The sequence below is a fragment of the Durio zibethinus genome, chromosome 2, assembly GCF_047325235.1.
Source record: "Durio zibethinus cultivar Kanyao isolate XHJ-2024 chromosome 2, ASM4732523v1, whole genome shotgun sequence".
Classification (NCBI taxonomy): domain Eukaryota; kingdom Viridiplantae; phylum Streptophyta; class Magnoliopsida; order Malvales; family Malvaceae; genus Durio; species Durio zibethinus.
The window spans coordinates 5,415,319-5,487,407 of NC_143163.1; the positions used below are offsets into that span (position 1 = coordinate 5,415,319).

At 31.6% G+C, this 72,089-nt stretch overlaps 2 protein-coding genes and 1 long non-coding RNA gene across 30 annotated transcripts; 1 reads left to right on the forward strand and 2 right to left on the reverse strand.

Moving 5' to 3' along the window:
* The first annotated feature begins 231 nt into the window (after positions 1-231).
* LOC149519918 (inositol-tetrakisphosphate 1-kinase 4-like) lies at positions 232-6,425 on the forward strand. 17 transcript variants are annotated; one of them, XM_089747537.1, is made up of 11 exons: positions 484-752; positions 1,356-1,421; positions 2,010-2,091; positions 2,298-2,330; positions 4,078-4,207; positions 4,335-4,427; positions 4,723-4,842; positions 4,942-5,118; positions 5,305-5,360; positions 5,455-5,539; positions 6,191-6,425. In XM_089747537.1, exons 1-11 carry the CDS (start codon positions 622-624, stop codon positions 6,220-6,222), a joined length of 1,005 nt encoding a protein of 334 aa, XP_089603663.1. In that variant the 5' UTR covers positions 484-621; the 3' UTR covers positions 6,223-6,425. The 17 variants fall into 17 exon arrangements, with proteins under 17 accessions (XP_089603693.1, XP_089603710.1, XP_089603678.1 ...); XM_089747546.1 differs by having other exon boundaries at positions 6,197-6,425; XM_089747551.1 differs by having other exon boundaries at positions 4,078-4,198.
* Positions 6,426-6,507: 82 nt separating this feature from the next.
* LOC111309034 (serine/threonine-protein kinase TOR) lies at positions 6,508-34,661 on the reverse strand. 12 transcript variants are annotated; one of them, XR_016329854.1, is made up of 58 exons: positions 34,279-34,661; positions 33,727-34,065; positions 33,575-33,649; positions 33,235-33,407; positions 32,620-32,718; positions 32,131-32,290; positions 31,875-32,018; positions 31,562-31,731; positions 31,269-31,473; positions 31,002-31,196; positions 30,722-30,874; positions 25,601-25,722; positions 25,433-25,532; positions 25,192-25,287; positions 24,828-24,958; positions 23,301-23,403; positions 23,041-23,226; positions 22,830-22,922; positions 22,665-22,700; positions 22,478-22,576; positions 22,287-22,385; positions 21,994-22,156; positions 21,545-21,669; positions 21,368-21,420; positions 20,737-20,860; positions 20,444-20,629; positions 19,075-19,227; positions 18,851-19,003; positions 18,238-18,309; positions 18,011-18,145; positions 17,843-17,904; positions 17,573-17,670; positions 16,704-16,813; positions 16,457-16,630; positions 16,308-16,373; positions 15,647-15,715; positions 15,441-15,551; positions 14,194-14,334; positions 13,981-14,106; positions 13,659-13,824; positions 13,278-13,492; positions 12,853-13,059; positions 11,479-11,592; positions 11,185-11,388; positions 10,844-10,924; positions 10,655-10,716; positions 10,375-10,449; positions 10,235-10,301; positions 9,990-10,150; positions 9,633-9,806; positions 9,383-9,511; positions 9,212-9,295; positions 8,432-8,493; positions 8,285-8,357; positions 8,008-8,142; positions 7,420-7,593; positions 7,078-7,343; positions 6,508-6,790 (listed from the first exon to the last, which is right to left on the reverse strand). XR_016329854.1 is itself a non-coding variant. In XM_022907810.2 (57 exons), the coding sequence occupies exons 1-57, from the start codon at positions 34,396-34,398 to the stop codon at positions 6,772-6,774; spliced, it is 7,425 nt and encodes a 2,474-aa protein (XP_022763545.2). In that variant the 5' UTR covers positions 34,399-34,661; the 3' UTR covers positions 6,508-6,771. The 12 variants fall into 12 exon arrangements, 10 of the variants coding, with proteins under 10 accessions (XP_022763545.2, XP_022763544.2, XP_089603625.1 ...); XR_016329853.1 differs by having other exon boundaries at positions 25,433-25,535; XM_022907810.2 differs by lacking the exon at positions 10,655-10,716.
* Positions 20,938-21,275, reverse strand: LOC149519919 (uncharacterized). The gene is made up of 2 exons (XR_016329878.1): positions 21,217-21,275; positions 20,938-21,122 (listed from the first exon to the last, which is right to left on the reverse strand). It is a non-coding gene; the product is annotated as an uncharacterized LOC149519919 (long non-coding RNA).
* Positions 34,662-72,089: the final 37,428 nt, after the last annotated feature.

Below are 72,089 nucleotides of genomic sequence, written 5' to 3' on the forward strand. Positions count from 1 at the left end.
AATTTGTGAACAATTAGCGGTAATTAACCTATGATTCCAAAGCGATAATATGTTTAAGGAAATTCCCAAAAGTGAAATTTCATTTTCAAGATTTTTAAGGTGTTTGTTCACAAAAAATTGCAGTAATTAGGAGGGTAAAATGGGAAAGAAAAGTGGAATTAAAATTTCCAAACCAAACCATCCTCTGCTGCTAACATCTCTATATATATAAACAAAGACCAATTCTTATGCACAAAATCTATGGGCTCAAAGTTCTTTCCTTTCCCTCAAACTCCGATCTTTTGCCTCTTGCTTTTGCAAAACTGAATATTCCCTTCAAAATTCCAATCCCCAAAATTCCAATCCCCAATCTATTTAGTATTTGATACTTTCAGTTTTGAAACTCCCATTTCATAGATATATATACATTTAGTTGTAGATAACTGAGAAAGAGAGGGTTACAAAAACTTGGTTCTTTTTTTTTTTTTTTTGGTTTCATTTCCTGCTGGAGAGAAAAAAAAAGCAAAATAGAGAAAGAAAAAAAACAGTTTTTATCTTTTGACAAAGGGAAGAAAAACCCAGAAACCAAAAAGAAAATAGAAGAAGATATCTTTGTTGTTTAGGGGTGTTAAAAAAGTGGGTATGAGGTTGAACGGGGAAATTTATGATGGAGAAGATGGGGTGGAAGAGGAGCAAAAGCATGTTGTTGGTTATGCCTTGACATTGAAGAAGAAAAATAGTTTCTTGAAACCCAAGTTCGAGCGCTTGGCTCGGTATATTACTCATTACTCAAATATCCACATCACTTTTCATTTTTATATCTTTGACTTTGTTTTTATATCTATATTGATGTAAATAATGCCTTTGGCCTTTCTTGTTTTAGTTGTGTAATCTTGCTACTATTGCATTTGGTTTTAGTCACTTCTATATGGTGTGTTTGTATATTCATTTGTATGAACATGTATGATGTATGTCATGAATTATAATTTTAATGCGCTTTGAGTTGGGTTGTAGTTGACCTTTTCTTTTATCTGTGATGCTTCCAAAAAACCAGATTTTGTGGTGGCAGGGGATACGGCATATGTTGATAGTGCTAAAATTATTTGTGTACAAAGATGATCCAAGCAAATCAAGTTTTTGCAACTGTTTTTGCTTGACCTAACATGCCAATTTCACTTGTGGAGGACAAGAGTTTTGGCAAATTATCTTGATTTTCTAGATTGGGAATATTCCACCTCGTATACCATTCGGATTAGTTGTTAGGGAGAAATACAAAGTCAATCTTTTTTGCTCTTTTTGTAGTTAAAAAAATCAAATTAGACCAAGTTTTCTTCATTTCTTTACTAAGAAGATTTATTTATCTGATTTTCTTTCAGTTCTGTCAATTATTGCATGGCACTTTCTCTTGTTAACCTATGTCAAATGTTGTCGAGCATCCGATGGTATACTATCCTTTTTTCACTTTATTAATCATGAAATTTCTGCATTCTTTATTTATTTTTATCAGACACTGTTCATATAAATTAGCAATAATAGGATGTTTTGCTCCGACACTTGGTTCATAGATTACATTTTTGTCACTTAACTTAGTTCATAGATTACATTTGTCACTTAAAACTGTGGTGGACTCTCAAAGCTTGACTTTCACATCCATTTGTATTTAATAGTATTTTATCGATGGTGGCATTTTTTCTTTCTTGTTTGAATGCAATATGCCAAACATTGCTCTAAAGGTCATCTATCTATGCCAGATTTATATCCATGAAAAGTTCCAAAGAATTCAAATTTGTTAATTCTGAATTTTGTATAATAATTAGTGGAAGGGATTCTTTGGCCTTAAATTGTAATCTCTTATGGAGGCACGTGATTTAACAAATTGCCATTGTCTTCGGAACAAAAGAAAAAGAGAAATTATTGGATGTTTCTCTTGGTGCATTCTGTGTTGAGAAAGAGTTTTAGAGTTCTAAAAGTTTCCATGAGCTTTAAGACATTCAAGAATTATCATTAGAATATCTTCATGCTTGTTGCAGCAACAAAGGGATATTGTTTGTAGCCATTGATCTAAACAGGCCACTATCAGATCAAGGTCCTTTTGACATTATTTTACACAAGGTTAGTATGATTTCTTCTCTAAGACTCCTTCATATTATCCCTATGAAATGGTTGAAGGAGTTGTGTAATTTGTCCTTTCTGCAATGATTTTGAATTCATAGACAGATTATAGGTTAAAATTCTTAGTTTTATTTCGTCTCTGTATTTATTGCAAATATTTTCTCAACTATCAAGTAAATGACTGATGACCCTAATGCTCCTTCCAGTTGTTGGGAAAAGAGTGGTGCGAGATTATTCAGGTTTGTCCTGCCAAGATCATCCTTGTATTTATTAATTTTACATTTTACAAGGAATTGTATATGTGGTGCTGCATTTTCTTGAGTTACAACTCTTGCTGTGAATTGGTGTTAAACATTCCTGGTTGGAGATTAAATATAGACTGGCTCTGGTTGGTTGAACAACAAATCTGTGTAATGTCAAAATTTATTTTTTCTGACATAATGTGCAGAATTCTTGCTATCACCTCATCATGAATCTTGATCAGATAGTTGTGAAATCGGTGTCTCAAGGATTGGAACAAAGTGAGAATTTTTCTTTTTGCGATGACTCTAGATTACTTATGTAGGATTGGCTGTCTTGGTTGAGAAAAAAAGATTTCTGTTCTTTCTGCAAAGTCTCGTAAGCATCGTTGATGTGGTTGGAGAACATTTATTTGGCTTAATTGTAACTAATCTTTCGTAATCATAAGAGTAGGCCAGACATCACATTTTCATTATCCTTTTGACTAAAATTTAAACAATTTATTGTATTCTGACATATACTATTTGACAAAATTGCTTCTTTTCTTGAACTTTCAAATTTTCAAACAGCATTTGGGTTGTTCATCCTGCATTTCCAGCAATCATATTTCGTTGCACATTGCTCATTGTATCAAGCTATTCAAAAACCACATTTCATCAAAATTGTGGAACTGGCTTTGGCCAATGTTCATGTTCTAAAATAAAATTAAAATTGATGGCAACTTGTCTTTTCTTTAACACTTGTTCTTCTTCCCCTTATAATTTTTTTCATTATAAAAATTTGTGATAGCCATTTTTTATGGTTAATTTTTCATTATGTATGCAGTTTTGCTGCCTGAATGCTTTTGCATAGCATTTTTAATGTCCCTGCTGATGGAGATATTTTACAAATAATCATAGTCTAAGACCTTTAGAGTGGCTGACCTGTACTTGATCCTTGTTGAGTTTTATGAACTTACCAATGTGGAGCACACATATGGTTAACTCACTGCCAGAGCCTGGACAGCTGGCAAAAATTATCCTGCCTTAAGCATGTCTTGAAAAAATATTTAGCTGGCAGTTTCTTTTCATATTGCCATTTCTAATTCAGGTATTTATTTGGGGCCTCATCTTTTACATCTATATCTTGCCCCCCCTTACACTCTTACCTGGTATATGTTAAGTAGATCAATTTGATGGGAACATATCTCTTGCCATTTTGTCACCTATGTTTTTTGCTTTGTAAAATTCTTTCGACTGGTACTATTTCTATCTCATCTTGAACCTTTATTTTTATGATATGTACTTAGCTTTAAATCATATTTAACTATAGGAGTTTGTCCTGACTTCTAGTGCTGAACAATGTGTAAAGAGTTGTCTAGTTATTTCGAGTAGTAAAAGATGATTTGTTTGAATCGCCTGACCAACGATCCAGCTTCCCAGTGCTATGATAGGTAATGATTTTAGACCTCGGCCTTATTGATGGTATAACATTTAACGTCCTCCTGCTCCTTCAAATGAATATTTTTGGTCCGCAACTCACAAGGGGTTATAGTGGAAATGGGAAATTCCATCAGGCACTTTGAAGGAGCCGTTCATCTTGCTATAGCAAATAGCACCTCTGTTTGCCGAATGGTACTGCTAAAAAACTCTTTAGGAGTTGTGGCCTGCTGTAAAATTTTTCCTAGGTTTTATTATCTTGTTTTTTTTTTTGGGTGAATATCTTTGCGCAGGCAGCCCATTTCATTCCCCCTTTTTGTTCTTGAAGGACTACAGACAAACACATCCAGAAGTAACTGTTCTTGATCCTCCAGATGCAATACAACATCTACGCAACCGCCAGTCAATGCTCCAGGATGTGGTTGATTTGAACTTGTCGGACTTCTATGGTAATTGTGGTATCACTATATTGTACTACAGAGATATTTTTTAGACTTTTTTCCTTTAAAATTTTGTTCAGAACTTAAGATGTTGTAAGAAACATGGTTGCTTGGTAATTTTTGCAATGACTATTTGTTAATGTAGGCAAAGCTGGTGTTCCAAGACAAATGGTTATCAAAAAAGATCCTCTATCTATCCCTGATGAAGTTACTAAAGCTGGGTTGAAATTGCCCTTAGGTATATCTTCTGTTCTATTTGTTTGACTGTGGTGGTTGACCTCTATGTCTGGTTTTAAAAGTTAGACACCTTTTGTCCCTTTAATAGTACAAAATCAGCATATCACCAACATTAGGCTGTTAGATAAGAACACCCAGACATTACCAAGAGACCATGTGCATGAAGCGTGGGGGGCATTTAATGCCAATTTGTGTTATTATTCATTTTGTAGATTGTGATTCAGTATTATAATTATTTCTAATGGTTTTTTCTGTTCATAAATGTATAAATATCCTGTTTTATTTAATCATTTCAGTTGCTAAACCACTAGTAGTGGATGGAAGGTCGAAGTCACATGAGCTGTTTCTTGCATATGATCAGTTCTCTCTGTCTGAACTTGAGCCTCCATTGGTTCTGCAAGAGTTTGTTAATCATGGTATGTTGTCGCAATGGATTCATTAACGTTACCATTTCCTTTGTAGCTATCTTCATACTAATTATTATTTGAGACTAATCTATTTTTGTCTCATCATAGGTGGTGTTCTTTTTAAAATTTATGTTGTTGGGGATGCAATTAAGGTTGTAAGGTGCTTCTCTCTGCCCAATGTAAGCAAATCTAAGCTAGCAAAAGTTGCTGGTGTTTTCCCTTTAACAAGGGTTTCATCTGCTGCGGCTTCTGCTGATGATGCAGATTTGGACCCTGGAGTTGCTGGTGAGTGATTAATATATGATATGCATATTACACTCATTGTATATGGTATTTGAATTAGATTTTCCTTCATACCTTTTATAATTATTGTTTGGTTTTATTGAAGCACTTACAAAGGTTTTGTATGTTTCTGGTTGTATGGGTATAATTTACAGTTGTGTTTTCACTAATATGTCGTTCCTGTTGCAGAACTTCCTCCACAACCTTTGCTGGAGAGGCTTGCAAAGGAGCTCCATCACCGGCTGGCAAGTTATTTATTTCACCATATTAAGCTAGGTGGATGGAGTTACATGATTTTAATTAGTTAATTTACTTAGTTATACTTTTTTTGTTTTGCAGGGCCTTCGGTTGTTCAATATAGATATGATCCGAGAGCATGGGACAAGAGACATCTTTTATGTTATCGACATTAACTACTTTCCTGGTAAGTGGATGATGGAGGATACTCTTGCAAGTTTCGGAAGAATGCCTATTCTAGGCTTATTTGCTCTACATCAGTACACTATATAAACCTGTTAAATAATAAGAATTGATCTTTAGAGGTTTCTGGGAAATATTTGTTTGTCAATGGTTTAGTTAATTTTTTTGGGGAAACCTTAGAGGGAAATTGATACGAAGCAGAGAATAATTGAAAAATAAATTGTGTTTTGGGATATGGAGATTGTATGTTGCATGTGATGACGAGTGTTTCATCATTTTCTTTGATGGCACGTTCAAATATATGTGCTTGCCCACACCTGGGAAATATTTCAGATAAGTTGATGGGGCAGATAACAACTTGAAGATGGTTGTGAATTGATGCATTTCCAGTCTAATAAATGGAACTCGAGATATGCCTGAAATTTCTCTTGCATCTCTTTAGCAGTCATTCATAGCTTCTGACGAGGTTCTTCAGAGTTAAAATGTAATATTATTAATAATAATAAAATTTTGAGTCCCTTACTCTATCTATGCATGCTTCAAACACGTTCTTTTATTAGCATTGGACGTTAAAAGAAATTTTTTGTACTGTTCTTCACTTTATGGAAAAACGCCGGATTATGAGAACATTTTTACGGACTTTTTACTGAGCTAGGTGCAGAGCAAGTACAAGAAGAGACCTGCTAATTAGTTGTCGGATATCGGAGCAAATATTGATCGTACAGAATGTTTCATGCAAGCGTAGCTGAAAGGATGGGCCAACTGTCAATCCTGGAACTCGTTTTAACCTCTGTAATTACCGACTGGTATCATAATGGCCTTGCTCAATTCAGTAACGTGTATGGGGATGGTTTTGGTTACCGTTTTATAGCCAATAAGACTTTGTGAGACATCCTCCTGTTTTAGGAAATTTCAGCAGAATGTGAGGTACTCTTTTTTTTAACTGATTCGCCTCTAAAAACAAAACAAAAATGCATTTCAAGATGCGTCTATAAATCTAAGCTCTGGCCAATTAGAATCTCTACAAACCTCACAGATATCTCTTAAATCAGACTAACGTACCCAAAAACTGGCAGGAGAAAACTGCTCAAATTCTATTAATTTAAAATGCCTACACATGGCTAGAAAGACAGGTTAAATTAAAAAAAAAAAAAAAGAAAAAAAATACACCTATTTACATAAATTACAGATGTGTACATGTTATGCATAAATAATCCAATTTTTTTTTTCTTCCCATCACCAAAAGGGACACCACCTGTAGCAAATAAAATGGCAATCACAAGTTAAGAGAGTCGAAGGAGAGTATTCATGTACGTTATGGACACACAGCAAACATATGATTATAAATCATCTATGATTTCCTACTTGACACCATCACCAACGAATGACCAACAGGTGTTCTCTAAATATAGAGTTGTTCCTTCTTTTCATTTCAACATCCTATGTAAAATAAAAAATACTAAATTATCTTAAAAATCTAGCATACATGCACCAAAATGCTAGATATAGGGGAAAGAAGCGGGAAATTGCAAAGGGTCATACCCAACATAGTTCTGGCACAAATTTTCATGCGATGTGGCTTGGATAATTAACTTTTGAACTTGCACTTTAACAGATAAACCATGTTCCACTTCCCGATTATCTCCAGAAATTAACGTGCTGTGGTCTACTGCATTTTGGATAGAACAGGTGGGTATTGAAGAGCAAGAGGAAAAATCACGTCCAGTAAGTTTGTTACTCATACGAGCCATAACCACCACAGCAAGCTCATTCAAAACCTCATTAGCATCACCCAGTTGATTAACAGCCTACAGAGAGATCAAATTGATTTTAAGCATCACCATGTAACACTGCAGTTACAAAAAATTGCAAAACTTATAAAACCTGAAGAAGTTCCCTCTCACGAGCACCCCGCTGAGGTTGAGCGAGCTCTTTACTTTGAGCAGTTTCTTCAGTGTTTACAACAGCCGGGACATGAGTACTTGCAAACATTGACATTTGTGGAACTTCATTGAAATTGAAAAGACGCCAATTAATGAGAGGATCGTGAACAAAAGCCTGAAAAACAGTTGATTTGAAAGTCAGCTTCCTCCAATTTATGCATAAACAAAGAAAAAAAAACAGATGTTTCCTTCATATTAATGGATTGGCAACAATGACAACCAGAGTGCTGTTACACCACTCTTCTCAATGCGATTTCAGCAAAGGCAGAAATGGAATAGATACACATTCTCTTATCAATTATTTATCGTTGTTGTAAAAGACCCACGCTTGAACCATAATTGCTTTTCATTTTTCTTAGTATACCCAGACCCGAACCATAATTGCTTTTCATTTTTCTTAGTATAATTGTGAAGGATCACCACAGCACGATTAACAATCAATAAACTTGCCCTTGTTACAAAAGCTCTACTGGAGCAAAAAAAAAAAAAAAGGAAAGGACAAGAAAATTTAAATTCCAGAAGTTCATACCTCCATCATAGCCATAACACTATCCTTATTTGATCGGAGAACTTGCATCACATTTTCACATGTTGAACGGAAATTGCCCTCAATACCACTGACCTCCATGGCTTTGACAAGCATTCTAGTCAAACGGAAAGGAACCTGAATGAAGAATAACACAACAGACATTAACAAATTGTAATCCCATAGTTTTGTACAGAGATAAGGTACAACACCCCCTCCCCTTCCCCTCAACCCAAAAACAACGAGAAAAATAACTTGGCAATTGTTTGATCAGACATGCCTTTTCAGGGAACTTTTCCCGGTTCATAGCGGCTTCAAAACAGTCTCCAAAATCTATGTGCAAGATCTTTCCACTGCAAAACAGTATCACTACTATAAAATATAAATCTTTGATAACTAATACACTTTCTTCCTGTTGTTTTTATACCTATAGCGGTGCAGCATGAGATTACTTGGGTGACGATCACCTAAGCCAAGGAGGTAACCAACCTGAAAAACAAAAAGCCATTTGTCGTCAACTTATATAGAATCTTTTAATTAGGACACAATCACTATGTACAACATAAGTTACGGCTTTGATTTACAATGAAGCTCAATATCTAATATAATATCAACACTTTACTTTCTACATGTGCTTAGGAAGATAACCGGACCTACAATCTAAGAAAAGATCTCCAAATACATCTGTGGCCTTGGGATACCACTGTACTACATTCAAAGTAAAAATGGATAAAAAAGCTCGATTTTTTTTCTCTAACATTTAAACAACTCTGCTACTTCTTTTAATTTAAAAAAGTTTCTTAAAAGGAAGAATTGTGTGATCGCATGTCATATTACTAGAACAAATAAGCAGGAATAGAAGTTTTACAGCAAACTCTTTCTATATAACCTGAGATGTATTTGCATTGAAATTTCTTCATTTTGCCAAATTGGGATTAATTTACAAATGATCAATCCATTTATGGAAAAACAAATGAAGAGACTAAACACTAGATTACTTTTCCAGTTTATATGAGGCCAATATGGCTACAAACAAGTGGCAATCCAAACCTTTTATCATTAATCACCATAGAAAGAAAAGACAATTTGATTGTATACAGGGATCCAGTACTCAATTTGTTGAATAAAAAATAACAGTGGCAGTCCCCTTTACAGCCAGACTCTTGCAGTAATTAAGGATGGACCAAAATACAAGTTAAGTACATACCATGCTCATTACAGCTAAACTTCGGGTATAATTTGTCCTCCTCTCTAGCCACACCTCAGAAGTACGACTTTTTAACCAAAGAACCTAGCCAAAGCCAGATTTATAAAGTTCAAAATCAATCAATGTGACAGGAATAATACTAGGATACAGAAGAATGTTAAGCACACATACTCTGGACAGGTCATTTCCTTCAGTATTTTCTAGAGCATATTCAAATACTTCCACTTTAGCAATAAGTGGTAAATGGTCATAATCCGGTGCAAAACTTAGCATACATTTGTGCTCTTGATTTAGAGTGATCTGAAACCATGAAGCACGTGTAAAGTTAAATGTGATCTTTACGCTATAAAGCCACCAGCTATAAGCAAACATATTATTGTTGGGCTAACTAAAAGAAAGTATATGATGAACTTCAACGAACCCTTCTGGCATCTCTGTATTCCCTTATAAGGTGGTGTAAGGTATCACAATTAGGGACCCATCCAATCAACCCGCTGTTTGGAGATAGTGGTATGACAGAATATCGCTGAATAGACAGATCTTTCTCTGCAGTTTTTCTAGAGTTCTCCAGCAGAGTGTTCACTAAGCCAAAAAGCTGACATTTTGACCAGCAAGGGATATCAGCTCTCAGTACATGAATTATGCAAAACAGTAAATTATAGTTTTACTTAAGATAGCAGAATCAATGTAAGCCTCTAAACACAGCACATGAACCATAGAATCAACTTGCATGAATGTGAAATACAAAAAAAGAAACAGACAAGAAAGCAGAAAATACCTGCATGACACGTTCATCCTGGCGAAGATCTTCATGTCCTTTTAGTAAGAAGGCATACTCTTCACCGTCACTCCCATGAATAGTCAATTTCCGAGGGTGCTGTTTGGAAGTTATGACATCAAGCTGACGTGCAAATGATGAAATGGTTACCACTGGCAATTCTGAAAATTAAAAAATGGGTTGTTTTTAGTTAGGCCACTCAGATTTATACCAACACATCCATGTAAAACAACCATTAAGCTTACCTGCACGATATGTCCCAGGGACTGCGAGCTCCAAATCACGGCATTCTACCAACTCAGGAGAAACAGACTGCAGCATGTACAATGAAAAGTTATGAGTCATTGCATTAACGAATTGTGAAGAAATATAGACTGATACTCGCCTGCAGGTCCAGGGTAGTAAGACTTTGAAGTTGTTTGTCTATCCTCCTGAAAACATGATAATAGAGATCCCATGCCTGATGAATTCAAGAAATAATTAGGAGATGTCCCATGCTTCTGGTAACCCACAGGCAAAAAGGAACAGATGAACCACCAATATATTCTTTCTAATTAGCATCCCTATTTTGACAAAAGAGTATCTATAATAGAGGAAGACCTCAAAGGACAAGCCTAAAGCTAGACAGCTTCAAGCAAGAGATTCCACGTAAGTTGGTGACAAACCTGCCCCGAATACAAGCACAGGTAAGGACAGGCAATGTTACCCCCAAAATTAGGGAATTAACCTGCCCCCAACCACAAGTATTAATATTGCTCACAAAATGCACAATAATTTCTCCTACCAAAAGACCACCTTGGAAATGACTGGAATAAATTTCAAATCCAAGAATTTATTCATTAAACATTTTGTACCTGAGTAAGCTCAGCATCTTTTCCAGTTCTCTTATATTTCATGCAGCATTCATACGCCTGTGACAAGTCATGGTGGTATGCCTGCGATACAATGAAAATAAAATGAATTAAACGGGCAAACAAACTGAAAATCTCCCAAAATGCCAGGTGGATTCCAATATATCAGAAAAAAAATATGGCTCACAGCTCCAAAAGTATACGACAACTAGGTTGGGAGTATTCACTATTAATGGTGATAATATGATCTAGAATTCCATAGATTGAGCAGAATATGCATTAGTTACTGATCAAATCCTGGGTGGGAGATAAGCTCGCTAACAGCAAAGAAATAAAAAGAATACCTCTATGAATGCTCTCTCTTTTATGGTGGTAGTGTCCCTCCTAGCCCCTTGCTCAAGCATCTCATGTAATGGCTCCAAGACTTTCAGCATTCCTTCAATGTTATGTTCACCAAAGTATAGACGACTAGCTTCTTCTAGTGCCTCATGCCATGATTCATGCCAAAGTATTGCAACCCTGAGTAGTTCCTTTGAAACCAGTTGTGCCTGTGTAAAGATCACATGTACTTATAGATCAAAAAGCTAAGGGAAATATAATAAAGAAAGTAAAATATAAACTTATTTTAATTAGTTTACCTGATCTACAAGTACACCACTGTGCTGACGCACTTTGTCAACCACTTCTTGTGCTGCTGCTTTGCGTAAATTGCTTATGGATTTACATGCAACGAGAAGAGGGTACATAAGAGCCTGTAACAAGAATTAAATCAGTCTAGCAAATGAAAAGGCTCAAAACAATTTGAATCGAGGCAGCTACAGCAACAAGAGCTCCAATTAAGTTACGTAAAGATGTTCTCAGCATCTAGTTTCTTGCATTATACTATGCAACAGACAAACTGATGTATTCAATTCAAAACAGGTGAAATTCAAGTGATTGAGTAGAATTTCGTAGGAACTGCAAAAGCCCTCACAAGGTTCGACAAAAAATAATAATAATAATAATTTCCACCACCTAACCGTAAAAATTAAAAAAAAAAAAGAGACCATCTTCCCCCCAGGGTTTGAACAGATGTGCCATTTTTCAATATTTATTGGAACTCCCTATTTCAACACTTTCCATGCTATACTATATTCATCAAATATTATAACTAAAACGATCTTAGTCTTGTATGAAAGGTGGCCATAATCCCAAATTTAGAAGAATGCTACTCTCATGAGATGGAATACTAATCTCAGATTAATACTCTTAATTAATGTTGTGAAGTAATTAGGCTAGACCAGTAGGCCATATTAAGGAGGCACTAAGAGGATGTTAAAATTTTCTCTTCCTTTCGAAACTAATTTTGGCCATCTATCATAATTTAGAGGTCAGTGGGAAAAGCTTAGTTTGTCATGGTTTTTGAGGCTGTCCAAATTTAAGTATAACAAGATCATCCCCTTTTTTCTTGACTAATTCTGGATACTTGGCACAATTTTTAAGTCCAGCTACAGACTTGTCTTATTAGTTACAACACATTCTGCATACTCCCAACTTGCACCATAAAACTCCCTCAAATCATTTGTCAGTTTTAGCTCTCATTAGCTTTCATACTTACTACCCAACAACCAGAACTCTCCCATTTTCCCACACAGTATCATTTCCCCTTGTCTTGCATCCTACCATATCCTCTCATCCTGTTTATCCACATGTGTGCACTATAAATACTCCACGTTGCCTCATCAAGTTCTCATTCCTCTCTTTGCTCTCTCAAATTCCATTCATTACTCATATGCAACATTTTCTCACCCCAATGATACAATTTCCCATGACAAGAACCCTCAACCACAACTTCCTATAACATACATATCACTTGAAGCACATATAAATGCAAATTAACAACTCTTCCTTGGACTACCAAATAGTAAGGTAAACAAATCAGAGGAATGCAAGATTTAAAATGTTTATACTTTACTCAGCTAACACACTTAAATGATAAATTTTGAAGCAGAACATAAATAATCAGGGCAAACCTGGGGATGAATTTGTCCGATTCGCACCAAAAGTGATTGTATGAGTTCTCTCACAGCATGGTTATTTGAATGTATTCTAGCGATTATTTGAGGTAAAACAACCAGCCATGTGTTAATATTAACAAGGGCAAACCCTATCTGTAGGGCCTTTTGAACGTCTACAGTAGCTCCATGGTTAAACCACAAGGTAAGAAGGCGGAGTATATCCTGAAAAAATAGCAGAGTTAAAGAATAATGCTTAAAAAGGCTCCATAAAGTCATCAAGCAGCAGTTAATAAGGTAAAAAAGAAAAGGTCAGATCTCAAAGAAAACAAAGTGAAAGAAAATTATGACTGCAATCATTAAAGAATTCGTGCTATTATTAAGCCTAAAGATGATCTAGTATATACATAATTTTAAAATAACCCTTTTTCCAGTCAATATACCTGTAGACTGTCATCGACACCTTTTGCATTTGCTGCACATGCTATTGAATGAAAATATCCATTGACAGCAGCAACAACATACTGAGAGGTGATAGCTGGAAAGCCTCTTAAAGTATAATGAGACATGACGGCTGTATTGAACAACGCCCATGCGTGCCATGCTTTTGCCCATTTTGTCGCACATTGAGTGGCGTTCCTAAATGCCGAAAGGATCTCTACAAAAAATGACCATTTACCAAGGAAAAAAATTGATAACAACTTCATCATTTAAGAACCCAAAAACAATGTCTCCTTTTTTCGCTCCAATAACCAAATAATTTGATGAAAAATAGGAAAATATACTGCAAAAGGATAAAATGTCAAGTTCTTAGTATTAACTACCTTGTATAGAATCGTCATCCAATCCAGGTGAGAGTGTCCACTGCCAAGATCCAAGTTTACGATACACACGGGCCAGCAGTGGAACATTTGCACTTGTACCGCCCATCAAAGTAGTTGACGGAATGGATTGAATATTTGGGGAGATTGAAAGCTCTCTAGCCAAATTCTGTGACAGTATTTTGTCAGTCGTGTAAAGTGACTACTATGAAAATGTAACTTAGAAATGAGTAGTACTGAATGCTGCAGAAAGATGTACTTATTTTATTAGATAATGCAAGAAAGGCTAGAACAAGGATAAGTGCACTTGGCAGAGTGGATATACCTGCAGTCTGGCAAATGCTTCCTTTCGCTTAAGATCATCTCCAAGCGACCATTGGTATTTCAAGTAAGCCAGCATTACTTGAGGCTCATGATATCTTACACTTTCAGCAGATGTTTCCGGATCATACTATGTAACATTCAGAACAAATTCAAAGTAAGAAAACAAACGTGATTTTGCATTCTGGAAGCTTCAGAAAATGCAAGCAGTAGAGACCTGTAAGAGCTTAATTAAGGTAGACCTAGCCTGACTAATCCTTCCGCTCTTTCGACAAATAAGAGCAAACTTGAGCCAGGTTTCAATGTTGTCTGTTGGAGGTAAAACAAGAGCTCTAACAGCCAAAAGACCTTGCCAGACCTACATATTTGAACATACAAGGAACCAACTCACAAGCATGAGGAGCATTTGATACATTGCAGGGGAGAGTATAAATAAACACCAAACTCATTCCACTTAAGTAAATGCAAATACTTTGGAAACATAATGAAAGTGTTCACATTTGTTTCTACCATATCATATGAATACAGCCATAGAACACAAATCAGAATTCCCTAAAACCCCTGCTCCACCATCTAAAACTCTTCATGTTATAACTTTAGCAACAAAAACATTTTTTGATTTGACAAACAATGACAATAAGAGTTAATACTTGTCTATTTGAAGATTAATTGAGACACGTATCTCCCATTCTTCATTGGTACACAGTTTCCTGTCAGATATGAACAACCAACCACAAATTACGAAAAAATTAAGGCAGCTTTGTCATCCTCTTCCAAACCAATCAGCTTTCTGCTAAATTTTAACTAGAAACATCAGTTGGAAACCCACGACCCCTCAATCTAACTACTTAATCCAAGATATTTCTGATGACTCATCATCAAAATTGCTGATTTACACTGATAGCTCTTGGCAGAATTATCTTCTTCCCTTTCAATTGCCACTTGGTCACAACAAAAGATTACCACCATCATACAAAGCTGTTTGATAGAAAGCGACGCATGTCATAATACAACTGTCAGCAAGGTATAGATTGAGGTGCCATCGTAACTGAAATCTAAACTATTAAATCTTCCAATGCAGATCTATGCAGCCCAAAAAATGTAAAGCTAGAGCAAAACAAGAAGGCTACAATAAAAAGAGGGGAGAGTGGCAGGGCAGACAAAGAGATTCCTTGAGAAATAAAAGAGCCTAATGGGATTCCATAGAAAATAAGGTTCAATTTCACATCCCTACAAGACAACCTTGAAGAATAGGACACTCAAACTGAAGTAACAATTGGAATATCCTTACATTAAAGGAAAATAACTGGTATTAAAAATAAAACACAAAATTAACTTTTTCTTTCAATTCAATTCCCCCGATAATAGGTTCATAATATTTGACATAGAAAAATCATACATGGTGTAGCAATAGCAATATCCATTCAGACAATGGTAAACACTTTTCCAAAGTTAATAATTTACCTCGACATTACGTTTTGCTCCCTGTATCCGCTGAGTCCACATATTGCGAATTAGGGCACGCCGCCCTTCAGCAACTGGGTTTACCACAGGGAGAGTGCAGTAATCTATGACCTACAATAAATGATGATTCCCAAGTATCCTTCTTGCTTACAGAAAAGAACAGCTAAAAGCAGCAAATAAAATCTAAAAATGTATGTAGAATGAACCTCCTCGAGTTCTGAAAGCTGCTGAACACGGACCATATTGCTGTAAGCACGCTCATAGCTTTCCAAAACCTAAAGAAGTAGGTATTAGAAATCATGAAGTCCAAATACATGAATTTGTAAATTTTCATAATCAGAAATCAGAATGGTACCTTTCAAGGTACTGCTACAGAAATAAACCATTATTAGATAAAGCATCAGGTTCCCTAAACCAATAAAAATTCTAAAGTTGTATTAAATAATTTCATCATTTTTTATTTCATGTAGTGAATGAGCCTTACAACAGTCATTGCCATACTGAAAAAGTCAGAGAAGAAAAAACCTAACGTTCTTATGCTTTGGTGTGTCAAATCCAAGTACTCACACAACAGAAAAGGTCTCGAAAAGGGGGAGGGGGATTTAACTATACCTAAATAGTGTGTTTTATTTTCCCTTCAACTATTCTGGAAGCAGGAGGGTGCAAGTGCTGTGAAAACTAAGAATATGAGACAAAATTGCTAAAAACGAAGGCAGATGGAAGCATATAAAATGTTGGATATGTTCCGTAAACTGAAAAGTAGCAATTTCAGTATTCACTAGTATAAAGAATGAAATAAATGATGCAAAAGAAAAGCAAGCAAGTAGTTCCTCAAAAAATCTAGTAAATTGGAGTTAAGAGACTAACCAAAGCAGCAAGCTCAGTTGCTAGGCACTTTCTAGCTCTCTCAACATACTCGCGTGCCTCATCATACTGAGAAATGTATATAGAAATAACTGACATTCACGAGAAATAATAAAAGTAACAAGAGTAAGAGTATAGGCTAGAGAAAGTACCTTCCCCCTATGAACTAACTGAACAGCTCTGAAGAATGTACCATTACTGCTTCCATCACCACTAGCAGCAGTGTTCCCTAAACCTCGAAGTTTGGTCTCATCACCATCATCTAATTGAGACACATACTCTGCCATTTGATCCCATTCTCCCATGTTCCAAGCAGCTTTTGCAGCCTAGAAAAATATACTAATGAATACAAGCATGATATAGAAAATCTTGACATCTACAACAACATAAACAACCAACCATTGGTGCCATTTCCAAACGAGCAGAGGGCTCAGCTGGAGTCCAATAATCTTTGCACAAGTTGTTAAGCTCTTCCCATCGAGCCAAAGCAGCAAGGCATCGCATTTGTCCTGCAACAGACACCACATTAAAACATTCAAGAAACTAATATACACTAACATAGGAAGTAAAGTATCTTTTCTAAGCTCAAATAACTATGACGTAGAAAAAGGATATGTGAAAAATTTACTTCAGAAAATGAAAACCCAAATAACTGTTGATAATTTGATATATTTACTGGAACCTTACTAGGGCAACCAACAATAATTTCCAGGCCAGAAAACTCACGGTTTTTTTTCTTCTTTAAAAAAAAGGTTAAGAGAAACAACATATTTCAGCTTCTTAAGAGCTAACTTGAATACAACAAGTGGAGTGCTTTGTCTATCAAAAGTAACTTCACAGAAAAAGAAAAATACTGACCCCTAAATATGCCCAACCACTTTTTTTAATATTTAAAACGAAATTAAACCATCAGTATTCATTTTGCTACAGGAATGTGATTCATAGTGTAAATAGTGATACTTGTCTCAAACTGATCAAGATTCTAGCTGTTGCATCATATTCTTTTAATTTCACGTAAAGTTCCACACTCAATCCTAAGTTGGACAATGTGTAAACAATAAGAGTGGTGAAAACAGTTTTCTCATAAATAAGAATGGTGAAAAAAATAACTCAAATACATCATAAAGCCTTAACATATAACTGTATCCCACATAAACAAAGAGGAGTTCAAAATATATATTCTCAGACTACAAAGCGTCAAAAGCATGCAAATATTAAAAGAAAGCGAGAACCAACAATTAAACGAACCATCATGTTAAAGTTAATACCTAGGGTAGCTTCTAGAACAAGATGCCTGCTTGAAGCTTGATTAGCTTTGGCAGTGTATGCCTTGAGGGCATCATCCCATCTCTGCAATTTTTCATACCTAATAAACACAAATATATGTAATTACATTTCCTTCTTTTCCCCTGTTTTGACAAGCCTATGTATTTAAGGCACTATGAAACAGTAACTCTGGGAATGACAAGCAGAAAACTACAGCAACATAAAAGCTCTCGTGAATCAGTTAAGCAATAGGAAAATCAAGTGTCTAATACCATGACTCCTTCAGCTGAACATCCAGATGTTGTTGGGCATACGTCAATATTCCAACAGCAGCCTAAAAAGATTACAAAATACAATTCAGACCCTAATTCAAAGATAAAATATTAGGGACAATGCAGTAGATATTAGAAAAACCACACACAGCATACGTAGTTATTTACCTCATGCTGGTGTAACTGATTATTTATGTGTATGAGAGCTTCAACTACAGCAACAGGGTTAGCATCCATCTTCTTGGAGCAGGCACCTTCGAATTCCATTTCTTTGTAGTGTAATGCCTTGGCAAATGCTCGACACTGATTTGTGAATATGAAGAACAAATCTTTCACCATATAAAGGACATAAAAAATTGCATAGTACAGCAAAGCTTTTATAAAGGAAAGCACACCTTTTCAGCAAGTGCACCAAGAAGACGGATGTCTATAGGAAGAGGTCTTTCATCATGTTCCATGAATTCAGCCTGAAATGATCACATGCTTTTTTTAAACAAAAGAAATTTGTAGCAATGGCTTATGACCAAAGCAGGGAATTAAATTGTTTGAGGGTAATGTATTTTAAAGGTTGAAATACATTACATTCTCTTTCAAATGTATAGTATCCAGATTGCCCCAGCAATTAGGTTATATATGCTAGTTGCAAACTTACAATTGCATATTGGCTAAAGAAAAGGGGCTTCTTTCTCACATGACTGCTTACATGTTGCCACCACAAGTTGATTTTACCATAAAGATTATAATATTGTGCATGAAGCAGTTATATAATGTCAACTCTTTAAACTACGGAGAGATCAAGAGTAAAAAACAACAAAATAATATTGTATGCAGATAACTATGGCATCTTTAAAGTGAATCCAATAAACAAACATTCCCCTATAAACGGATGTTGAGAAAAAGAGAAGCTCATGCATTATCTAATAGCTTACATTAAGTACAAGAAAAGAAAAGGAAAAAGAAATCAAACAGCTTGCATAAACAAGGAAGAAATTGGCTGAAGGGACACACCAAGTTAAGAAGAGTAGCCAAAATTTCAGGAGGGATGTTTGGAGAAGAAAATGCCATCTCCAAACTTCGAACTAACTGCCTCTGACTAGACTCATTCAGTTGAGACCAGCAACTAACAAAACCAGCGGCAAACAACTCACGCCCGACAAGAGGCTGCCAAAGGAGCAGATTAGGAACCTAACTCCAAAGTAAAGGATATACAAACATAAACTTTGTAAACATACCTGTAATTGTGCAAGCCGAGCACAGGTTCGTAATGCTGGAGAAGGAGATTCTTTTAAAAGTTCAATGCTAAAATGCCTCATCCATTCTGCCCAATCTTCTTTGGTACTGCGCTGAGAAGCCTCTCCAGCAGTGCGCAACCGACCATCATTGACCTATATACAAACACATTTTTTCTTAGACAAGGCCTTTAAACCAAATGAATTAATGTACATGAGATAATTATTTACAAAACAAAATAAAGATAAAGCGAATTGTAACTTGAAAGCACAATTCCATCAGTATAGAGTCTAAAATAACCAACAGAAATACCAAATTTTTGTGAATCCAGCATGCATACACCATAGAGAAACTATACAAGATTAAGAATGATGTATAAAAATTGTCAGTGTTCGCATCTGCCGCAATAAACCAACAAGTCAGAAAATTATGTAAAACCAGTGCAAAATAGCTTCCCCGTCAGAAGCTAACAGCAGGAACAGCAAAAAAAGGTCCAAGCAAAATCCCGCTTGACTGGTAACAATCAAGTATTTCTACATTTCAAATTTGTAACAACCCATAGGCATCAAGAAAGAAAAAGTACAAGGGGGTGGCTAACTCTCCAAATAAATTGTAGAACATAGTTTGATTTAAGAAAACTCAATCTTTCTATTCACATGTGATATGCTACATAGCAGATGACTTGCATCTAGAGGTGGCAAACAGGTTTGGGTTTGGGCTAGTCAAGTTATTTTTTAGACTTTATGGAAGATGTAACCATTTTAGAATGCTTTTGAGTTTGAGTTCAGGCTTCAGGTTATGCAGGTTCGGGCCATTTAGGTTTCAGATTTACTCAGGTTTGAGTCTTTAACTTTTTTTCCATGTAGGATTCATGCCGGTTTGGGTTCAGGCTTTCTAGGCAGGTTTTCAGGTTCAAGTTTTAATTCTGCCATCTCTACTCCTACCACATTAAATTTAATATTCCCAATTTACATGCCGATCATGCATTCATTTTTATCCAAGTTTTCCATATAAAATGTTCTCTATTACAATGCCATCACAATATATTAAAACAAAGTAGCATAGCTAGAAGCCTGGTCCTGCCAACAAAATAAACTCAGTCCAGTACATCCTTAGGGTAAGTCAATCCAACACTGACTATATCAAGATCATGCTTACAAGTTACAGAAGATTATAGAAACTTATCCTAAATGGAAATATTTAACAAGTTTTAACTGATATGTACAGAAGATAATCTCCAAGTTTCCTCCTCAACCTAGCATCTCATTTCTACTTGACAGTATCTAGACATGTTTAGGAATCTTGATGAATAAGATATGCAGAAAACAAATAATGTAAACAGCCCATCATACAATCAGAAAAGAAGGATACCTGGTGGCCTCTAGGATGTCTTTGCATGTCACTCCCATCTTCATAAGGATCATTTTCCACATCATTTAATGGGTCACTAACAACCTCCACTGGAAGTCGTCGACTTAATCTTTGTGTCACAGAGCTCCCCACAATTAATGGCTCACGCCGCCGTAAATGGCCTTCAATTTCCTCAAATTCTTTATGCTGAAACAAATGACTTTTGATTAAATTTGACCATGTGAGGGAGCGCAGAGAGCAAGTCTTCCATGCAAATAATAATTACAAAGTAATGACAGGGTAAGAAGCAATACCCGCAAGCGGTGTCGCAACAAAAGTTTGTGTATCGATGGGATAAAAATAGTGAAGTCTTCTCCAAGGGCATGAGCCAGACAACAAAGTGCATCAACAGCATCCTTACGGAGCTCATCATTTTTCCTGTAAAAAAAAAATATTTATAGGTATAGCACATACACATAGCAAGGTACTTTCATGAAGCCTCTGATGCTAGCAGACCTCTCATGGTTCCGACAAATTAGAGCCATCCATCAGTTATGACCATTAGTGCATCTTCCTAATGTTTGAAACATATTTCTTGGCTCACAGGTTACTAGTTTCCATAGCAAAGTATCAGAAACATTTATAAATTACAAGCAAAAAGTGCTTTGCTACAATGAGTTTCTTCATCACAAATTGTATCCTGTGACAAGATAAACAATCATTTATATTATCCTTTCATGTTTAGCTCGGACAAACCTGAAAGCAATTTAAATCAAATCATTTCAAACCATTACCACAACACACATTTGGCTCCAAATCTAGATTTGGAAAGATGCATGCACACTAATACTCCTGATAAAAGGCAAGTGATAGACCACATATAAATCTGAAAAGGCAATTTTTCTATATGCATACAGTGTTAAATGAAAGGAACAGACAACTCACCCATCTAAAACTAGCTTCAAGTGATGCACAAGAGAAGATATGTGACCTGTAACCTAATTTACAAGAATGAAAAAACAAACAGAATAAATGGCGGTTGAATAAAATGTGAATCCACAGGTATTAACAGTAAAACTAAATAATTGATTCTTAAATGTTATTAAAATTGTTGCTACCTACCTGAACACGAGGGATCAATCTTGTCAAAGTTTTTATAGCAGCACGTCTTATCTCCACAGAAGCATCCACTTTAAATAATCGAATAAGGGCAGGAAGAAGTAGATGCATATGTTCATCCAATGTCCCTACATGGTAATCATAATAAGAAATCGTTTATATATTATCAATTAAAGATGCTTAAAATTGGATACATAAGAGCATAACAATAAGCATCAGTTCTTCAAAGTTAACAAATTTAGTTTGGACAACAATAGGATAATGAAAGCTTCATAAATAAGATCGTCTAGAATGAAATATGAAAATTCCACTTTAATAATTTTATAACTTGTAAACTAGAGATTTATAAAGCTATATTCAGATGTTTATTCTTCTTTCAACATACTTAACCAGCACACTTGACATGTAACATGCAGCATTACACTCAAGTCCCAGAAGTGAAGAGTACTAACCACCAAACACTTCCAGGGTATGGAGAATGTCAAGAACATAGGTGTAATCATTGCAACGTTCTGCATCACTCAAAACTTGAATGCAACATGGAAGAATAGCAGGAAGATACTTTCGGAATTCATCATTGAGAGCTAAGCAAAGCTGCTCAACTAGATGCAGTACCTAAGCAAGAGAGGTAGGGAAAGTTTAAGAGATAAGATCACAGCACAAACAATAATAACCAAAACAAGCAATCTAACCATCAAACTGCATAACAAATTATTTGTACCCGTTAGCTAAAAAATAAACATACCGGAAAACCATGCGAAGGGCGATTATTAGCTGGCAAGCTGAATGATGACCATAATTCAGAAATTAAAGATAGCAGATCCTGTAAATATTTACGAATATGCTGCACAAGCACATCAAAACCTCAAAATCAAATGCCAGAAGAAAGTGAATGTCAGTTACATGTGTGAAAATCATCAAGACGTAAAAATATACCTGACGCACAATCGACACAAGGGTACCCAGCTTCCATGTTATAAAATCCTTCAGATGATCATCACATGTACGAACTATCAGAAAGAGTTCAGGTAAAACCTACAGAAAGAAAAGGACAATTCAATAAATCAACCGACAAAAACACAAGCATAAAAGCTAAACTGAGCTAAAAAATTAATCCACAAACCTTTGGCAAGTATGGAACACAACCCAGACCCATCGACTAACCTCACATAAAAGAAAAATCAATGACTTAGAGAAGTTAAAAATAACAAACTTTCAAATAAATAAGGACTATGATAAATATTGAAGTAAAAAATTAAATAAAAAAAAAATCCATTACTGAACATACCTTGAATATAAACATAAGAGATCCAACCACCTTTTGGTGGTAACTGGCAAGAGAAGGATCCCTAAGGATTCGCATGAGAGAATTGATAGCAACCTAAAAACAGTTATTTTACCCAAAAAAATAAATAAATAAGAGTTTCAAATAGAAACGGACAAAAAATGTTAAAAGAAGCAAGCAAGCAAGAAGAAGAGTAAATTAAGCTGGGCACTACAGTGGAGTAATAATCTTCAGATGTAGCAAATGATGGCCGAAGGTCCATGGGTAGTTCATCCATTGATGTTGGAATATGTTGACCAGAATCACTGGCAGCACGTGCAACATCTCCATGCGACCCAGGAAGGCTTTGCTGATTTCTTTTATGTGCATGGGGATCCAAAGCACCCATGATACCAAGAACCTGGAGAAGAACAAAGTACTCAGCATCAGAAAAAAGCTACACAGTTAACTAATGTGGAGTTCAAGTGCAACTACCTTTAGCACTTCTCGTCTGGTAGACCACGCTAACTCACCATTCAACAATTTCAAAAGCAAGCCAAGTAATTGTGGGTAGTCATTATAAGGAGCTATGACATACCTGTAAAATCCATACAGGAAAATCTTCTAAACACCATAAAAAACCCAGAACTAGCAACCATTCTAACATAATACATTCATAAGTTACATAATGTGGATTTGGAAGAAAGTTCCTCTGACAATTCCATTTACAAGCATCAAGTAATAAGATGGAAATTGTTTAAGCTTAACGTTAATGATAATGTGACCAAAAGATGCTGTAAAGAATACAGGGAGAGTTACACCATCTTATTGCCAAAAATAGTAGTTGTAGATATGGTACCATCAAGCAAATTATAAGTTTCCTTTACTGATCTTTCCTAAGAAACTTCATACAAAGAATATAACACCTCCCTCTCCTTCAACTTCTGCCTTAGCAATTTCCTTGAGAGAGTCCTTTTTATTGAAGCAAACTTCCCAAATCAGTAGAAATTTAAGTCAACTGCACATCTGACACAGGAAGGTCATTCCACCACAAACCTAAGGCAGTTAAACCTAATAGGCCAATCAGATGGGGGACTTGTGGAAATCTAATCTTCATTATTACTTGATTAGTTGACTTTGTGTATTTTAGTTAAGTCTCTTATTTTTAGAATAAGAAGTGATTTGGGTAATTACACCAAATCCATTAGATATTTTCCTATTATGTGTAGAGAGTAAATTACTCCTTTGATTAGTTGTTTTAATGCATGAAAATCTTGGGTTTTAAGGCTGAGAATATTCAGCCTTTAGCCTATATATTTTCACGCAATTCTAGCATTGTAATAACAAAAATATGGAAAAATAAAATAGTTTTATTCTAAAGATTTCTTCAGGACTAGATAATATCTACAATATATAGTTGGGAAATACATTCCAGTGCTCCCTGATGATAAGAACTAGAATGAGGTATCATGTAGGAAATAATTACAGAATTATAATAGTTCCAAGATTGGGCAACGAATGATGAATCATATAGAGTATAAATGACCTATAATGCCTAGATGAATCATATAGAGTATAAATTACATGAAATTTCTAGCATATCATGTGATCAGAGAAGTAGATATTAATTGTTAAAAACAAATAAGTCAACAAGACACCATGGCAGATCTGTAATGGCTTTTAAGACTTGGAAAATACTATATCTTTTTCATGAATTTTGTCAAAAATAAGCATTAGCCTTCATGCTTCTATCTTAAGCTGCCATGCTGCATTGAACTCTTAAAAACTGAAAAGATAACTTAGGGTAAAAGCATTGTCATGATCATTCCTTATACATCTGACCTAAAATGCCTAATGTTTCAATACATGCTCCACAAGGGGAGGCCCTGGGATGAAAAGTTTTCAGCATGTGTATTAGGAAAACTGGCAAAGAATAGGTTATATATTGCATTCAAACCAGAGAAAAAATAACAATCAAAATGGTCATACAGACTGCAAAGCAACATAAAATGTCCTACATACCCAGTGCTCTGTACAACTTGACCAAGAGTAGAAACAGCTACTTCACGCTTTGTAACAGCTGCTCCATCCAATAATGCTTCAACAATTAAAGGCATAAGTTCTGGTATATATTCTCTCATTGCAAAACCGCCCTAAAATAAGTCACATCCCAAAAAAGAATAGTAGGAGAACGTGTTATACAAGGAACGTTGTGATTAGTTACACAGCAACAAAGCTAAGTTACTAATCCAACAGTGCTAATTTAACACAACTTATAAATTCACAGTTGATGCAAACACAAACTTTTCCTAGGTCTATCAAAACAAATATATTACTACAAGAATGGTGTTATGTGTAAAAGCAAAGAAACAGAAAGTTGACCCACCACTCTAGCAAGATCTCCAACAGTTACAAGAACTCCACTGATAATACCATTATTGGCATTGACTCCAGTGCCCTCAAGTAGTCGCTCCACAAGAGCCTAGACAATAAAATATTCAATATCATGAAGACAGAACCACAATTAAGGAAATACCACCCACTCCCCCCCCAATAAGAAAAAGAGCTACTAGAAAAGAGGAAAGCAGAATGAAAAGAACTAAATAAAACCGCATGACAAATTAAACCTTGTGCACTGGGGCAATATATGGGAGTATTAGTCGTTCACAGTTGCGTATTAAACAACCAAGCAACTTGGCACTCTCTTCTCGACATTTGTTATCTGCACTGCTGACAATGCAAGTGAAGTCAATAATCGATGCAGCATAAAAAGGACAAAAGTTCTTTTTGTTTACCTTTGCCTTAAATGTGTCAATAACTGTATCAGATGACGACGGAGTGCTGGAAGAACGTATGCAGGATTTTTCTCTGATAATCTTCCACATACTGATATAGCATATTCTCGGACATCAAAATCCTATAGCAAGAGAAACATTCTCTCTATTCATAAAAGTGCAACACAAAGTAATGCAAAAACTGGAACAAAAAGCATAGCTTTTTTAGCACACAGTAAATGTTGGCTGTCCGGATTAGAACCCCACAACTGACTTCCACGAGACTATCCTTAATCTAAGCAATATGCATGTCTCCACACTTTTTGCAAAATTCATTTCCAAAAACAAAAGTGAATATGAAAATATTAATTTTTTGGAAAAGACAGCACCTAGAATGTTCAGTCAAGAGTAACTTTAGAAAAGATAAAGAAAGACGGTGGATATTGTGGGAAAACACTTATTTACAGTTGGTTGTAATCTTGTAATCTTGTAATCTGTTTATTTATATTTGTATCTCTAGAATTAAATATTTGTATCCCTAGAATTAAGGACAAAAAATTAGGATAGACAATCCCTCAATTATAGGATTAGCTTTTTAGGAAGATTTAGTTTCCTAGTTTAACCCCTAGTTAGTTGTATATAAACCCAAGGTTTTTGTACAATTCTTAATGAGCAGTTTTTCAATATACATTCAATTTCCACACTAATTTATTTCTTAGTTTTTCCACATGGTATCAGAGCTTTAGGCTCTTCTTGGGAAGCAAAATTTTCAGCCTTCATTACTGACTTCTATTTTAAGCCTTCATTGCCAAATCCTGTTTAGGCCTTCATTGCCGAACCCTTTCAAAGAAAGATATCACTACCACCTAATTTGAGGAAATATCAATTGGCAAAATCACTGGAGTACTACAGATGTCTCGAAAACAAAGAGAGTTCGATAGGGAAGAGAGTGAAAAGCTGAGAAACTTATTGAAAATCCTTGAAAAGCCTACTGTGGTATGTTCTTTGGGTAAGGTCTCTAGTTCAGGTAAAGCTTATGATTCTCATGGATTAAATGTCTCGGTTAAGCCTATTACGAGTTCTTGGGTCGTTGACTCAGGAGCCACAGACCATATGACACATTCCTCACAGAAGTTTAGTACATATACCCCGTGTCCTAGTAATAAGAAAATTGTTGTTGCAAATGGTTCACTTACTACAGTGGCAAGATTAGGAGATGTTCTAGTAATAAGAAAAGCCTACTGTGGTATGTTCTTTGGATAAGGTCTCTAGTTCAGGTAAAGCTTATGATTCTCATGGATTAAATGTCTCGGTTAAGCCTATTACGAGTTCTTGGATCGTTGACTTAGGAGCCACAGACCATATGACACATTCCTCACAGAAGTTTAATACATATACCTCTTGTCCTAGTAATAAGAAAATTGTTGTTGCAAATGGTTCACTTACTACAGTGGCAGGATTAGGAGATGTTCTAGTTAATCCTTCGTTTGTTCTCAAAAATGTTCTTCATATTCCTGGATTGTCTACTAATCTGATATCTATACAAAAATTTACCAGAGATATGAATTGCAAAGTGACTTTTTATCCCTCTTATTGTGAATTTCAGGACCAGAGTTCGGGGAAGATATTTGGAATTGCTAAGGAGAAGGATGGACTATACTATCTTGAGACATCAAATAACACAAGTAATATCAAGAATAGTTTACCTTTGTCATTTCTTTCTGAAAAATCTTCCAATAACGACAAAATCTGGCTTTATCATTTTCGTCTTGGACATCCTTATTTTGGAACTTTGAGAAACATGTTTCCTTCTTTGTTCAAAGGATTAAATGTCAAAGATTTTCATTGTGATGTTTGTGAACTTGCAAAGCATAGATGTGTGTCTTTTCCAATTAGTAACAAAAGAAGTTCTACTCCCTTTTACTTGATTCATAGTGGCATTTGGGGTCCCTCTACAATTCTTAATATTTCTGGTGCAAGATGGTTTGTTTCATTCATAGATGATTGTACCAGGGTCTCTTTGGTTTTTTTACTTAAATTCAAATCAGATGTGAATAGTGTATTTTTAAGCTTCCAAAACATGATCCAAAATCAATTTCGAGTGAGAATCAAGAGATTTAGGTCCGATAATGCAAGAGAATACTTCAACCAGAGTCTATCCACCTATTTCCAAAAAGAGGGGATTATTCATGAGTCATCTTGTGTTAATACTCCATAGCAGAATGGAGTGGCAAAGAGGAAAAACAGCCATTTACTAGCCACAACCTGAGCCTTTCTTTTTCAAGCAAATGTACCTAAATCTTATTGGGAGGAAGTTGTTCTTACTACCACACACATTATAAATAGGTTACCTTAAAGGGTTTTGGGATTTAAAACTCCTATGAAACTACTCTCACAATTTTATCCCAACCTCAATACCACAAACAATCTCACACCTAGGATATTTGGTTGTACATCATTTGTTCATGCTCACAATCATAACAGGGGAAAGTTGGATCTAAGAGCGATTAAATGTATTTTTGTAGGGTATTCCTCAACTCAAAAAGGATATAAGTGCTATCATCCTCCTACCAAAAAATTCTATGTGTATGCAGATATCACTTTTGAAGAAAGTAAACCATTTTTTACTCAACCTTATCTTCAGGGGGAGACTTCATTCATGGAAGATAAGGATAAAGACTTCTTTTTGCTTGATTTGTCCCCTTCTTCAACGTTTACACCCATTAATTCTTCTGAGTTGAAACCTATTTCTGCTGAGCCAAACTCAAACACTGAATTTGAGTCTGAACCCATTCCAAATACAAAAGATGTGACAAAGGATAATATTGTTCTTGATTCTATGAAGGAATTACAGGTGTACTCAAGAAGGAAAGTTCCAGATCTTGAACCAGTGCCAGTCCAAGAACCTGATCCTAACTCTAGAAATGAGGTAACTACAGTTTTTGACTCTGTTTCTCAAAATGAGCATGAATCTCCTAAAACTATAACTAGTGATTATGATTTGCCTATTGCTATTAGGAAAGGAACCAGAGAATGTACTAAGCATCCATTAGACCCAATCTCTAATTTTGTGTCATTTGAAAAATTCTCACCATCCCACAAAAATTTTCTTGTGAGCCTAAACACCATTTTTGTTCCAACTACATTATTCAAGGCATTATCCAGTGAGAATGGAGGCAAGTCATGAAAATAAAAATGGAGGCCTTTGAGAAAAATCAAACATAGGAACTGGTAGAGTTGCCTAAAGAAAAAAATCCAGTGGGGTGTAAATGGGTTTTTTATGTAAAATACAAGGTAGATGGTACTATTGAAAGGTACAAAGCCAGGTTAGTGGCTAAGGGCTACACTCAAACCTATGGAGTGGATTATCCGGAAACCTTTGCTCCAATTGCCAAGTTGAATACAGTTAAGATTTTGTTATCATTGGCTGCAAATTACAATTGGCAGCTTCAACAATTTTATGTAAAGAATGCTTTTCTACATGGTGATTTGGAAGAAGAAATATATATGAAGGTTCCACCGGGATTTGGAGGTCCTCTAAAAGCAAACAAAGTATGCAGGCTGAAAAAGACTTTATATGGCCTTAAACAGTCTCCTAGGACTTGGTTCGGGAGATTTGCCAGAGTGATGTTAGCAATGGGATATAAACAGAGTCAAGGAGATCACACATTGTTTATCAAGCACTCTGATTCAAGGAGAGTCACAGTTCTATTAGTGTATGTTGATGATATAATTGTAACTGAAGATGATTAAAAAGAGAGAGAATCTCTAAAACAATGTTTGGCTAGAGAATTTGAGATAAAAGAGCTAGGGAGATTGAAGTACTTTCTAGGAATTGAAGTATCTCACTCACGGCATGGTATTTTCATCTCACAACAGAAATATGTGATGGATCTCTGAAGGAAACTGCGAAGCTCACATGTAAACCTGCAAATACCCCTATAGATCCTAATCATAAAATTGGAAAAGCTAATGAAGATGCTGATTATGCAGATTTAGTAACTGATAGAAGATCCACCTCAGGTTACTGTACTTTCTTAGGTGGTAATCTTGTGACTTGGAGGAGTAAAAAACAGAATGTGGTGGCAAGATCAAGTGTTGAAGCAGAGTTCAAAGCAATGGCTCAAGGAATTTGTGAACTACTATGGTTAAAGATTATCCTAGAAGACTTGAAGATCAAGTGGGATGGACCAATGAGACTCTACTATGATAACAAGTCTGCAATAAGCATTGCACACAATCCTGTGCAACATGACAGAACAAAACACATTGAAGTAGACCGGCATTTCATAAAGGAGAAACTAGACAGTGGGTTGATTTGTACACCCTATGTATCAACCAAGGGTCAACTTGCAGATGTTTTGACTAAAGGTCTCAGCAGTGCAATATTTTAAAAAATTATTTCCAAGCAGGGAATGAAAAACACCTATTCACCAGCTTGAGGGGGAGTGTGGGAAAACACTTATTTACAGCTAGTTGTAATCTTGTAATCTGTATATTTATATTTGTATCTTAGAATTAAGGACAAAAAATTAGGATAGACAATCCCTCAATTATAGGATTAGTTTTTTAGGAAGATTTAGTTTCCTAGTTTCACCCCTAGTTAGTTGTATATAAACCTAAGGTTCTTGTATAATTCTTAATGAACAGTTTTTCAATATACATTCAGTTTCCACACTAATTTATTTCTTAGTTTTTCCACAGATATCAGACACAATGTCTCATTTGGGAAAAGTTAATGATGATAGGAACAGTGAAAGTGACAAAGACAAGACTTACCAGTCAGAAAATTTCAAGTCTTTATCCATGGAAAATGTAGATAAACACTATTTTTCAAATTGGAATAAGAAAAAGCATACAATTATTAATTTTCTAATTTCTTATTTAAACAACATCATTACCCCAGTCCTGTCGCCCATCATATTACCCCATCCCTTTCGTCTAGATATCAAGAATGTAAAATCTCAGAATTAAGATGATAACATTCTAGTTCTTTTATTTCATAATCCAGCAGCTCAATATTTAAGTAAAGAAAAGCCAGCCATCAAGACAATTAATAGTCCTATATAGCAATGATGAATTAAAAAAGAGGCATATAAAAATGAAACTTTCTTGAAAATGTAAAATTGGATTAAATTGCACCTCATCATTTAAAGCAGCAAAAACTGCACTCAGACTATCAGCCTGTGCTAAAAAATCATCAAAACCTCTATTTCCATGGAGAGAGGAAAATATCGAATGGCGAACAGTAACATCAGCATCCGCAACAGCTGCAATGAGTAGCTTCTCTACAAGCTGTGCAAAACCCAATATTAATTTGTAAGCAAGAATATGCATCAGAAAGATTATGACACAGATAAATATTATTACATTAATCTCATCACAACTATTAATAACTACTAATTAAAAAAGGCAAACAAACCTCCTCAACAAGACGCCTTCGCTTTCCTCCAGCTCGGTTTGACCGAGTGGAACCAAATTGTGGGGATGCAATACAAGAAAAAGAATTTGCAACTAATCTGCAACAGCATAAAGCAGCATCTTTTCGTGTGGCTCCATCCTCATCATCAAGATACACAACAACTGATTCTCTAGCAAACTCAAGAAGTTCATGTCCCTAAACCATTCAATATTTTAGTGCTCAATTATGGTTTCCATAACACATCCTGTATAATATAGGTATGCAAACCTTGAAATTAAAACGAGCAAGAGTCTGCAAAGCAAGCTGAACAAGGGCCGAACCACTAAGCTCAGACACTGGTTGGGGAATATTTGCAGCAGTGCCTCGAACCAAGGCAGCAGCTGGCCTTGCCTGAAAATAATGGGACTTTGAAAGAACCAAGGAAATGCAATCAAGAAGCCGATCTTGAATAGTGGGAAGCAAAGATGGAATACTGAAACAGAACCAATTATTTGTGAAATTAATATCCCCCAATTAGTCTCCAAAAGCATCTGAATACAAGGTCATGGCAGACCACATACCTGACAGTTATTTGCCTGAGTGCTTCAACAAGTGTAGGAGAAAGACCAGCAGAAAACATAACATCAAGGAGACCTCGTACATGGGACTCCATTGCAGGTCCCATGGCTTTTGCAATGTTTCCAACACAAGCCAAAGCTTCAAGCGAGGGTCTACCCTTGCGTGGTGCAATCTGCAGATATAGCATATGTAAGTAAAGTGTTAGAAATCTGGTTCCTTCTCAAATGAAAATAGCAGAAACTTCAAATTAAAAAACACGCACACAAGAATGCAACAAAAAGGGAAACCATTAATCATTAGAATTATGATACTCACTGCATCACGTAAGTGAGAGGTAATTGTCGGCAAATAGCGGACAAGGTCTCCGTCCAAAGCACCAGCCATCTCCCCTAGGGCAATAAACGCACTGGCACGTTCAGCTGGTAATCTTAGAACTGCAAGGATATGGTCCATGCATATCTACAAGATATCACAAGTCCAAATGCACATAATTGAAGTAAAAATAGCCACACAAAGAGTTCTCCATGCCAGTTATAAAAATGTTGTTTTATAAGGACCAACATTCACTAACCGTCAAGTAGTTTGTTACAAATCTGTCACGCAGGAAATGAGCAATGCGAGGTAGTAATGAAGTTATGCTAAGGCGAACAAGCCGATCACGATACTCTAGGTATCTAAGCACAATGTCAGCAACTTCTCTGTACCTTGACATCATAAATTCACCAGTGTTCCTGACCAGATTAAGTTTATCCACATCAAATACTAACATCAATCATATAGCAGAGGTAAATGACAGGTACTTGGCAAGAATGTTGCATGCTGATGGCACACAAGCAAAATACTCATTCCAGTGTACCACTAAACAACACATACACAACTATATATCATTTCATATGGCACTCAATAAAATATTTTTCCCATATGGAATAGATAATATTCTTTTTTTTTGGGGGGGTGGGGGGGAAGGGGGGAACAAATTGACTCAAAGCTAGAAATAAAAAATTACTGAAGCCAAAGTCATTTTTCATTAACAAATAATTTTTAAGACAATCACACCGACCTCAAAAGCTCTCCAACAGCAAGCAAAGAACCATGTATACTATGTATAGGAGCATTTTTCCCCAATCCATCTTGCGTAGCCTCAAACATTCGATAATACCTGTTAAACACCAACAGTTTAACATAGAAACTAACAAAGAGCATTTGAAAATTTAAGTTCAGAAGTTACAAAAATGAAAATCATAAGAAAGTAGACAATAAACCTTGCGTCATCTACAAACAAAAAAAAAACAGCATCCAAGGAATGTAACAAAGCCAAGCAGGCCTGAACTCCATGAAGATTAGCCCAGTACAAAGCACTAATACAGCAAGGCAAGTTATAATTCCTCTACTCTTGAGTTTCTTTGCAATTTAGTGAACATGGTCAGACCAAGTAGGAAAAGGGGAGATTTCATTCAAAAAGAAGGATTTATAAAAATCAAGCAACGGGAACCGCAAATAGGAACTCAACTCAGATGACCAGAAACTAAGAAACTATGACAAAAAGTTTCTACATACGTTAATTTATTTAAAAAAAAAAACCTTAAAGCTAGGAGAGCTATTGTTGCTATTTAGCTCAAATTTATGAAAAGAAAAAGAATGAGACTGCCAAAACTTCATAAATTAATAAACTAACCACTGCACTCGCCAACGCGTCTCACGTTTTTCAATAACACGAAGGCACGCTCGCAATGCCTCCACAGCACGCTCACGAACAGCCAATGTTGGATCCCTCAATGCAACCCAAATAGCATCAACAAATTCAGGCACATGAACATTGAATACAGTAGAAGCATTTTCAGCCATTTCCTAGTGTAATAAAAATGCAAATCTAGATTCAATAGAATAATCTTTTTCAACAAATATAAACTAAAATTCACTTAAACAATATACTGATTTCCCATATAAAATCAACAAATAATCCCTTTCAAGACACCAATTCGTAAAGAATAAAAAAAATCCCACATCACACTCACCTTCAAAATTAAGACAGCAGCAAAACGGCGATACTCCACTCTCTCCCCATGAAGCCACTCCAGGGCAGTTTTGATCTGAGAAATAGAGGCATAGACTTTATTTTCTTTCCCATTGAATTACGCTACAGAAATTAGGGATGTCCTCAACAAACCTGAAACTCCACTTCATCTGCAGTCATTGCACCACCAGCTCTAGCTAGGTGGCCAAGAACTTTACTAGCAAGGACGAGTATTTCAGGATCACGCTTAAACTCGAAGACAGTCCGCATATAATAAGAAAACTTGGAAACCTTAGACGCATTCTCCCCAAGTGCCACGTCTATCAACTCGTCAATGGCTCTTAAAGCTCCCATGTTTTGTGCAACATCGCTACTTTCCAATAGGCTCGAAATTCGATCATATAACAGATCCATAAAACGGGAAAATGCTTCCCCGCTAAGATCACGAGCTTCTTCTTCCAAATGCTTTTTCAATGCTAATGGAGCTCCTTCCTGTTCACAATAATGCAAAGCCAAAATTAAATTCCCTTCAATGAAATATAATCAATTGAACTGTTGAAGTAATCTTATTATTGATGGTTTAGGGTTTACAAATACTTAGACAAAAGCCAAATATTCGCCCAAGGAATTTCGAATTGTTTCCACTTTCTAGAACTCTACAAGAGAACAGAGAGAAAAGCATGGGACTGAGTGGAAAAAGATTACCTTAGGGTTGCCACGGGTGCAGAGGTTGGCGAGTATACGGTTGAGCGTTTCGAAGCTTCCGCCAGCGGGGCCAGAGGCGGCGGGCCCGCCGTAGCGGAGGTTCTGTAAAGTCGACGCCATTTAACACCTCCCTCGCAAACTGTTGAAAATCCAATCCTAAAACCCTAATCTATAGTTTATTGTTTGAAATGTCTCAGATCTTCGCTCAAGGCATCGAATCCAACCACGCTCAAGAGAGAAGAAGACGGCAGTAGGAAGAAAAAAAAAAAAGAACTTTCCCAATTAATAATAAAAAATAATGGCGTTGAACGTACGCGTGGATTGGGTGCACCACCAAAATCTCAGCTTGACAAAAGAAACAGAGCCCTTCTGGCACTTTCTTCACCTCTGTATTTCTTTTTCTTCACAAAATAAATTTTAGTGACGGTAACATTTAGCTCTGGATGGTTAAAAAAAAGTTTACAATCGCAGTCGTTGCAACCGATCAAAAAGTTTACGGGCACCTGCTGTGCCCATTGGTAAAATTTTATAAAAATTAACTTTTTATAATAATAAAAATTGGTAAAAAATTAAGATGATATTTATGAATATAAATTTCTAATTAATATTATTTTTTAAATTTAGTAAAAATAATTTTTAAATATAAAATATTATTTTAAAACAAAATTTTTTCATTTTTTTAGTTCACCCTTTTGAGTGGAATATTAATTAGTAATTGACGCATTAACATTGCATTTATTTTATGATCTCATATTGTAAAATTTTTTTTGGGGGCAAATTTAAAAAATTAGGTAATTTTTATATACGGTAAAAATCAAAATTTCACAACACCATAAATTTCATTAATACTAGATGATAGTTGAAACATAAATAAAATTTTAAGGGTTGTTTGTTTAGTATTGCGTAATTTTTCAAAAATTTTGTTTCTATTTTAGTTTGTTTTGTTTCTAAAATTTTAAATATGTAAAATATATTTTACAAGTAATATTATTTTCATTTTTATTTTTTATTTTTTATTTTTTAATAAAATTAAAAAAATTTTATTTTTTCAAACAAAATATGATATAATTTTGGAATAATGCATTTGCATGCTCGTGATGATCATAATAATAATTATTATTATAATAATAAATGATCTAAAGTAATCTATTATGAATTTTAAAATAAGTTAAAAAAATTTTATTTATTTTCATTGATGAATCTATGTTTTTTTTTTTAATGTTCATTTTTATTATATATAAAAAAATTATTGATAAATTTATTAATTTTGTTAACAAAAAACATGTTTAGAATAAAGTTTTAAAAGTATTGAAGATAAACTTTTTTTTAATTGTTTTTTTATTTTTATTGGTGTTAGTGACACTTTTCTTCAACATAGATATCCATGTCTACTTATTTTATTTTGATATTAATTTATATTTTCTTACTATTAATCGCATTCAAATACAGTAAATATTTTTTCCTGTCAGCTATTTACCCTTCCTTTAAAGCAAATGTTCCAAAATATTTTATCACTATTTTCTATTTATAAAATATTTCTTTTGGATTATAAAAAGGAGAACTATTATAAAAATTTTTAGGTGAAATTTTTAAATTTGTTGTAAAATAGAATTTAATAAAAACCTTAATAAAAAATAAAAATCAATAGATTGATAAAATTTAATGTGAATATCAATAATATGTAAAAAAATTATTAAAAATATTATTTATAATTTAAATTTGATGGATATTTATTTAATGATAAAAATTATGTTAATATTTTTACTAAAAATATCTATCTCAAAAATATATATCAAAATTTATTAAAATTATTTTAATTTTTACACATTTAATTTACTTAATAAGATTTTTTAATCTAATAATTTTAAATTTTAGTTTTAATTTTTATTTAATTATTTTTAATTAAAAATTTCATAAATTTCATTTAAGTTTTTTCCTCGTAAAATTATTTCCTTTACTTTTTTGAACAGAAGAAAATTTTGTTTTAAAACGATTTCTTTCATTGAATTTAGAACATGATTTAATTCCTAAAAGATTTTTAAAAAAGTTATTGGTTTAAAAATTAAGCAACAAATTTTAAAATTATGCTTCACTAAAGGGTTGCAAAATGGGCTTTTTTTTACTATCAAAACCAGCAATATTTGGGCCCTATCCGTCGTTTCAAACTTTTGGACTATGTGAAACACAGGTGGATTGACCACATCCTTCTAAGTTTGTAAGAAATGGCCCCAAATTTCTTTATCCATCTATCAAAATAAAATTTAATATGTTGAAAGTAATTATATAATTTTTATCATAAGTTTACTTGCAGGGGTAAGTGATGTGTTTTTATTTTTAAAATTTTAAATTTTATTGTATAATTTAATATTTATATGTTATTAAAAACTCTGATAATTAATATTCGTATTTTCAGTTTTTTTATATATTTTTTAAATAAAATTATCATTCAAAATAATTTAATAAATATAATATATATAGTTACAAATAATAAATATTGAGCCTTACTTTTTTGGATATTAAGATTGAAGAAATTAATAGTGATAATAATTATAATTTAAATAAAATTATATACTATTTTATTGTTTGGTTATGAATTTGTTTAAAGGTGGTGAAAAAGTAAATTTTAATGAATTTACTAAGTTTGACGTAAATAAATATGTTTAACTAACTTGAAAAGAAGATATATTTGGTAAAACCTAAAAACCTTTGTCGCTTAAAAAAATAAAATTTAAAAGAAAATGCATCATTGTTTTAGAAAGAGTTAATTATACTTTGGCTCTTGAACTTTGAAAAAATGTATAAATTGGTGTCTAAAAAAATTAAATATATAATTTGTAATATGAACTTTTAAATAATATATCATTTTAATTCAAATATACAAATTGCATCATGAATTTTTAAATAATATATTTTTTAGATCATTTTTATTGAAAAAATATTGATAATATATCTGCTGAATACATAATTTGATAATATTTGTCAAAAACTTTACATATAAGTTGATATGTTTAGCAAGATTAAAGTTTGAATTAACATGATACATAATTTGAAAGTGTAATGTGCGAATTATATATTTTATAAAAGTTCAAAATATAAATTTTACATTTTATTTCTTTATATATCAATTTTAATATTTTTCTAAAAATTTAAGTACCAAAAATATAATGAACTTTTTTATAAATTTCATTAGAAATAAAAAATTAATTAAAAGTCCTTTTACAAATACGATTTACTAATAATTTACAACAAATTCCATTTAGGAAAAACTAAAAAGCAAATCATCATAACTGGCTAGACAAGCACATTATTTTTCATGAATTTTTGTTCTCATATAGTATATGATGAGGATGATCAAATATTGGTTTCATGTGTACAAAAAAAATGTGAGGGTTTAATTTATTGAGAGGTTGCTCTTCTTTTTCCAAGCCTTGGTTGGATAGGTGTAAAGTGCAAAAGATGATTTATTTGAAGACAATCGATGCAGTGTTCATATAAAATGTCCTTTAAACAAATTATGTAAAAATGAATCAACTCCCATGAAAATGGATATATCCATTTTGAAAAATATTGATCCTTAATGAAATAGATTGATGTCATAAGATATAAATCTGAAGATTTACAATTAGACCTGACTTAAAGAGTTGCCATCAATCTTTTTTGTTAAAGTATGATTGGTCACTTAATTGAATTTGTCATATTTTAAAAAGAAGTTCCAAGTTTGACTTAAGTATTTTTAAAAGGTGGATTTTAGCCTACAAAACCATATCTAGATCCAAGAGTACAGTTATGTGTAAAAAAAATTATAGTACTTTCATAACACCCATCGAAGAATGATACCAGTTTAAGTTTATATTATCCAAGCCTTAAAATGTGTTTGTAATTTTATCAAGTAAATTTAATATTAAAAATTTGTCTTAAAATTACTCTAATCATTTGATAATAATTTAAGATAATTTTTTTATCTCAGAAGTATTTATGAAAACTCATGTCCTACTCCGAAGATGCTTTATCGACGAATCCATTAACATTTTTCTTTTTGAAAACAATCAACAAAATCTTTCAATCATTTGATAAGATTTTATATTGATACATATCCCCAATAGTTAGTTGAAATATTTATTTGAAAATTTTTTTTATGAATTTTTATAAAAAAATGATCATTGAATCTTTCAATAGTTTAATAAGACTTAACTTAGATATTTAAATCCTTCAATTGTTTGATAAGATTGACAAATTATTTTTTTCAAAAATTCATTAAATCTTCCAATCGTTTGGTAATACTTAATTCGATATTTGAATATTTCAATCGTTTGGTAAGATTTTATAAATTCACTATAAAAAATTATTTAAATATGTATAAAAAAAGAAAAAGAAAAACAATTAAGTGAAATGAAAAGATATAGAAATAAACCAATTACAAAATAAATCGAGCTAAAGTTGAAAATACTCCAAGGCAAAAATCAAGCCTACTCCATTTTTAGGTTAATGGATTGGGTTAAAGCCACCAATTCTAAGCCTACTCCATATCTGGGCTAATAGATTGGGCTAGAGCCAAATATAACCTAACACTAATTCCAAGAAACCAAGGCCAAGGTAATTCAAGTCCAATAACAAATTTATTTCTTCATTTTCCTTGTTATTACAACTCATTTTATCTTTTTCAATAGTCAAACCACTTTTCTAGTAGTTCACTTGTATTTTTTATTTCACACCTTAACTTCAATTTTCCTTCTCACTAATGTCACGATGTACCTAAAAACCTTGAATACTTAAGATCACTGGTCACTTTTCCATAAATAGGCTAGGACTCGAGCCAAATTCCTATTATAAATTTCTTTGTGGCTTTCTCTTTTTTTTGTATGAATTAATTTTTTCTTTGCCCAATGGTGTCTATTTACTGTGTATTTGGATGTCTTGCCTTTATGTTTTAAATTGAACTAAAAATACTCCCAAAATGAAATCCCACCAGAATAAAAAACACTAAATTTGCTGCCAACTTTTTTCTTTATTTTCCCTTGTGAATGTTTTCATCGGTGTCCCTTCTTTTCCAACCTCGGTCCTATGGTGCTTTTTTATAGAGATCTAGTTTCAAATTATGAGAACTCTTGATTTAAAAGAGTTTTAATTTCACTTTAATTCAAGCTGAGACTTTAATTCCAATCAAAAGCCTTTAAATCTAAAAAAGTCCAACCTTGAACCAATTTGGTTTTACCATAACTTTTTTTTAAAATAATAACAACTTTAAACTAAATAGAATACCAAAAATATATAAAAAATTCAAAGCCTTATATTAAAATATAAATTGATCTCAGACTAAATAGGACGTTTACAGCTACCCCTCCTTATTCATTTTTTGTGAAACAAGAATTGTGCAAAGATATAGACACTTATTACATCCAGATTTGACACAAAGAAGAAAATTTTAGATACTCTCATCTATAATAAAGATTTACAATTTACAACTAAAATTTTAAACATTCGTAATTTGAAATCCAAGAATTCTCAACTTGAAGTTCAGAGGTTCGTAATTAAATTTAAAGATTCTCAATTTGAATTTAAAAGCTTGCAACACATTTAAGGTTCATCCAAAAGTTCAAAGATTCGCAAATAAATTGAATTTAAAGATTCACAAAAGTTCAAAGTTCACAAAAGATTCAAGATTCTAAAAAATTTAAAATTCGTAAAAGATTCAAAGATTTACAAAAATTCAAAATTCGCAAAGATTCGCAAAAGATTTTAAAAATTCACGAGTGATTCAAGATTCATAAAAATTCAATGATTCACAAGTGATTCAAGATTCGTAAAAATTTTCAAAGATTCGTGAGTGAAAATTTTAAACATTTGCACATAAAATTTCAAAGATCTTCATATGAAAATTTTAGAGATTCATATCCAAATTTCAAAGATTCGTAATTAAAACTTTTAAAGATTCAAATCCAAGATTAAGGTTCTTATTTAAAAATCTTAGAGATTTACATTTAAAATTCAAAAGTTCGCATTTGAAAAATTTTTATTAGAGGTTTATATCTAAATATTCAAAAATTTATACATTCAAAAATTTTAGAGATTCACATATAACATTCAAATATTCACATTCCAAAAAATTTAGAGATTCTCATCCAAGATTCACATTTACAAAAATTTTCATAATAGTTTTAAAATCTTATCCTAATAAAACCCCATGGACAAAAGGCTTACCAACTTTGAAAAATATATAAAAAAAAGACTTCTCTTATTAGAGGCTCAACAACTTTTGAAATATAAAAAGGGATTCTTATTTGAAAGAGATCAAAGGTTCATTCAAATATTCAAATTGAAGATTTGAGATTTTCAACGAAAGGTTATTGAGATCTACATAATTTTTTAAAATTCGTATCAACGATTCAAAGATTCACATTTGAGAATATTACAGATTCACATCCAAGATTCAAATATTCTAAATTGAAAAGTTCAAATCTAAAATTCAATCTCTTAAGGATTTACATAAGAGATTCTCACATTAAAATGAAAAAACTCATTTAAATAAAAGCTATGAAACTTTAAAAACTAAAAGAGCTCATTAACCAAGGTTTACCAACTCTTCTCAAAATCATTTACTTCATCTAAAAGGTTTTAAACTTTATCTTTGCAAAGTTTTCCTCATACAAGGATCAAAATCTCATAAAAAGGCTTTATTTTTGCAAAATATTTCCTCAATCGAGGATTATTTTCATACTCATTTTTTTAAAACTTCCCATCAGGAATCAAAATCTTATTTTCAAAAATTATTCTTCACCAAAGATTAAAATCTCATATTTGGAAAAACTTATCATCAAGTAAAAATATTTCACATTCTCACCATTTCAAGATCTAAGATCATAACTTCTTACCAAACAAATTACATAAGTATAAAGTTTATGAATGTAATGCATGAAAGCAATGTTTATGAATGCAATGCATGAATGCAATGTTTATGAATGTAATACAAGAATGCAACTTTAAATGTGGCAAAAAAGGTTTTCAAGATCATTCCAATGTCTTTATTCTTTAAGTCCACAAACCCTTCTTTTTCAATCTCTTAGGTTATCATAGTTGCCCTATGATACTTTTTTAATCTCATCATTCATAATTTTTCTTTTAAGCTTTTCAATACTAATGATTTTAGAATTAACTCACAAATTTCATCAACTGATTCATTTCTATCATTTGCTTAAAACTTATAAACTCCATTAACTAATCCATTGCTATTTTCATCACTTGATCACTATATTTGCAAAACATTTTCTCAAGCTTCTTTATTCTTATTTCATTTTCTTCTTGCCTTTATCATTCTAGATTTCCTTTTAAATAAATGCATGAATCTTTTATGAATATTATCATTCATTATTTATCATCATTTCAACTTATAACAAATGTAATGCAGCCATCTATTTCCTCATTTCATTTTGGGGATGTAAAATTGGTAAAAAACAAGAAAAATTAGAGGAAATAAGTATTCATTATTGAAAGAAATAAATGAAATCTAGTCAAGAACAAATAAAAAATGAATAAAAAAAATTACTATGACTATTTGGATGGGATATCAACATCTAAATAATGAATATTCAAACAATTTTGAATTCTAATTCAAGATTCTTTCTCAAAAACTCATTCCATTAAATTTCTAAATTATTTTGAACACAGCAAACTTTATCCCAATTTAGTAGAATCTTTAGATAACATTGATTTTTTCAACTCATATATATTTACCTAAATTGTCTTCAGATTTTCAATTTGAATCTTCCTTATTTTTTCTTTTTTTTTTTTCATATCTTTCTCATTTTTTGTTCCTCATTTTTCTTTTTCTTTTCATTTTTTTTCACTTTATTCATTATTGACACCCTCATCTAATTTCAAACCAATCATAAAATACTAAAACAAATCATTATCTCATTGTCCTATCATAAATATGCTTTAGTTCAATATTTGGCACTTTAATTTAAGCATTCATATTTGATCAAAATAGATTTTTAAGGGATGTAATATAGGCTAAGGTGAAGCGTTATGAACAAAAAGATAAAATAGGCTTAAAACATATATTTCAAGGTGTAGACATCCATTTGTGTTTAGGCCTATTGAGGATCGAGCTCGAATAAGCCCATTGGGACTTAAGCCCATTTAAGCCCACAATTGGGCCCAGTGAGGTTCAAGCTCAATTGGGCCTAGTAGGTTCAGACCCGATTGGGCCCATTAGTGTTCAGCCCAATTAGACCTATTTGGGTCCAAATGGATAGCTTATTATTATTATTATTATTATTATTATTATTGTTCCCTTTATTTTTATTTTTATTATTTATTTATTTTCATTTTTTATTTCTTTCTATTTTTTTCTTATTTCTTTTTTGATTCCACCTGTATGAGAAAATTAGAATCAGAATCCTCTTGGTCAATTTAGAATCAAATTAGTATGATTGCTAAAATTTTGAACCTAAAATCTCGTTTGGACAGAATGCAATCCCAGAAATCAAGCTTGGGATTGATTCTGTTCGTTTCATGAATCGATCTTAGGCTGCCTATAAATTGGACCTATTTTATAGAACACAGATACGGAGAAAATAGATAAAAAAAATAGAGTGAAAATCACTAAAAGAAAGTTTAAGAAATTTTGTGCAGAAATGGTTTTGGAAATTGATCTTGGGGTTTTTAAGTTAATTTATGGTTTTGGGAGTAAATTCAGGTTTTTGGATGTGAATTTAGGGTTGTAGAAGGTTCGAGGAAAGCTTAGAACTATCTGGGAATTTTTTTGAATTTTTTTGGATTTTTTTAAATTTTTTTGGGTTTTTTTTTGTTTTTTAAGAACTTTAAATTTTTTGGTGGAATTTTTCGGCAAAGGTTGAAGTTTCTGGCGAGATTCCAGCAAGATTTTCAGAATCCGACAGGTTTTTTAAAAATTGATGGATTTTTTAGTTTTTAGTTGCATTTTTTTGGTGAAGTTTTCAAAAATCGATGAGATTTTCAGTTTTCGATTGAACTTTTCGATGGGTTTTCTAGAGAGAGGTTAGAGGATTTTGAGAGCAGAGAGAGAGACTCTAGAAGTTCTGAGGAAAAATGTAAAAAGGTGCCTTTTTTACCACTCTAGAATAACATCATTTTAATAAGCCAAGATCCGTGTCGACCCGAAACCTACGCGCTAACCCACGTCCTGACTCGACCTAATTACAGGTTTTTCCTTTTTTTATTATTTTTTATTTTTTGATTTCTATTTTATTTATTTTATTTTCATCCATTTTTTTATTTTTTTATTTTTTAAAAAAAAAAGAAAAAAAAACAAAAAAATTTGTTTTGTCATTTCTTAAGCAAATGAGACTCTTTCTAAAAGAAAAGAAAAGGAAAAATGACAAAGAAAATAAAACAAAAAAAATCAATAATTCATTATTAAATTATTTGGTAAATTATAAAAATGAGCAAGGCTTGGATAATTCAAAATCAAACTAGTACCATCTTTCAAATTGGTGCTTTAGGGGTGCTATAATCTTCCCCATGCGCAATAGACTTCCAAACCTAACATTTATTTTGTAGATCAGCTTCAATCAAGTGGCCAATCACACCTAACAAAAAAAGATTGGTGGTGACTCATTTTCATTCCAAGTCTAGTGGTAGGTCCACGGATCTATACGTTATAACAGTTTGACGACTCCACTGGAGACATTTAAGAGTTAAGCCAATAAATAATTTTTTATTATTCAAGCCTTGCTTAATAAGTTTAAAATTATTTTATTCCCTTTTATTGCTTATATTTGCATTATTATTTATTTTCCTTTTCATTGTGTATACTTGCTTATTTTTTATTGCTTATATTTGCCTAATTATCTATTTATATATCTGTCATTCATTTGCATATATATAACATAAGCCCTCTACTCGAGCTTTACCTTTTATGAGGGAGTGAAGTGCCTAGCCCTCATGAGATTTCATGTCTCTGTATGGGCCTGCGAAATACTTCTACTCAGATTAAACCTTTTCCATTTAAAGCCTATGATGGGTAAAGATTGGGTACCTTATTAGTTTGTAATGGATCATGATAAAAGAAATAATTTAGGAACTTTTTAGAAATGACCCAAAATTTATATATAGTTGACTTTAAAAGCCCAACCATAGATAGAGCTTTATTTTCCACCCTTTATAGTTAACTCAAATCTAGGGTCATGTTGTTATTTTGCTTGCTTTATAATGTTTATTTTTTTTATTGAGGTGATTAACCGATTTTTTTATCTTCTTTTATTTCTTTTCTTGTGCATTTTTATATACATACATGCAAGTTAAATATTATGCTTACTAACTTTTTTTCTTATTGTGTATGCATGCATTCATGCATCATTACATTTATTCTCATGTATAATCTCATAGATCCATAAACATCATTCTAAATTTATACCATAATTGTGAGAAATCAAGGTTCAAAGATAGATCAACATCAGTATTACACTCGAGCTAGAGTAAAAAAAATAAAGCAAGACAATGTAGACTGGCTTGAAATAATAGAAAAGGACTAGAGATACCTAAAGAAAAATTAAGCAAAATCCTAAAGGCTCTAGAAAAGGGAAATAGAGGAAAGACAACAGAAGAAGATATCTCACAAGAAGCTACTGAATCAGTATATCTTTCAGGTTTCGATCTACATCAAACTCAAACCACTCAAAGCGTTCATTAACAATAGACCATGTTCTCAAATTTCAATCAAAAAAATGTTCAAAGCTATACAAATCTTATCTTCACTGAAAAAGCAGATAAGCCAATCTAAATTTTCAAAAATGGATGAGACTAAAAAGAAAAAAAGACTACAAATGACTGTACCCCCAGAAGACTTTAAGATTGATCAAGTTATGAGTATGATTGAAGAAAAATTACAGCCTATAGAGGGCATTGATTTTTATGGATCCGTGGATGCTATCAACCTTTGTTTAATTTTAGATATTATGATTTCTTCAAATTTTAAGGTACCAAAATTTAAAAAATATGACAGTACCAAGTGCTCCATTACGCATATCACAATGCATTGTCGTAAGATGACAGCACATGCTAGCAATAAGAAATTGCTAATGCATGTATTTTAGGGTAGTTTAATCGGGTCTACTGCAAGGTAGTATGTCTAGTTAGATAGAACTTGCATTAAGTCATAAATCATTTAACTCAATATTTCATTAATCAATATTGCCACATTATAAACATGGCTTCTTCTAATCACCTTTCATTACAAGGTATGAAGAAAAAAATCTGAGTTTTTCAAAAAATATGCTCAAAGGTGGCGAGATGTTGCTACTAAGGTCTAGTTTTCCTTAACAAAAAAAATAACAGTGCTATTTGTAAACACTCTAAAATTACCTTATTATGAGAAAATAATAAGGAATGCGATAAAAAATTTTATAGATATGGTGATCTTAAGGGAGATTATTAAAAATACCATCAAGAGTGGTAAGCTTAAGGAAAGAGAGTTCGACAGTGCAAAAGAAGGTGAGATCCTAAAAGAGAATAAGATAAAGCCCAAACAGTGAGTTTTAAATGACAATAATCCAAAAATTATGCTTCACATCCATTATATGTTCATCCTACTTACTATTCGTAGCCAATAATGTTGCATAAGTTCTTTACCAGCCTTATCTCCCAACCGTGAATAATGCTATTCTAAATCTTTATCAACCAATTTTTCAAGCACCTACATATAGGCCTTATCTTGTTATTACACCAGTTCCAAAGTCTAACAATCAAACGAGTAATTTAAGAAGATTTATGGACAATCAAGAGATAGCTCATATTGATCATTTCTCCATAACCCATATTGAGCTATTTTCAAAACTGGTTAAGAATGATCTAATATCCCTAGTCTTTTGGAATCATTAAAGTCACCCTATCCTAAATGGTACAATGTTAATGTCATATGTGATTATCATAATGGGAATTTGGGTCACTTTATAGAAACTTACCATACTTTTAAGCATAAGGGGCAAAGTTTGATTCGAGCAGGCTCGATAAGCTTCAAGAAATCATGAGAGCTGAATATCTACAAAACTCTTTACCTAATTATCTGGGGGCATAACTTTGGGAAGGCTGATTGAAACTGATTATCATTTTAAGATTTTTTGAGAATATGGATCTCTTTTATGAGCTTGGATTTTAGTTTATTTTTATCATTTTAATAAAAGTGACAGATATGATGCATTCTTATGACATTTCTCTTTTATGTGAGTCATCACTATTTACTTTTACCTTTTCATACCTTTTTTCTATATCGATTCTTTAATTCCAAATAAGAAATGTTCAGATAGTCAAGATGATAATTCAAGATTTAATTTTAAAAATATTATTCATGATGATTTGATTGATAGATGAAGATTGTTGATTTATTGAAAATACTAAATAAAAAGAAGATAAATCTGATGAATAATATTGGAAATGATGTGACACATGATCTTTATGATTGTTCACTCACAAGCTTACTCCTAGTCGATGAATGTTCTTCACTGAGAGTATTCATGTTCAAAATAAGAAATGATCATTTTTCTTCTATCCTTTAAAAAATAAAATTATCCCTTGTTATCTCGTTTAAGCTTATTGAAAATTTCTTTTAAGAAACCCTAATCAAGGATCACCCTCACACTGAAGATAAAGTTTGAAAAAATTTTTCATCTTTAGGGGCAAAGCCTTTTTATGATCAAGTTTTTTTGACAAATGAAAAAATAAAAAAATAAAAATTAATGAGACAAAATGATAATGTGCTCCACAAAAAAAAATGATAGGACAAAATGCCAATGTGCTTCACTTAAAAAAAGAAGTAAAAAAAAAATGATGGGACAAGATGCTAATGTGCTATGCCAAAAAAATAAAGAAAAAAGAAGAAAAAAAATTTTGATGGGGTAAAACACCAATGTGTTTTACAGGAAGAAATGATACTTGGTTTGATTACCTTCTAAATACAATTTGAGCCTGTTTTATCCTTTTTTTTTTGGCACCATTTACCTTAGTCTACATTATATCTCTTAAAAATCCATTTTGATCAAATGTGAATACTTGATTTAGAAAATCATGAATTGAATTGGAGCAGGTTTGCCATTAGATTATGTGAAGCTTTGATTGAAGTGTCAACAAAAGAGGAAGAGAAAAAAAAATAAAAAAAAAGATTAAAAAAAAAAGTAAGAAAAAAAGAAAAAAATGATAAAAAAAAAGAAGACTTAAATTGAAAACTCGAAGGACAATTTAAGTGAAGATGAAAACTTAAAAGAAAAAATGACTTTATATAAAGGCCTCAAAAGGAGGATGATGATTAGCTCAAAGATTGAATATTTTAATAGAATGTGTTTTTGAAGGATGATCCTGAGTTTGAGTTCAAAATTGTCTGAACACTCATTATTTTGGATTAATGTCCTATTTAAATAAATCACAGTATTTTCTCGTTATTCACCATTGAGTTGTTCTTGACCTTAACTTATGTTTTTTCAATAATAAAGATCCATTCCTACCCCACACCAAATGAACATTCTCTAAATGAACCAAAAAATACGTCATATCTGTCACTGATTTGAATGATGGCAAATAAATGCATGATATTTTTCATAAAGAGTTTTTCATTCTTTTGAAAGAAATCCAAGATGAGATAAATAGAAAGAAGCATGAGAAAATGATTTAGAAAGGGGCAAATAAGATGACCCAATGATGAATTCAGTGATAAACATAACTTATGAGTTATGATCAAATGAGAAGAATGACATAGATCAGCCAACAAAATTTGCTCTGAGATTATTAATTCTGAGACGCTAAGAATGATTGGTAGAGTTTTAAGAATTTTGCTACCATAATTAAAATTTCATGGCATTGATATATTGTGTTTGCATTTGCATCCTAGATAAGGCATGCAAATATTTACATCTACTTGATCTTGGCTTAGTCCAAATCATTTTTTATGATTCGTGGTTCCGTTTCGATCATTCATTTTTTACCTCGATTCTGTCCTGATAGCTTTATGTTGACTTATGGTTTTGTCTCGGTCACCTGATCTTGGCTCGATCTAAATCATTTTTTATAATTCATGATTTTGTGTTGATCATTCATTTTCGATCTTGACTCAATCTTGGTCATTTTATTTTGACTTATGATTTCATCTCGATCACCTGATCTTGGCTCAGTTTAGATCATTTCTTATGATTCATGATTCCGTCTTGATCATTCATTTTTAACCTCAACTCGATCTTGATCACTTTATTTTAGACTCATGATTTAATCTTGATCATTTATTTTAATCTCAATTTGATTCAAATCATTTTTATGGAACTTTTGTGAAGCATGGAGTCTTGTAAATCTTTTTATCTTATGAATCTGAAAGTTCTTGTGAACCTTACACCTTTACGAATCTTGTATCTTTACGAATCTTATATCTTACGAATATAAAAATCTTTGCAAACCTTGCATCTTTACGAATCTAGAACTTTTGCAAAACTTGAAATCTTGTGAATCTTTCTTTCTTACGAATATGAAAGTCCTTACGAATCTTACACCTTAGCAAAACTTAAAATCTTACGAATCTTTTTTTCCTATGAATCTAAAAGTTCTTACGAACCTTGCAACTTTGTGAAACTCGAAATCTTACGAATCTTTCTTTTTTGCTAATCTGAAAGTCCTTGCAAACCTTGTGAAACTTGGGGTCTTGTGAATCTTTTTTTTTATGAACCTAAGAATCTTTGCAAATCTTGCTTCATTGCTAATTTTTCTTTTGTTGCGAACCTAAAAATCCTTGCGAATCTTATATCTTTGCGAATTTTTCACCTTTATGAAACTTGAAATCTTGCAAATATTTCATTCCTATGAATATGAAATCTTTGCAAAATTTGAAATCTTACGAATCTTTCTTTCCCACGAATCTGAAAGTCTTTGCATACTTGAAATCTTTGCAAATATTAGAGTTTTATAAATTTTTTATTCTTGTGAATCTAAAAACCTTTGTGATTTTTAAATTCCTTCAATTTGGTTAAAATTGGAACATTGGGATCTTTTCAATTTCGGTCCAAATTGTGAATCTTTGGGCTTAGAGTGAAATTTTAAACTTTATTTTTTTTTACTTGCAGTATCATCCCAGTTATTTGATCTTGACTCGTGTTAGATCATCTTTAGACCTATGACATCAGTCTGGTCATTTATTTTTGACATTGACTCGATCTTGGTCATTTCATTTTGACTTGCGACATCATTCCAGTCATTTGATCTTGATTCATGTCAGATTATCTTTAGACCCATGACATCAATTCAATTATATATTTTTTATCTTGACTCGATTCTAGTCATTTTATTTTGACTTGTGGTATCGTCTTAGTCATTTGATCTCGACTCATGTCAGATCATTTTTAGACCTGTGACATTAGTCCAATCATTTATTTTTTAACCTCGACTAGGTTCTGGTCGTTTCATTTTAACTTATGTCATCATCCCAGTCATTTGATCTTGACTCATGTCAGATCATTTTTAGACCTATGACATTAGTTCGATCATTCATTTTTGACATCGACTTAGCCCGAACCACTTTTAGGCTAGTGGTATTATCCCATTCATTTATTTAAGCTCGACTCCGATTGTATTTCGACTCGCGACATTGTCATAGTCATTTAACATCGGCTCAAGTTAGATCATTCTACTTTCGACTCGAAGTTTACCCTGATCGATTTTACCTGCTAATTTGACTCGAATAGAATATGTGTCTAGGTTTTTTGTATCATCTTTATCTAACAAAGATATGCAAAGAGGGGTAGCTGTAGACACCAATTGTGTCTGAACTTGTTGAAGATCGAGCTCGAGTGGGCCCATTGGGGCCCAAACTCGATTGAGCACATAATCGGGATGAATGAGATCCAAGCTCGATAGGCCCAATGAGGTCCAGGCCTGATTGAGCCTAGGCCCAATGAAATCGAGACCTAATTGGGCCCATCAGTGTTTGGCCCAATTAGGCCCATTTGGGTCCAAATTGATAGCTTATTATTATTATTGTTGTTGTTGTTGTTATTATTTTTTTTTACTTTTTATTTTTATTTTCCCTTTCCTTTTATTTTTTCTCTTATTTCCTTTTTTTATTTCACGTGTACGAGAAAATCAGAATTAGAATCCTCTCAATCAATTTAGAATCAAATCAATATGATTGCTGAAATTTTAGACCTAAAATCTCGTTTAGACAGAATGTAATTTCAGGAATCAAGCTTGGGATTGATTCTGTCTGTTTCATGAATTGATTCTAGACTGCCTATAAATTGGACCTATTATATATAATATAGATACAGAAAAAATAAACAAAAAAATGGAATGAAAATCACTGGAAGAAAGTTTTGAAAATTTCGGGTAGAAAGGGTTCTGGAATTCGATCTTGGGGTTTTGGAGTTAATTTACAGTTTGATGAGTGAATTCAGGTTTTTGGAGGTCAATTTAGGGTTGTAGAAGGTTTGGGGAAGGCTTAGAACTATTTAAGAATTTTTTTTGGATTTTTTTAAATTTTTTTTGGGTTTTTTTGGGTTTTTTGAAAAACTTCAAATTTTTAGGTGAAATTTTTCGACGAAGGTTAAAGTTTCCAACAAGATTCCAGCAAGATTTCCAGAATCTAGTAGGTTTTCTATAAACTTGTGGGTTTTTCAGTTTTCGATTGAATTTTTCGGTGAAGTTTCCAAAAATCGATGGAATTTTCAGTTTTCGATTGAACTTTCTGGTGGATTTTTTAGAGAGAGGTCAAAGGATTTTAGGGGTAGAGAGAGGCTCTGAATTTTCTAAAGAAAAACACAAAAGGGTACCTTTTATACCGCTCTAGAATGACATTGTTTTGGTAAGCCAATATTTGCGCGTCGACTTGAAGACCTGCGTGTTGACTTGCATCCTGACCCGACCCAATCACAGGTTTTCCCTTTTTTTTTATTTTTTGATTTCTATTTTATTTTATTTTAATCCATATTTTTATTTTCTAGTTTATTTTTAAAAAAAGCAAAAAAAATTATTCTGTCATTTTTTAAGTAGAAAGAGACTCTTTCTAAAAAACAAAAAAAAAGAAAAAATGACAAAAACAACAAAACAAAAAAAATCAATAATTTATTATTAAATTATTTGATAAATTATAAAAATGAGCAAGGCTTGGATAATTCGAAATCAAGCTAGAACCATTTCTTAGATGGGTGTTTTGGGGGTGCTATAACCTTTTTCATGTGCAATCGACTTCTGAACCTAACATTTATTTTGTAGATCAGCTTCAATCAGGTGGCCAATCACACCTAACCAAAAAAGATTAGTGGTGACTTTTTTTCATTCCAAGTTTAGTAATAGGTCCACGGATTTATAGTTATGACAGAAAGGTTAAGAGCCAAAGGATCATTTCATCATTTGAAACACATTTGTTGCCTCATTTATTCATTTTTTTTTCATTTTTTCCATTCTTTTATTTTTCGCATCCTTTCTTTTTCATTAGTTTCTTTTCAAAAAAAATTTATTCACAAAGAGTTTCTTCTACTTTACCTTTCAAATCATTTGTGGCATTCACTTCTCTTTTAATGAAGGGATTTTTTTTTCAATTTTCATCATTGAGACCATTTGTGATTTTTTTTCTTTTTTTCTATTTTTTTCAAACAAATCTTTCCCAAAATTTACCTTCAATGTGGAGCGTGATCCTTGATTAGGGTTTTTAGAAAAAAAATCATAATAAGCTAAAAAATGGTAGCAAATAGACAAATTTCATTTTCATAAAAGGTAAAAGAAAGATGGTCATTTCTTATCTCAAATATAAATACTAAATTTGAAGACCATTTATTAAACATAGACTTGCTTGTAGATAAATTATCATAAAGGACCACATGCTTATGAGACATCTCTATTTTACTATTCAATGAATGTTCAAACAATTTTTAGAACTTGCTTTTGAACTTTTTTTCCCTAACTTGCACAACAAATCTTCATATATCAAGTTTATCAATATGAATGAGTTTTCAAAATTGAATCTTATATTATAATCATTATTATTTGAATATTTACTATTTGGAATATGAGAATAGATATAAGAGAAGGTATGTTAAGATAAAAACATATAATGGTGGTCACCTGAAAAAGAAAATACAATGAAAATGCATCATATTTACCATTTTTATTAAAATGATAAAAAATAAAATGAAATTCTAATATATAAAAGAAGCTTAGCATTATTCTAAAAGAAATTAAAAAATGATAAATAGCTCCAACTATCCTTATCATTGTCAAAACTAAGCCCCCTTATGGTTAGATAAAGGGTTTTTACCAATGTTCGGCCCATCTAGCTCATTAAAACTCACTAAGCCTACTTTAATCAAACTTTGCACATTGTGCTTGAAAGTAAGACAAGTTTCCATAGAATGACCCATGTTTTTATTGTGATAATTATAAGTGGCATTAGCATCATACCAGTTTGGATATAATGGCTTCAATGTTTTTAAAATAATTGGAGATACCAAGTCATTCTTGACTAGTTCTGCGAATAACTTAGTGTAGGTTATAGGGACAAGATCAATACGAGCTCTTTCTTGGTTGTTCATAGATTTTCTCAAACCATTCACTTAGTTATTAGGCTTTAAAACTAGTGTAGTGATAGGACTAGACCCATATGTAAGTATTTGAAAAGCTAGTTGGTAAGTGGGTGGGTAAACTAGATATGGCATGAGTTGGTAAGGGACTTGCGTAATTCTATTAACTATAGGTAGTAAGCAAGATAAATCGGTGGTAGATATGGAGCATAGTTTCTAAATTATTGCCCCTCAAAATTCATAGCTTGAGCTTGAACTTCTTTATGTTTAGGCATCTATCTTTTTTTTGTATTGATGGTCCATTCTTTCTTAAGCTTGTCACTCTTGATGGCATTTTTGATAATCTTTCCTAAAATCATCATATTAGCAAAGTTTTTCATTACATTTCTTATCATCTTTTCATAGTAAGGTGCCTTCAAAGTACTCACTAGTAGCACTGTAATTTTTTTTTCAATCAAAGATGGCTGAACTTGGATAGTTATGTCCCTCCACCTTTGGGTATATTCTTTGAATAACTCAATTATTTTTTCTTCATGCTTTGCAAGAGAGACAATCTTAAGCCAAGTCTATGATGTGTTGGTATTGGGTAATGAATATCTTTTGCCAATTCCTTTTATGAAGTAATACGAGCCCTATCTAGTTGAACGCATCATCTAGCAACAGAGCCAGTAAGGCTGTCTTAGAACATATGCATCAAGAGTTTTTCATTACTAGTATAAACAGTCATTTTTTGATAGTATATAATGACATGAGTCACTAGACACTTACTACCATCATATTTCTCGAACTTTGAGATTTTAAACTTTGGTGGGATAACTACATCAGAACCAAACAAAGTTTGATCATGAAGCCATAAAAATTAATTCCTTTCATGGCTCGTAACTTTTCTTCAAGTATATTTATCTTCTAATAAGCTTTTGAGTCCTCTAGAGATTAACCACTTTCAACTTCTGTCATAAAGTTTAGGTCGAGAGAACCTACCCATTAGACACAAAAACTATAGAGTCGCCACCAATCTTTTTTTCTAAAGGTGATTGGCCACCTATATGAATCTATCATTTCTAAGATTATCCTAAGCCTAAGTTAAGGGTCCTTAAAAAGAATATATTATAGTCTACATCAAAAGAACTAAGGTTTGGAAGTTGGTGCAAAGAATGTATTAGCTCCCTTTTACGCCTAAAATTATTACCAAATTAATTATGTGTTATCTTACCTAAGCTTTAATCAAAGATAGTTTTATCATGTAAATCATCAATTCCAATCCTTTTATTTATTTACAAAACATGGTGGTACAAAAATTCTTTCAAAATATCAAGCAATCATGTAAATCATCAATTCCAATCCTTTTATTTATTTACAAAACATGGTGGTACAAAAATTCTTTCAAAATATCAAGCAATCATGCAATAAATATTAAATCATACTATGCAAAAATTATCATGCAAATATAATATTATAAATTATACAAAATATCATGTAATAATATCATGGCTAAATCATGCTAAAATATTCATGTAAGAATGTCATGCAAATATATTAATTATCATGAAATAATAACTATCATGTAAATATATTATATCAATCAAATATATTATTATGCAAATATAAAATACCATACAAATATATTAATAACCATTCATGCAAATATATAATAATGAAATAAAATATAAACACACAAATATAATCATGTAATTATGCACACAATAAATATAAAAACATACAATCAAATATCATTCAAATATAATATTAATCATGCAATAAATATAAAATCATGCAATAATAATAAATAAATAAATAACCATCTAAATAAATATATTAATAATCACACAATCACACCAATAAATAAATTAATAATTATGCAAATAGACATATAATTAAATATATAAATGTGTAATAAACATGCAATTTAATATATAATCATACAAATAAAAATATATAAACAATGCAAATAAACATGCAATTAAATATATAATTAAACAAATAATAATATATTAATTATATAAATAAACATGCAATTAAATATATAATCATGCAAATAATAATATATAAATCATGTAAATAAATATGCAATTAAATATATAATCATGCAAATAAACATGCAATTAAATAAATAGTCATGCAAATATAATATTAGTCATGCAAATTCATGCAAAAAATAAATATCATGTAATAAATATAAAAATAAGAGTAAATAATTAAATATTATAAAAGTTATGCAAAAATCACAAAAAAAGAAGAAAGCAAAATTACCTCAATGGATCACGAGTTTCAATAATTTTTCACTTTTCAAAAACTGATGTTTTTTGCTATAAATTTTAGCCCTCCTTAAAAAAACTCCAATTGAATCTTCTTGCAAAATTTTTTTGCTTAATTGCTTCTTCTTTGTTGATTCAAAATTTTGTCCAAATTTTATCTCTTTTCAATGACCTCTATTTGATCATGAAGTGAATTGCTGTGAGGCCCCCCTTTTGATCTTAGATTCAAGGTTTTTATATAGAGTTGAATCTCTTTTGATTTGAAAAAAAATTAATTCAACCGAATCTAGGATTTCTTTCCCAAGTTTGATTATGTGTAATCTTTTCTTTTTCAATAGATTGAGCCTCAAGTATTTCCAAAACTATTCAACCATTAAAGTTAAAATCTAAGATGAAATCCAATAGTTGAATTGAATCCAAGATTTTCTATGCAAAATCACACTTTTTTTTTCCTTTTAAAAAAGTTTTTTTTTACCAATTGACTTGTCTATTTTGACTAAAAAAAATAAAAATTAAACCGAAAATTAAAGTAACAAAATTAAAATACAAATAAAATTTAAGGTTTAATCTTTAGGCTCAAAATTCACATTTCCAATTAAGGTCCAATTGCACAATCAAAATCAAAATTTGAAACCCAAAAAATTTTTAAAAATCTCTTGACAAAATGGAGTGTCTATAGTTGTTCCTCTTTATGCATTTTCTATGAAACATGAATTATACAAAAACAAAAAACATTCATTTTGTTCGGATCAAGAAAAGTTGAAAAAGAAAATTACAAAGGCTTTTCCTTGACAAAGGTTTGAAACTTTCAAAAAAATAAAATGTTTTTCCACAATTAAGGCCTTGAAACTTTTTGAAAAAGAAAATACTCCCCCATAACTGAGTCAGGTTTGAAACTTTCAAAAAAAATAAAATGCTTTTCCACAATTGAGGCCTTGAAACTTTTTGAAAAAGAAAATACTCCCCCACAACTGAGTCTTTGGAATTTTGAAACATAAAATACTCCCCCACAATCGAGGCTTTGAAACTTTGAAAAAATAAAATGCTCTCCTATAACCAAAGCTTTGAAACTTTTGAAAAAAATTAAATGCTCCCCCACAATTGAGGCTTTGAAACTTTATGGAAAATAAAATGCTTCCCACAACTGAGGCTTCGAAACTTTTTAAAAAATAAAATGCTCCCCCATAATTGAGGCTTTGGAACTTTTGAAAAATAAAATGTTCCCTAACTGAGGCTTTGAAACTCCATCATAACTGAGACTTTGAAACTTTGAAAAATAAAATGCTCTCCTATAACTGAGGCTTTGAAACTTTTGAAAATAAAATGCTCCCCCACAACTAAGGCTTTGGAAATGTTGAAAAACAAAATGCTTTCCACAACTGAGGCATTGAAACTTTTGAAAAATAAAAAGCTTTCCCATAATTGAGGCATTGAAACTTATAAAAACTAAAATGCTCCCCCATAATTGAGGCATTGAAACTTAAAAAACAAAAAAATAAAATGCTCCTCACAACTGAGGTTTTGAAATTTTTGAAAAAAAAAATGCTTCTCCATAATTGAGGCTTTGAAACTTTGGAAAAATGAAATCCTCTTGAAACCTGAGGCTTTGAAACTTTTGAAAAATTAAAATGAGATCATTCTTACTTTTGAAAAAGCTCTTCCCTGATAGAGACATTGAAACTTAAAAAAATCTTACTTTATATTGAGTATCTGTATCTCGTTTGATTAATCATTGATTGCCTTCCAATTTCTCTTTCAAAACATTTCAACATTTGCTTTCCTTTCTACTTTTCATATGTATGCAATGAATACAAACAATGAATGAAAAGATCTTTCAAAATTTACTTGAATTTCATGATTTGATTTTTAATTTTTCTTTCTTTCAAACATGCATTATGCATGGGATGAATACGATGAACACAATGTATGCATACAATGAATGCATAAGCCAAAGATTTTCAAAATTTCATCCTAATTTCACAACTTAAATTTGATCTTTCTTTTCCAAATATAGAATGCATGAGTGCAATAAATGTGATGATATATGCAACATGTAATGAATGCAGTGAATACAACACATGAATGCAAATTCAAACCTAATTTCAAACCTTAAACTTTTTTCTTTTTCAAATATGCATAATGACTGCCATTAATGAGTGTAATATTCTCGGCACGATGAATGCATGTAGTGAATACATTATATGCTACACAATTCATTTATCTTTTCAATTATGGTAAATCAGAGGATTTCTAAAACTCTTGATTTATTCTTTCACTCATTTTAACTCATCAACACTTGTGATTTTCAACATGAACTATCATGCACCATTAAGTAGTCTCATTTATTATATCATCCAAATCCAAAGTTTTCTTCTTTTCATGAGATCTCAATACTCTTTTTTATGTTTTTTTTTAGCTTCTTATAATGTTTTTCTTCAACTTTTTTGAAACTGGCTAGCAAATGTATCAACTGATTTATGATCCAAAATTTTTTTCATTAGCTTCATCATTTGATTTCAACATTTAGAATGTTTCTTTTCATTTGTAAGCCATAAGGATCAACATCATTTTAAACTTCTTTCATATTTTATATTTCATTTTCAATATGCCCCAATCACTTCGAAATAATGCAAGGATCTTTCATAACAGTCATTTATTCATTCATCATTATTTCAATTCAATAACAAATGTAATCCATCACATTTTTGTAATTCATCATAGAAAGAAATAAATGGTGAAAAACAAGAAAAATCAAAGAAAATGTATTCATTATAAGAATAAATAAGTAAAGAAATCATTTCAGGATATATCATTAAAAAAATGTTGAAAAGGGCATGCAACATCTAAGATAATGAATTCGGACAATTTTAGATAAATTAATTCTGAATTCTTTTTCAAAATCTTATTTTATTGATATTCTTAATCTTTCATCAATTCAAGTATCCCTATTTGTTGGGGATCCTTATCAAGGCTATTTTTTCAAGTTTCCTTTTTGTTACTTAAACTATCTTTTTAAGTTTTAGTTTAAGTTTTCTTTTTTCCTCTTTTTTTTTAAACTTTTTTCTTGTTTTTTTACTTTTTTTGCTTTTCTTGCTTTTTTTACTTTTTTTTTACACATCTCTTTCACATCATTTCCTTTTCATTTCCCTTTTTCCTTTATTCCATTAATAACATTTCAATCAAAATTTTTAACATTCCTACTACAAGTTTGTCTTAGTTTAATTCATGATTCTCCACTTCAGCCATTTACATTCGATCAAAATAGACTTTTAAGAGACATAACATAGGCTAGGGTGAATGAGTTATGAAAGAAATGGATAAAGTAGCCCCAAAGTTAATTCGAAGGGTTATAAGCTAAAGGATAATTTATTATCATATGTAGCAGCTTGGTTTTTTACCCCATTCTTCATCAATTCTCTTTTTTTTTCTTTTTTTCCTATTTATTTGATTTATACTTTTCATCATTTTTTAGGAAAGATCTAAGCACTAAAAATGTTTTTTTTTTCCTCTTAAAATCATTAAGGACTTTCATTTTCTTTTTTCTTTATTTTTCTATTTGTGATCAAGTTTTTTTCAAACTTTGCCCCTTAGTGTAGAGAGTTTTTCTTGGTTAGGATTTTTTCTAAAAGAAATTCAATAGGCTCAAATGGGATAGCAAATGGATAATTTTACTCTTTGTGTGAAGGATAAAAGAAAAATGGTCATTTCTTATTTCAAATATGAATACTCTCAATAAAGAATACTTATTGACTAAGTGTAAACTTGTGAGTGAACCATTATAAAAAACCATGCACTACATTACTTTCATCTATGAATGAGTAAAATCTCATGCTAGTTTCATTTCATAAAACTTGTCCTATTTTACTTTAATAATCCCAACATATTAAGAGTATAAACTTATCAATTTCATAAATATGAATGATGCTTTCAAAATTGAATCTTGAATTATTATCATAATTGTCTGAACATTCATTATTTAGAATATGAAAGTGGGTGAAATATGAAAGGCATGTATATAAAAGCAAGAAAACAAATGAGGAAATTTAATGAAAATGCATCTGTCATTTTATTGAAATGATGAAAGATAAATAAAAGATTGACATAAAAGACTTTCAAATGTTCAAAACTTACATTATTTCTTAAAGTTCTTAAGATGACAGACATTTATAAAATCTCTTTTAAAATTATACCCTAGTGTGGTTAAGCAAAGTGTTCATGATAACACATTTCACTACTTCTTGATCAAAATTCACCAATCCATTTTGTATCAAACTTTGAACTTTATACATCAATAGTGTGTAATTTTCTATAGAATGACCAACAATCCTAAGATAATAGTCATAAATAGTATTAGCATCATACTACTTAAGATAGGGAGGCTTTATAAGTTTTGAATGAATTATTGTGATGAAAGAGTTCTCAATGAGTTAAGGGAGTAGCTCAGTGTATGTCATAAAAATTGGATCTGTAAGAGCTCTTTCTTTTTTCACCCAATTCTTAAGTTGAGCGATTAGCCTAGAGTTGGGTGACTACATGACTAGTTAATGAACATAAGGAATTGAAAAAATATTGTTGATGATTGGGTAGTAAGGTTAGTACATCGAGTAAGGATAATATGGGGTGAAACCTCTAACTTGTTGCCCCATATGAATTATAGCTTAAACGTTTCCTTTTTTCTTTTTTACCACAACTCCTTTCTTTACATCACCACTTTTAAGCTTTTTCATTTTTGATGCATTGTCAATGATCTCTCCAGAAATTATCATATCATTAAAATTTTTAGTGACATTTTCAATCATTCTTTTATAGTAAAGAACCTTGAGAGTATTGACAAATAGGATTATGGTTTCTTTTTCAGTGAGCGATGGTTAAACATGGGCAATAGTATCCCTCAATCTTTGGCACATTCTTTGAAACTTTCAGTATCATTCTTTTTCATACTTTGTAAAGACATGCAATCTAGTGTCAGATCTATAATATGTTTGTTTTATGCAATGAAAGCTGTTGTAAGTTCTTTTCATCTATGAATGCAATATCTATCCAATTGTACATATCACTTCATAGTTAAACCAGTAAAGCTATCTTGAAAAACATAGATGAACAACTTTTCATTATGAGCATATGTAGCCATCTTGTGACAATACATCTAATATATGTCATAGGGCATTTAGTACCATTATATTTTTTAAACTCAGGCACTGTAAACATTAGTGGAATTACGACATCAAGAACCAGACATAATCCAATAGTATCTATTGACCCATAAAAGTCTATTCCTTCAATAGCTCTAAGCTTTTCTTCTATGAGATCTATCTTTTGAAAACCAGAGCTTTCTTTAGTTTAAACATAGTCTATCTTCAGCTTTTCTTGTTTCTTAAAATTACTAAGATTTGAAACTTATGTAGGATTAGATGTTTTAATATCAAGAATAGCAAAAATAGGAGCATGAATAATAGTTGTTAACATGTTAGTCTGCACATAAGGATAACTTACAGTGAATGGTATTTGGTGCTGGTTCCCTTGCGATGCATATGCTGAATATAGGCCAAAACTAGAAGGATATAATGGATCAAACTCATTTTGTATCACCACCTCTTGCATATATTCTTTCCTTTGCTCATGTTTTTCAATAATTCAATAATAGTTTTCAACTGCCCCTTTAGTTCTTATGCTTTTTCTAGCTTTTGAAGGTGGAGAGTGTTTTTTTTCTTGATATTTAGTGTTGTAGCATCTCAGATTATTTGAAGATTGAACCATCTTTAAATCTTGATTTTTTATAATTTTTAAGAATTAAGATGACTTATTATCATACACTTTAAAAAGATGTTTATCTATGAATGCATGAATGCATGAATGTAATCAGAAGGATTTATCGCATAACTATTATTAACAAAGAAAATCTTTATTGAATTGAAAGTTATTTCTAACCAAATCTAATTTACATTTATGAAAAGTCTAAAATTTATTGTGAAAAAAAATTCATAATTCATTGATATTGGCCTTGCACTTCATTAAGGAACGTTAGCAGCTGTTGGCTATGTGTTCCCACCGGTGGCACCTTTATCTTCTATTTTTTAACTTTTTCTATCATGCCCTTAGCTTTATAGGTAGTCATAGTGATTTGGTTAAGCAAGCATTCTAATTGGTTATGCTTTCTTATATATGCTTCCTTAGCTTGATCACATTCTTCATTCACAACATCCATTTGTATTCTAATTTCGACCATTACCCCATTAAGCATTTGGATGTGCTTAGTGCTTCAATGACTGCTTCATTTTTTTTTTTTACATCTTTGCTTATAATTGTCCATTTTCTTTCAAAAGTTGGGCTAGCTCACAATTGGTGGGTGACTGTGTGATATTGAGATAAAAAAATATATTCTTTCATTCATCATTTTCTTGTTTGAATGATTGAACCTTTTTGTTCATTCTTTCTTCTAAATCTTTTTTTATCCTTTTGTTTTCAAGCTCTAATTCATCATTTTCAATTTGGAGCTTTTTTTTAGCAGTTTTTTCTACCAATAGGAAATTAAGATGTGATGATTTCATTAGGCTATTTGAAGTCGTTTCTTCAGGGATTTTAATGTCTTTATCTCACCAATATGCCACACAAAGTACTTAAGGTTAACCTCATTTAAGCATCTTATCCAATTTTTCTTTGAGGCAAATTCCAAGCTTGTAAGGCTTTGGTTATCTTTATGGAGGCATCAATTCAACATATGAGAATTTCATTTTACTAAGTCTGAAAGTGGCTGAGATAAACTGTTCATAACCTTATTGTCTTTATACTATGATAGGAGGATAACTCATAGCATCCTAAAGGCCTAAGAGAAGAACCCAAAGTTTATCTTTACAATCATACAAAACTAGTCCATAAGGCATTCAAAGAGCTCTCCATATCATATCTTGGCTAGTAAGCTTGCATAGAAATAAGATCCATACTTCTTTGGATTTTTGTGTAAGCTATTCATTTTCATAGAATTCCTTGATGGGAGTGCTTGTATTGAAATATGACTTATGAAATTTACCACCATTATTTTTATATGACTTTTCATCTAAATGGTTAACAATTGGGCACATCCAACAAAATGACCCTCTCCATTTCAGTGACAATGATTTAAAGATCTAATAGCTTCAGCCAAAATTGTAGGAATATGGTTGATTTGATAACCAAATTGATTAAAAAATCCATGACTGCAACATCAATATGACCAATTACTTTTGAAAATACCATCATCCCATATAAAGTCAATACTATCAAATCTATTCCTCTTTTAGTGCCAAAATATTTGTATATTATGGTCTAAGGAATACCAACACTTTCACCATTTTTGTTTATCCAATTATCAACAGTTTGGACATCTACAACTATTATTTGAGTAAGCATTTTATGGTAACTAGTTTTTTTATTTTTCTAATATACATTATTAGGATTGGGGAGATCCAAACGAATGAGAGTTGAATATTCTTCAATAGTTGGCACTATGTCAATCTCATTGAACATAAAGTAGTGATATAAAAAGGTCTCAAAATTGAACTATGGTCTTAATAAACTGATCATTAATAAGGGTTGAAAGAAGTAATGCAAGGTCTCCAAACTTTTTTTAGAAAGTTTCCTTAGTAGTGACATTTCATTGGTTCCATATATTAACCAAATCGTTGAAATCATTTCGTGTAATATTGAAATGGAATTTGACAAGTAAAATAGTTACATAATTAGTTGGCAAACAATCACTTTTTTTAAGTTGAGCTTTCTCGAACTTCATTCTCAAGCACATAGGAAACTTTGATAGGCTCTCCATGGATGTAATTAAGCTTTTTTTTGTTAAGATTGTTTTGTGGCAATCACTACTTATGTAAATTTAATGATGCATGCATGCACAATAAAGTAGAAGGTTAGTTAACATAATATAAAATATACAAGAAATAACATAATATATACAAAGAACAATATCAAAGGTTAGTATGCAAAAATATATAAAGGAAACAATAAATTTGCAAGAATAGTAATTGTCCCATCATGTGTCCTACTTAGGTTTTTTTTTATAAAAGGAAAGATAGGGCTCTAGCTTAGATTTGGATCCTTAGGGTTCATGTATATGTTAGATTTAAAGGCTTGATAATCTAAAGGTTCCCAAATTGTTTTCTATATCATCATTTATTATAGGCTAGTAAGGCACTCTAATCCTCGTTCATCATTATAAGATCAAACAAAAAAGGTTCAATTTAAGTGAGAGTTTTTGCTAGCTCACATAGAGGATACTATCTCATAAGAGTGTAGGTACTTACTTCCTCTTAATAAAGGATAAAGTTCAAGTATAGAGCTTATACATGAATGCAAATGTGGTGTGTGTAAAAAGACATGCCGAATAATTAAATACATTAATGCACATAAAAAATTAAAATATGAAAACAAGAAAACAAAAATAAATAGGTTAGTAATATGAAAATCACAAATAGTTACATAATAACACCATCAAAGCACGTAACTATGCCTTAACTATTAATGTCCCCAGTGGAGTTGCCAAATTATCTTAACATTTAAGTCTGGAGAACCTACCCATTAGACACAAAAACTATGGAGTTACCACAAATCTTTTTTTAGGTGTAATTGGCCACCTATATGAATCTATCCTTTTTAAGGTAATCCTACACCTAAGCTGAGGATCTCTAAAAAAAATAAGTTTTGGTCTATATCAATAAAACTAAGGTTCGTGAGTCAGTTACGTGTAAGGTAGGTAGTAGCACCCTTTTACGCCCAAAATTGGTACGAAGTTAATTATGTGTTAGCTTATCTAAGCCTTAATCAAATATGGTTTTATCATGTAAATCATCAATTTAATCCTTTTATTTATTTACAAAACATGGTGGTACAAAAATTCTTTCAATATATTAAACAATCATGCAAAAAAAATTAAATCATACCAAATATTATGTAATAATATCATGCCTAAAATCATGCTAAAATATTCATGCAAGAATGTCACACAAATATATTAATTATCATGCAATAATAACAATCATGTAAATATATTATATTATGTAAATATATTATCATGCAAATATAAAATACCATATAAATATATTAATAACTATTCATGTAAATATATAATCGTGAAATCAAATATAAGCACACAAATATAATCATGCAATTATGCACATAATAAATATAGAAACATGTAATCAAATATCATTCAAATATAATATTAATCATATGATAACATATATCATGCAATAATAATAATAAATAAATAACCATGTAAGTAAATACATTAATAATCATACAATCACACCAATAAATAAATTAATAATCATGTAAATAAACATGCAATTAAATATATAAACATGTAATAAACATGCAATTTAATATATAATCATGTAAATAAAAATATATAAACTATGCAAATAAACATGCAATTAAATATATAATCATGCAAATAAACATGCACTTAAATATATAGTCACGCAATTAATAATATATAAATCATGTAAATATAATATTAGTCATGCAAATTTATGCAAAAAATAAATATCATGCAATAAATATAAAAAGAAGAGTAAGCAATTAAATATTATAAAAGTTATGTAAAAAATTACAAAAAAAAGCAAACATTATCTCAATAGATCACGGGTTCTAATAATTTTTCACCTTTTAAAAACTAATGTTTCCTATTATAAATCTTAGCCAAAAACTCTAACTGAATCTTTTTGCAAATTTTTTTTGCTTGATTGTTACTTTCTTGTTGATTCAAAATTTTACCTAAATTTTCTCTCTTTTCAGTGATCTTTATTTGACCATGAAGTGAATTACTGTGAGCCCCCTTTTGATATGAGATTTAAGGTCTTTATATAGGAATTGAATACCTTTTTATTTGGAAGAAATTAATTTAATCGAATCTAAGATTTCTCTCCAAATTTTATTCTTTCTATAATCTTCCTTTCTTCAATAGATTGAGTCCTAAGTCTTTCCAAAATTTTCCAATTATGAAAGTTAAAATCTGAGATAAAATCCAAGAGTTGAATTAAATCCAAAATTTTTCATGCATAATTGCACATTTTTTCTTTTTTTTACCCATTTTTATTTTTTTATCGATTGACTTTGACTCTTTTAACTAAAAAAAAATTAAACCAAAAATTAAACTAAAAAATTTTAAATGCAAATAAAATTTAGAGCTTAATCTTTGAGTCCAAAATTTACTTTTTCAATTAAGGCCTAATTGCACAATCAAAATCGAAATTCAAAACTTAATGAATTTAAAAAATCCCCAGACAAAATAGGGTATCTACAGTTTTAATTTCTCATTTTTCTTGGGATCATCCAAGTTGGGGACTTAGATTGGCTTTACTACTTTTTCAATAAAGATGGGGTTTATGAAACTTTGGTAATACTATTGATTTGATGTAGATGGCATTTATGGGGTAAATAGACTCTATAGAGAATGTAAACTACTGCGACAGAATGCCCTACGAAGACTGGGCTTGATATAGGCCTCAACTAAGAGGATCAACAACATTTTATGATGAATGATCTTACAGGTTGGCATCTTCTTCTATGGCCTTCTTTTTAGGGATGTAATCAATTAATTTTGAGCCGATACAATATTAAGCTCGAGCTCGATTCAAAATTTGAGGCTTGAAACTCAGCTCAAACTTGATTAAGTTGTATTTTTCTAGCTCGAGCTCGACTCGAGACAGAAATCGAGCTATTCGAGCTCGCTTGATTAGGTTCAATTAATGTGTAAATAAGCTCGATTCTTATATTCAACAAAAGCTCGATTATTTATGCTCTAGCTCAAGCTTGAGTTCAAGATATTTTATTAATTAAAATAATAAAAATATATTTAATAATAAAAGCTCGATTAGACTCGTGAGCTACTCAAATCGAATATAAAAATGCTCGAATTCGGCTCAATCGATGAGTCGAGTTACTCAAGCTCGAGCTTGACTCGATAATAATTAAGTCAAATTAAAATTTTATTTGAATCAAACTTGAATAGCTTACAAGTACTAACATATCATTTACACCCCTACTTTCTTTTATTCAACTTGTTTAGAGATTTTGAAATTTTACTTAACTCCCCATTGAGTTTTTCTTGGGCATTATCTATATTTTCCAAACGATTTTCATTTTTCAGTTCCATTTGTCTGGCTTAGACTCTAGTATTATATTAATGATGAGTTGGTTGAGAAAAATTCTTAGACAGCGGAGCTATTCTTGAACCTTGTATACCATAATTAGCATGCTTATATTATTAAGTGTTTAAAAATTTTTAAAACCTAACTTGTTTAAGGATCTGATATGCATGAATGAATGAATGCACTGAATGCTTGATGTAACAAATTATGATGCATAAGCACATAAATGTATATACATTAATGTATGAATGGATAAATGAATGCATGTGCTAATGTCTGTCATATTATAATGCACAGATGAATGCATATGTTAATAATGCTGTATTAAAATACGACATATAACAACTTAACAATAAATAAGAAATCAAATAAAATTTATCATAAAATTGATACACATGAAATTGAAAAAGTCCATTCATATATCCTAAGTAAGGTTACATTCTAATAATAGGTAGATATGATTCTAACCTAATGTTGACTTTTTATGTTTTACTACATGTGATTTAGGTTAACTTTAAAGGTTTTCAATATGTTCTCACATAATTGTTTATCATAGACTAGTAAGACACTTTAATCTTCACCCATCATAGGCTACAAGCAAAAATGATTCAATTTAAGTAGGAGTATTTCGCTAGCTCAGACAGAGACATGAAATCTCACGAAAACATAGGCACTTTACTCTCTTCTAAGGGATGAAGCTTGGGTATATAGCTCATGCAGATACAAGTGAATGATAGAATATGGGATAATTAGAAACAAATAAAACATTCAAAGGAAAATTCTTAATTTTTAATTAGACTTTGGATAATACAAATTTACTGGCCGGATTATCTGCATCCCTAGTGGAGTTGCCAAATTGTAATAACGTATAAATCTATAGACCTATAGCTTGACCTGACTTAAGGAGTCATTGCCAATCTTTTTTGTTAAGGTGTGATTAGTCACTTAACTGAATCTATCCCATTTTAAAAAGATATCCCAAACTTGACTTAGGTATTTTTAAAAGATGGATTCTAGCCCAAAAATCAAATCTAGATTCAGGAGTACTATTACGTGTGAGAAATGTTTTAGCATCCACATAATGCCCATCAAAGGATGATACCAGTTTGATTTTTCATTATTCAAGCCTTAAAATATGTTTGTAATTTTACCAAATAAATTTAAATTGAATATAGACACCCTAATTTGTTTGAGGTTGTTACTATTTTTTTTAAATGTTAAAAAAAATTATGAAAGTTTAGGGTAGTTGAGTTTATTTGGGATTATTTTTTTGGGATTATAAAGTTAGGGTTAAAATCAAAGTCTGAAGTTTAAACTAAAAAAAAAGTTGAAACTCATTTTGGTTTAGGGATCTCATAATTTAAACCCTATAAATAACCCATTAGATTCAGCACAAAAAAAGTAGAGATATACATAGCAAAAAAATAGAGAGAAAGAGTAAAAAAAAAAGTAAAAAAATTAAAAGTTTTTTTATAGTCTTTTTTGGTGTTTTGGGTTTAAATAATTATGATTTTTTTTAGAGTTCTTTGTTAGAAAAAGGAGTTGAGAAGAAACACAAAAGAGAGATATTCAATAAAATGTTTTAACAACAAAGTTTTCAAGGGTTTTGGAGAAACAAGAAAGAAGGCAAGGTATTTTTTTTCTTTTTTTATTTGTATATTTATTTATGTTACTTAGTTGTTTCTCTTTCTTCTTTATTTAAAATAAAATTTTTAAATACTTATGATTTTTTTTAGAGTTCTTTGTTAGAAAAAGGAGTTGAGAAGAAACACAAAAGGGAGATATTCAATAAAAGGTTTTAACAACAAAGTTTTCAAGGGTTTTGGAGAAACAAGAAAGAAGGCAAGGTATTTTTTTTTCTTTTTTTATTTGTATATTTATTTATGTTACTTAGTTGTTTCTCTTTCTTCTTTATTTAAAATAAATTTTTATAATAAACTTTTTGTTACTTAGTTGTTTCTCTTTCTTCTTTATTTAAAATAAATTTTTATAATAAATTTTCAACCTTACCAACATATTGGAAAGCAACTAGACTTTTAAAACAAGATTTTACCAACATATTGAAGAACCTTATTAATTTTCTTATGAATAAATTTCAAGAAAATATAGTTTTCAATAAAGCTTTACCAACATATTGGAAGGCAATATGATTTTTAAGATAAGGTTTTACTAACATATTAGAAAACTTTATGATTTTTAAATAAATATAAATTTTTAGAAAAAAAATAATTTTCAAAAAATCCTACCAACATATTGGAAGATAATTTTTAACAGAAAATCTTACCAACATATTGGAAGATATTTTTGAAAATAAAGAGTTTATTTAATAAAATTGGATTTTATAAAAATTAAATGAATTCGACAACGGAGCCTCTTCAAAGCATGACAAATTATCTCCTTGAATACTCTTGAAGTGAAAGAATGTTCTTGAATTATTACCAACACATTGGAGTAATTTAAGGATAATTTTCGATATTAAATTACTTAAAAAGTTTTTTTAGGCTTTGGATAACATAAAATTAAACTGGTATCATTCTTTGGGTGGGTGATATAGAAGTGCTATAACCTTTCTCATATGTAACAGTACTCTCGAATCTAGTTTTGGTTTTGCAAACATAAATCAATTAAGTGGCTAATCATACCTTAATAAAAGATTAGTGGTGACTCCTCTTGTTAAGTCTAGCTATAGATTTACAGATCTATACACAATAACAGTTTGACGACTTTACTGGAGATGTCTGAAAGTTAGGTTAGTAAACTTGTGTTGTCCAAAACCTAAGTTAAAATTAAGAATTTTTTTAAATGTTTTACCTATTTCTAATTATCACATATTCTGGCATTCACTTGCATTTACATAAAATGAGTTCTAAACTTGAGCTCCATTCTTTAAGAAAGAATAAAGTACCTACGCTCTCGTAAGATTTCATATCTTCACATAGACTAGCAAAATACTCTCACTCAAATTGAACCATGTCTATTTATAGCCTGTAACAGGCACAAATTAGGGTACTTTACTAGTCTGTGATGGACAATGATATAAGAAACAATTTGAGAACTTTTAGATTTAACTTGAACCACCTATAGTTAACCTTAGAACCCTAACCCATAGGTAGAGCCATGTTTCCATTTACCCTTTAGAATTAACCTAAAGTTTAGGAATCATGCTATTTTATTTGCTTCCTATGTGTTAATTAATTTGTTTATTTCGTTCCATAATATTGAAACTAACCAATTTCTTTCCTTGTTTCTTTTTTTTGCATATTCATAAATCATGCATAAAGATTGCATATAAAAATCTGCTCTGAAGTTATTTTCACTAAAAACTTTCATGGAATCCATAGATCATTTGGTTTGTACCTCATTAACCTTTGCTAAATGCGAATCACCCAATGATCCAAAAATTGAGTCAAAAAGAGTTCAACAAAAAGAGAGAGATTGCATACCACTAGACTATATCTCTACTTTACCAAAGAAAGTTTATCTATGCCTCAAGCAAAATAACTTGAAAGAGTTGTTAGAGATATAGAAGAGTATGGGTCAATCTAGACAATCAGCTTTTTGCAAAAAGTATAGTTATATTATGCATCACCTTTTAATAGTAGTTAAAAATTCCCTCATTAGTTAGCTGTGCAATTCTGGGATCTTTCATATAGATGCTTCATATTTAATGGGATAAACATGACACCAATTATAGATAAGTACTCTAAATTGATGGGTTTGTATCTTTAATTGCCAGATAAGATATATGTTAGAAGGTAAAAACTAGCATTTTATAAGAAATTATCCGATCTCTTGAGGGTTAAAAATAATATGTAAACATACAAGTTCAAGAAAGAAGTAATCATATTTGTCTACCCTAGGAGTTTTTTTATGATTTCATCATAAAACATCCAAATGATGACCAATGATTGGATATATTTACTTTAGTGGTATATGGTATCATGGTGTTTCCCAAGATTCGTAGTCATATTCAAATAAAAGTAACTAATTTCTTCTGGCATGTAGAAAAGGTTGTAACCCTTCACCCGTAATCTTAGCAAAAACAAAAAAATCCCTTAATATTAGAAGGGGAAATGACACTTTTTCGGATGTATATTATTACTATATTTATAGATGAAGAGTCATTTCAAATGCAAGAAGAATGCATTCTCAAAGCTTTACTTCTATAATTAAGTCCTAATCAAGGAGTTCTATTAGAGTGAATGGTCGAAACCCAAATCCAAAGAGGGATGGATGGTTTTATTATAAGGTTTTATTTGTACCTAAGTAAAATGGATGGTCTCATAGATGAAATGTAAACCGATGTTGTATCAATACTAATATGAGACTAGGATCCCACTTTTTGATTTACGAAGAGCAATAAATTATGTATTGCTCATGGTACGAAGACAATTTAGAGCTGAGCAGTTTGTTTATGTGACATTATACTCACTCAATCAAATTTTTTATATAATGTGCCAAATATGCTACAAAGGATGGATAAGATGATTCAGGCTTGGAAAAATTCTAAAAGGATGAGTCCTAGATTTTTAACTAATACGATCACCTTAGGATATGTGGTATGAAAGGTAAAAAGAGGTAAAAAAATTATTTTCGCTTCTAAAGATTCTTGTCAGTTAATGGAATAGCATATAAAAGAGGTACCTTTAAAGTTAAAACTTACAAGAAAATAGTTTGAGTTTGAAATAGACAACTTGAAGTAAGAAATCCATAGGCTTTAAAAAAAAAAGAAGAGAAAATGAAGGAAGCAATAAAGCAAGAGGCCAAGATAAAGAAGATCATTAAAGAATAAGGCACAACTATTAGTGACTTGTTAGAGTTGCACCAAAAATGCAACAAAATGACTATTGAGGTAGAAAAGCAAAGGGCAAAGGCCTAAAAGATGGCTAGGGAACATGACACCACCCTCAATGAGTTGACAAAATCATATTGAAAACTCAAAAGATTATGCATCCAAGTAGAGACCAAAGAAATAAATATCATCGATTTGGGTTGTGAAAATGAAATATTGAAGAGGAAATATTCTTGAATGGAAGATGACTACGCTGAAGCTCAAAAAGAGAATTAAGCACTCAAAAAATATATTCAAGTTTTGAAATAGAGATTTAATGAGTAAGAGATTTACATTGTCGCATTCATAAATGAGTATAGGGAGTTATCATATCAAGTTTGGTATGGCAAAATGGAAAACTTAGGACGATAGAGGTACATAGAGAACTTTATAATCTAGATAAGTAAGGCAATAATCAAAGCTAGTGAGGCAATGATCAAGGTTGAGGACATGGCTAAGGAGGCTGAAGCTCTTAGGGAAGTAATTGCTCCAATAGGAAAGTATAGACAACTTTTGTTAAACTTTATTGAAGAGGCCAAAAATCATTATGAACAAGTCAAACATCTTTTCAAATTAAGAATAATATATTTTATGTGAATAGTCTTTTGTGAAATAAATAAATGTTTATTTTTGTTAGAAATCTTTCAAAGGCAAATATTATCTTTCATGCATCATGTCTCATACATTGTATTTATAATAAATTTTTATTTTTCACACTGAGTCATAAATAAGTCCTCTAATTAGCAATTGTGGTACTTAAGGTTCAAGGATAGCTCCACCGTTAAAAAATTCTATTCTTCACTAATACAATACAAGAGCTCAAGCTACATAGATGGAATAAGAAAATTTCAATCATTTTGAGAAGATAGAAAGAGTCCAAGAGAAGCTTAAAGGGGATTTAAGTAAGATTTTGAAGGCCTTGAATAAACTGAACAAAAAAAAAAGCATAGAAAAAAATACTAACCAGTAGGACCATCCATCACAGAATATTATTGATCCTTTTTATCCTTCTAGTTATAGGTCGCATCAAGCTCAGTCTACACAGGATGCAACACCACAGTAGTTTACATAC

Bases quoted from the DNA above. Each gene is read 5' to 3' on its own strand.
- LOC149519918 (XM_089747514.1), top strand. From the start codon at position 622: ATGAGGTTGAACGGGGAAATTTATGATGGAGAAGATGGGGTGGAAGAG. The intron at 1,422-2,009 runs GTATACTATCCT...TGCTTGTTGCAG, and splicing joins ATGTTGTCGAGCATCCGATG to CAACAAAGGGATATTGTTTG. The intron at 4,208-4,334 runs GTATCACTATAT...TTGTTAATGTAG, and splicing joins GGACTTCTATGGTAATTGTG to GCAAAGCTGGTGTTCCAAGA.
- LOC111309034 (XM_022907809.2), bottom strand. From the start codon at position 34,398: ATGGCGTCGACTTTACAGAACCTCCGCTACGGCGGGCCCGCCGCCTCT. The intron at 13,060-13,277 runs GTATATTGACTG...CTATTTTTTCAG, and splicing joins GTGTCGATGACAGTCTACAG to GATATACTCCGCCTTCTTAC. The intron at 7,344-7,419 runs GTTTTATAAGTT...ATCTCTCTGTAG, and splicing joins GTGAGAGGGAACTTCTTCAG to GCTGTTAATCAACTGGGTGA.